Genomic DNA, 72,089 nt, shown 5'->3' on the forward strand with positions numbered 1-72,089 from the left:
AGCTGTATCTGGAAATACTGTGTGTGTGCTTGTCATCCTCCCAATGTATGTCTCCCACTGGTGCTAGTGGTGAGGATTGAGGCTCCTTGATTACTGGACCAGTGGTGGGGTGTCACTGTCAAAATCAGGGAATTTAATTTCAGACTATTGTTCAAAGTTAGTTGGACTGAGATTAGCCTCATCTCTTCCAGTATCGTCTGTTGCAATATATTCATTTTAACGGTTACAATGCAATCTGACATACAGGTGTATTTCTTTTCTCTCCAGCAGGACCCATTTTGATACATTTTTAACACAAGCAGCTGTACAAATCAGTTTGATATACAAATAATATAGAATCCTTTACAAAACTCCAGCTAGCTATGCTGGCATGTGTTACACATCCACTGCCCTACTTCTCCTGGCATAGCTGGCAATAAATCATATCATCACACCGAACATATGAATTTTGAAGTTTTGAAACTTTGATAATCTGATAGGGATATATATATATATATATATATATATATATATATATATATATATATATATATCTCAGGTGATGGTGTTTTTGGAAACTCAAACTTCATATAGTTGAGACCATATGAAAACAAGACAACAAAAATCACCCCCCTGCAAATTATATATATATATACCAACTCTGAGATCACACCACTGTGGGGAAAATGATAAATTCCCTGATCACCACTGGACCACAATCCTCAGACAAATGCTTTTAGTTTTCAGAAAGTTGCACATATGGTCTTGACCATATGAAGTTTGAGTTTCCAAAAACTCAATCATCTGACATAAACCCATATATATATATATATATATATATATATATATATATATATATATATATATGGGTCTATATGACTTGGTCGACAGTTCATATGATCGACTGTTTATTTGGTCGACAGTTCATTTGATCGACAAGCATTTGCCCCCTTCCCCAATGTTGTGTGACCCTGGAGTTGATATATATAGTTGGGGGGTGTGGGGGGGCACAGCCCCCTCATTGGGGGTGTGGGGGGTGAAGCCCCCCACCTAAAATGCTTGTCGATCAAATGAACTGTCGACCAAATAAACAGTCGATCATATGAACTGTCGACCAAGTCATATAGACCCATATATATATATATATATATATATATATATATATATATATGTATATATATATATATATATATATATATACAGATAGATAATGTATATTTATAATATATATTTATGTAATTTAGCTGCTTGAACGTGCACTTCTTCAGACAATGAGAACACCAGCAAAAGTGACTGAATAAGAAGAGTATACATTTCAGGTCTTCTCATGTGCAAGACTGCAGTACAGGGAGATTGTGATTTTGTCCTTTCTCTTCAATGGTGTGATCATGGATTTAGTATATATAAATAGCAGTGGGTGTGGCGGTGCAGAAGAGGCTTGCTCCACTGCAAAAAAAAATGTTTTACTTTTAGGTTGTCCTTTAGAATTGATTTTAGTAGCAGTGGGTGTGGGGGTGAAGAAGAGGCTTGCCCCACTGCAATAAAAAATGTTTTACTTTTAGGTTGTCCTTGAGATTTGATTTTTTATGTCTTTGTTTTCAGACTTTTTATAATTTGAGCACTTGACAAAGACACATGACACAGAACTTATGTAAAGAAAACAATATTTATTTAGTAATCCACAAACCAAAATATTAATAGAGGTGCCACCTATCCAGGGTTTTTTGGATTATCTGGAAATCAAAACAATTGTCTGGTCATCCAGAAAACACTGTTCTAAATCCAGTATTGGCAAATTTACTATGCTTTTCTGTAAAAAAAAAAAAAATCACAAATTAGGAAAAGAGGACATTCCTTTTCCTCATGACATGACTATGACATCACAAAATGGGCAGAAAGTAGGAGGGGAGAGGGGAGGGGATGGGCAGGGTTAGGGGAGTGGTGAGGGGTGTGACCTTGGTCTGGTTTCGGCCACAACCAAAGGTGGCAACCCTAAATATTAACTCACTTCACTTTGCCATTTCAAAATAAAGCTATCATTACCTTTATAACAATGTTCTGTCCACTCAGCCCTAGCAGGACACAGATCTTACAATTAAAAGGAAATACAAGGCTGCAAACATCTTCCACGAAAAACCTTCAGCTTTAGAAAGCAGGCAAATTCATAAGGTATAATCCATAGATTCCACAAGTTATCACCAGCTAGGCTGTCTCTCATACTCCATGGTTTCAAGTTTTCCTTTCAGATGCACAGCTGTAGCCTGGTCATCTTGTCCCCAGTGCTGTCATCACCTTAGGAAAAAGCCAGGTCTAGTTTCCTCAATTTGCACCCATAACTCCATTGAAGAGGAAAAAAAAAATTCTGGGCTCATAACCTAAGGAAAGAAGGTAAAAACATGGTCCATCCTTTCTCCTTCGTCTCAGCACCTCAACTCTAAGTTCTAAAAGAAAAAGTCCTCTTGGACTTGAAGTCTTAAATCAGGAAACTTAAGCCACTTGACATAAATGTAACATGCAGCTTGCTACAGCAAAACTGAAGCTTCAGCCCTGACAGAAAAAGCATTACCAGCATTTACTTCTGAATGCCCCTACTGCACCAGACCACACATGGAGCACTAAAGCACTTTAGCAAATGTAGTATCACTATTCAGAAACTGAGTGCTGGTACTGAGAATCATATCTACTGATATATTGCACCTGGGGTGACTACCCCCTCTGACCCACCCTAGCTATACCTCTGTTCAGATGAACCTGTGTAAGAAATTAACTTCCTGAGTTTTGGTTGTCAGGCTACTCCCTTTCAAACAACAGTAATTGGCAATTAAGGGTCTCTGTTATGTTGTCGAACTCTTAAAAGTTCGAACGTCATATGGTCGACACCATATTATCAAACCTTTAAAAGTTTGCATGTTTCAATGGAGATCTCTGTACAGTGTGGAATGGGAAGATTTCCCTTTTCTGCACTATAGTGCAATCTCAGAGTTGGTACATTTAAAGAGCGGCGGGTGTGGGGGGACAAAGCACCACACATGGGGTGGTGCAGTTTTTTTCCTTTGGTTTATTTTTCTTTTATTACATTTTTGAACTTTTAAAAGTTTGATCATATGGTGTCGACCATATGACGTTCAAACTTTAAAAAATTTGATAATGTAATATAGATGCGGCAATTAAGATCCTGTGATCTGTTTAACTGCTGTGAGAATATTCCTACACTCCATACTGCAGTGTATAGTCTGACTGCACATTTAAAATAATGTATATGTTTTCCACAACCAACTTTTTATAACTACCCTCTCCCAACATAAAACCAGTGGTATTTGACTCATAACAATGGACTGTAGGCCCTGGACATAATTTCTGCTTGCTATGCTATGTCTGTGCTTCACTATATACTGAAAGTTTTGCAGAAATAGTGCCCACTACTACAGTGTGGTATTAGCAGCAGTTTGACTACTTAACCGTTGCAAAGAGGCACAATCTGTAGCCTAACTGAAGTGCCTGCCTAACACATGGTATTTTAAGGCATAAAAAGCCCACTTCATAGCTAAACTCTCTTTCAATAGCTGAATATCACATTTCTACCAATATAGCACACAGGGTGATCCTTACTCTAAAAGTATTGAGATTATACTACCCCAAACCTTTCTCTGATATGCAAGTATATAATGCAAACTCTTTAGTAAAATCAGGCTTTACTAACACAGGTTCAAAATAAAGAATTTTTTTCAGTCTATTAAATGGTTCATCTGCATCCTTGACATGAGCTTTTCCCTTGTGAGATCTGTCAAAAGACAAACAATAGTTGCAAAGATTTGGCACAAATTTGACATAAACTTCCTGCAGTACCCAGGTAAACCAAATAAAACTTTCACCTTTCTCTAAGTAGAGTGTTCAGGTCATTTTTATGTCATCTGTCTTTTCTAGTTATGGGCATACCCTTCCTCTTCCTATAAGATTCCCTAAGTCCATAGCTTCATCCATACCTAACACATAATTTACTTTTCTTAGCATTTACAGCAAGCCTGCCTGTCATATAAGTCCTAGCATGGCCCTTAAATGAATGGCTATGTTAGCCAGGTGTACCCCAACATACTGTAACAGGAGCTTCACTGTTTTATCTCTCTGTCTCTGAAAGGCAGCTGGGGTTCAGTGTAGGCTAATAATGTGTACTAAAATATACCATCAGGGTTACAAATGTTATTTTTTCTTTTAGCAGCAGGACTAAGTGGTCTTTGATGGTATCTCTTCAGAAAGTCCAGTATTGGCAAATATTTGACCTTTCCTAGGTTCTCTTACTTTATCACATCTGAGCATAGGTTAGCCGTCCAATTTTAAAATGCTCTTCAGTTTACTATTTAAAACTTCCATCAGATTTAAGGACCAGCACTACTGGTCTGCTTTACTCACTCAAAAGTTCTTCTATCAGATCTAGTGTGAGCATTTTTAACTCCTTCCCTTATAAACTGTTTCTGTGACTCTGATACTTTACACGTCTTAGCTTAACCTTCACTTCTAGTGTTGTCTCTATATTATGTTCAATTAGTTTAGCTCTACCAGACATTTTAAGAAAACTCCTTCATTTCTTAAAAATTTTATCACTTCTTGCTTTCGTACTTCTAACACAAATTCATCTAACTGTATTCAAATAAAGACTCCGAATCTCTCTGTTAGAAACTTCAGCTTGCAAGCTTTTCACAAAATTCTCTGTTTCCTTCCATGTCATCAATGCATAAATGTGGTGCATTTGCTCTGCCTTCTCTTTCCTGGTGACTAATCTTATAGTTAACTGAATCTACTCTTTCCATCACTTCAAATGGCCATAAACATTTCCATTGTGGGTGCTAACACTAATAGTTCATATGCTGGGTTAAATTCTCTAAGTCATGCATTCTTATTATAAAGTTGTGGCTTTTTTCTGGGCCTCTACATATGCTTTCTTCCTATGGGCATTGCCATTAATATATGTTGCATGTTAACATAGTATGCTGCAACAATTTTAGCTGGTGCTTTTTTTTTTTTTTAGAATGTCAAGCTGCCACAGAATGCAACAGTTTTCTCCACAACTGCATGAATTCCTACATGGTTATGGGGATACTCCTTTTGGTCACCATGAATGCATGTTACCACAAACTTTTGATTGTTATTTTATTTATTTACTTATACTTTGTTGGCTGAGTTAGCTAATGGCCTCTTTTCAGGGGAGAACAAAGTTGGTATTAATACTGTCCAGGCGAGATTTGGCCAGGGTACCGGGCAAGGTCCCCTACCATTTTTGTATGGGGATGCTATTGATAATTATGCTTCAGTTTGATGGCTTGCATGTGAAGGCAGCTCAGAGAAGCAGGAAAAAGAGATGGAGTGTGTCGCAAGTTACCATGACTTAGATTCACAAAGCAATAACTAATCTTTAAGGATGGAAAGCCAGATGGAGGTGCGGAGTGGAGAGGCAATCTCGGAGGAGCAGACGTGCTGTAAAGGAAGGGGCAGTATGCAGTGACGAGTCAAAGGCAGTCGAGCCTTCTCAAAAGCAGAGTCTGTTAAGCAACATGTGAGAGTGGTTGTGCCAGTAATATCCTCTGATATTTTTCAGCAAAACCTTCTTAGGGAAGAATATTTAGCACAAGTTTAGGTTGTTACAACTCACCAGTGAAGAGGGTTGCAGGATGTTTACTTAAAAGATATAATGGATTAGAATGAACCGGAGTGGGAGATGGCAGCATCGTGGGGTGAAATTATGGATAAGATACAGGAAGAGGAGGTGTTAGAGACTGCAAAAAGAAGAGGTTGTTTGGGCAGATTGTGAAGAAGGAGAGCGAGACATGAGTGGAAAGATTGAGAGAAATTGCAAGGAAGAAATTTGTGATAAGACTAAGTAGCAAGGAGGGAAAAAGGGCTCAAAAGTTATGAGGTTTGGGACACTGTGATTGCACCAATAGGTACCTCCCATAAAGAGGTAAGAGCTTTAATACACATTAATAAAGAAACATATTGTGACATTTTGCTTGAGACTGGACAGTATATGGAGAAATTTTTAGAGCAATTTGACTTCAAAGAAAACTGTAATCCTTGGAACTCTTACATGGTACAATAATTTCATACAGACACTAAAAAGAGGATTTTTATACAATTTCAAACAGAACTCAAATAATAACTATTAAAGAGCAATTTAAAGAGTTTATGTAAAGATGTTATGAACACTACAAAAATACACGATGATAAAGCTTTTTGGACTTGGGGTTGGGAATGTAGGGTAATTTTGAAAATGGAAAATGAAAAACTTATGCATATTCCAAGTGTGATAAATGTAGATGGTAACAGAACATTTGTTAAATATAGGGGGCAACTAAAAACATGCATTTTTTGTGGAAAAGGTGACCATTTGATCATCAATTGTGACAAAAGAAAATGTTTTATTTGTGGCAAGCTAGGGCATGAGGCTAAAAAATGTGATTTGATGTGTAAAAAATGTGGGAGAACTGGGCATGTATGGGTGGATTGTGAAGAAAATATAGAAGTTAAAAAACAAAGGCAGATACAGGAATGTGTAAGTAATGCAGAAAGAACTGTAGAACAGGAATGTGAACAACAGATTACTATATAATAAAATAATAATTCCTACACTTCATACTGCAGTGTATAGTCTGACTGCACATTTAAAAGAATGTATATGTTTTCCACAACCAACTTTTTATAACTACCCTCTCCCAACATAAAACCAGTGGTATTTGACTCATAACAATGGATTGTAGGCCCTGGACATAATTTCTGCTTGCTATGCTATGTCTGTGCTTCACTATATACTGAAAGTTTTGCAGAAATAGTGCCCACTACTACAGTGTAGTATTAGCAGCAGTTTGACTACTTAACCGTTGCAAAGAGGCACAGTCTGTAGCCTAACTGAAGTGCCTGCCTAACACATGGTATTTTAAGGCATAAAAAGCCCACTTCATAGCTAAACTCCCTTTCAATAGCTGAATATCACATTTCTACCAATACAGCACACAGGGTGATCCTTACTCTAAAAGTATTGAGATTATACTACCCCAAACCTTTCTCTGATATGCAAGTATATAATGCAAACTCTTTAGTAAAATCAGGCTTTACTAACACAGGTTCAAAATAAATATTTTTTTTCAATCTATTAAATGGTTCATCTGCATCCTTGACATGAGCTTTTCCCTTGTGAGATCTGTCAAAAGACAAACAATAGTTGCAAAGATTTGGCACAAATTTGACATAAACTTCCTGCAGTACCCAGGTAAACCAAATAAAACTTTCACCTTTCTCTAAGTAGAGTGTTCAGGTCATTTTTATGTCATCTGTCTTTTCTAGTTATGGGCATACCCTTCCTCTTCCTATAAGATTCCCTAAGTCCATAGCTTCATCCATACCTAACACATAATTTACTTTTCTTAGCATTTACAGCAAGCCTGCCTGTCATATAAGTCCTAGCATGGCCCTTAAATGAATGACTATGTTAGCCAGGTGTACCCCAACATACTGTAACAGGAGCTTCACTGTTTTATCTCTCTGTCTCTGAAAGGCAGCTGGGGTTCAGTGTAGGCTAATAATGTGTACTAAAATATACCATCAGGGTTACAAAAGTTATTTTTTTCTTTTAGCAGCAGGAATGGCCTTTGATGGTATCTCTTCAGAAAGTCCAGTATTGGCAAATATTTGACCTTTCCTAGGTTCTCTTACTTTATCACATCTGAGCATAGGTTAGCCGTCCGATTTTAAAATGCTCTTCAGTTTACTATTTAAAACTTCCATCAGATTTAAGGACCAGCACTACTGGTCTGCTTTACTCACTCAAAAGTTCTTCTATCAGATCTAGTGTGAGCATTTTTAACTCCTTCCCTTATAAACTGTTTCTGTGACTCTGATACTTTACACGTCTTAGCTTAACCTTCACTTCTAGTGTTGTCTCTATATTATGTTCAATTAGTTTAGCTCTACCAAGACATTTTAAGAAAATTCCTTCATTTCTTAAACATTTTATCACTTCTTGCTTTCGTACTTCTAACACAAATTCATCTAACTGTATTCAAATAAAGACTCCGAATCTCTCTGTTAGAAACTTCAGCTTGCAAGCTTTTCACAAAATTCTCTGTTTCCTTCCATGTCATCAATGCATAAATGTGGTGCATTTGCTCTGCCTTCTCTTTCCTGGTGACTAATCTTATAGTTAACTGAATCTACTCTTTCCATCACTTCAAATGGCCATAAACATTTTCATTGTGGGTGCTAACACTAATAGTTCATATGCTGGGTTAAATTCTCTAAGTCATGCATTCTTATTATAAAGTTGTGGCTTTTTTCTAGGCCTCTACATATGCTTTCTTCCTATGGGCATTGCCATTAATATATGTTGCATGTTAACATAGTATGCTGCAACAATTTTAGCTGGTGCTTTTTTTTTTTTTTGGAATGTCAAGCTGCCACAGAATGCAACAGTTTTCTCCACAACTGCATAAATTCCTACATGGTTATGGGGATACTCCTTTTGGTCACCATGAATGCATGTTACCACAAACTTTTGATTGTTATTTTATTTATTTACTTATACTTTGTTGGCTGAGTTAGCTAATGGCCTCTTTTCAGGGGAGAACAAAGTTGGTATTAATACTGTCCAGGCGAGATTTGGCCAGGGTACCGGGCAAGGTCCCCTACCATTTTTGTATGGGGATGCTATTGATAATTATGCTTCAGTTTGATGGCTTGCATGTGAAGGCAGCTCAGAGAAGCAGGAAAAAGAGATGGAGTGTGTCGCAAGTTACCATGACTTAGATTCACAAAGCAATAACTAATCTTTAAGGATGGAAAGCCAGATGGAGGTGCGGAGTGGAGAGGCAATCTCGGAGGAGTAGACGTGCTGTAAAGGAAGGGGCAGTATGCAGTGACGAGTCAAAGGCAGTCGAGCCTTCTCAAAAGCAGAGTCTGTTAAGCAACATGTGAGAGTGGTTGTGCCAGTAATATCCTCTGATATTTTTCAGCAAAACCTTCTTAGGGAAGAATATTTAGCACAAGTTTAGGTTGTTACAACTCACCAGTGAAGAGGGTTGCAGGATGTTTACTTAAAAGATATAATGGATTAGAATGAACCGGAGTGGGAGATGGCAGCATCGTGGGGTGAAATTATGGATAAGATACAGGAAGAGGAGGTGTTAGAGACTGCAAAAAAGAAGAGGTTGTTTGGGCAGATTGTGAAGAAGGAGAGCGAGACATGAGTGGAAAGATTGAGAGAAATTGCAAGGAAGAAATTTGTGATAAGACTAAGTAGCAAGGAGGGAAAAAGGGCTCAAAAGTTATGAGGTTTGGGACACTGTGATTGCACCAATAGGTACCTCCCATAAAGAGGTAAGAGCTTTTATACACATTAATAAAGAAACATATTGTGACATTTTGCTTGAGACTGGACAGTATATGGAGAAATTTTTAGAGCAATTTGACTTCAAAGAAAACTGTAATCCTTGGAACTCTTACATGGTACAATAATTTCATACAGACACTAAAAAGAGGATTTTTATACAATTTCAAACAGAACTCAAATAATAACTATTAAAGAGCAATTTAAAGAGTTTATGTAAAGATGTTATGAACACTACAAAAATACACGATGATAAAGCTTTTTGGACTTGGGGTTGGGAATGTAGGGTAATTTTGAAAATGGAAAATGAAAAACTTATGCATATTCCAAGTGTGATAAATGTAGATGGTAACAGAACATTTGTTAAATATAGGGGGCAACTAAAAACATGCATTTTTTGTGGAAAAGGTGACCATTTGATCATCAATTGTGACAAAAGAAAATGTTTTATTTGTGGCAAGCTAGGGCATGAGGCTAAAAAATGTGATTTGATGTGTAAAAAATGTGGGAGAACTGGGCATGTATGGGTGGATTGTGAAGAAAATATAGAAGTTAAAAAACAAAAGCAGATACAGGAATGTGTAAGTAATGCAGAAAGAACTGTAGAACAGGAATGTGAACAACAGATTACTATATAATAAAATAATAAAGACATAATGGAGGAGGAAAAATAAAAATAATGAAGGAGAGGAACTGGTGCAAGATACAAGTGAAGATGAATATGTAAATTGGAAAGTACTTAAGGGCAAAATAATTTTATACAGAAAAGGGTAAAAGAGAGAAAAAAGAAGTTTAAAAGTATAATTGTGAAAAAATAAAAAAGGTAAAAGGTAGATATGGAAGGGGGATAAGAAACTTTAAAAAGGAAGCTGAAAATTTTAGCTATAATGTAAATAGTACAAAGAACATTAAAAGAATAGGTGTATCAGAATGGTGTGCTTCACTTGATATGCATATAATTATATTAGAAGGCATGAGAGTATTAAGAGAACAAGAAAGACTACAAATGGAAAACTATAGGGTGGAAACATTATTTGGAATGTGGGAAATGATACATGCTCTGGAATTGGTGTGCTATGTCATGAAACAATCAAAGTTTTAGATTATACTATAGTAGAATTAGAAAGAACAATGGGGATAGACATAAGGTAGTAAAAAGATGTGCATCGAATTATTGCAATACATGCATACATCACAAAGAAAGAAATAGAGATAATTTAGTTTAAAAAATCAAAATTATGTTTGAGTAAATATGGAAATAATATTAGTAGGGGACTTTAAAAAAAGAAGGAAAGAAGGAAGTGATTTTAGGAAAGTGTATGAAATAATGAAATGTGGAACATTTTATGTATATATGTACATGGGTCTACATGAGATTGCCCAAATCTCAGTAGACCAACACACTAAACACCGAGCCAAAAAGCTCAACATGTCAGATGACTGAAACGTAAGAATGACGACTTCCGAATGGTCAACAGTCCAACTTGAGCGGAACAGGAAATCCGCTCTTGTGGATATTGTAGTGTGATCTCTGAGATGGTATATTTACGTTACAGGGGTATGAGGGTGCAGGGAAGTGCAGCCCTCCTGCAAGAACATGAAATGTGAAGGTAAGTGTTTTAGATTTTTTATTTGTAGTGTATGTTTTGGTGCAGCAGTTAGCGTTGTCACCTCACATCAAGAAGATCTCCGGTTTGATCCTCGGCTGGGGTGCCTTCTGTGCGGAGTCTGCTTGTCTTCCCTGTGGTCACGTGGGTTTCCTCCGGGTGCTCCGGTTTCCTCCCACATCCCAAAGTCATGCTGTAGGTGGATTGGACACTCTAAATTGGCCCTAGGCGTGAGTGTGTGTGTGCCTTCTGTGGAAGGTTGGGTGCCAGGCTGGCAACTCGACACTGTAAAACTTTACTGCCAATCATAAGTGGACAGATGATCTGCTGTGGCATCCCCTAACCAGGAAAAGCTGAAAGAAGAAGAAGAAGATTTGTAGTGTATGTTTTGTTTTAGTGGTAAGGGTTTAGTTTAGTGTAGATAGTGGGCAGGGTGTGAGTGAGGGGAATTAAGTAGTTTTATGTTGAGTGTTGTGTTTTTTCTTTTGTATGTTGTTTGTGTGTGTTGTGTCTATGTTTTACGGAGGTGTGTCGAGGTTTTGAAGTGTCTGTATTGTGTGAGTCGGGTATATGCAGTTTCAGTGTTGTGAAATGTCGGTGTTGGCTTGGTATTTTGTGTGTCGCTTATGTGGGATGTCGGGTAAGTGAAGTAGACCCATGGGACAACAAACATTGGACTTAAAAATAAATTATATAAAAATGGAAATTGATTATTTTGTAATATCTGATAATTTGAAAATTATACAAGAAGGAATAATGGTAACAGGTTTCTCAGATCATCTAGCTATAGGGGTAAAAGTGTAGGAAAAGGAAGGATATATAAGAATACGTAAAGGCATCAAGAGGTTTAATGAAAAAGATTTAGATGACAAAGGTAGAAAAGAGGTTAATCAGTTATGGAAAACTCATATAGATGTGAAATTTTTTTTGTGAAATTTGGATGAGTTGGTCAATACGTTTTAAAGAAAAATATAAAAAAGTGTTTTTGGAATGCTAAGCTGTGAGGAGAAGGATAGATACATTAAAATATAGACAGTTTAGTCAGGAAGTATTTGGAGAATTGTTAAGAAATAAGACATTTTTTTTTAAATGAGTAAGGAGGATAATAAGAGTCTGGAAAAAACATAAGTGTAGAATAATTTGAAGAACTTGTAAGAGAATCTAAAAAACATATACGAGTGAAACCACCACGAAAAAACACTGCTGTGTAAAAGTCCAACTGATTTATTATTACAAATACAAATAGAGAGAACAGATGAGCGCTTTCACGTACCAGCTAGTACGCTTCTTCAGATCTTAACATCTAAATTTTTAAAACCACTTTTATACAAAAAGCTCATACTCAAGAATGATCAATTAATCAATCTATCAATTAAGCAATTATACAATTGAATAATCAGTGTAATGGAAATATACTTGCTGCCTAATGTCTCAGTAAACCCTAAGAGCAGAAAGCACAAAGAGAATAAAACATGCCTAAAAATCCTGTCACTCCGGGTAACTGCGTGTTCCACAGAATAGTGGGATCAAATAAATGATACAAATAAACACTGAAGTAAACAATGTTTTAAAGCCACCAAATGCTCATCACTTCTAGCACATATTTTCCAAAAATATATAATGTATAGAAACACATTAAAAATATACATATGAAAGAAACAATAATAGATATATCTATATATATATATGAGATAAGAAAAAATAAAAATACCTTATATACTATATTAATTCGTGTACAAAATTTCATCATTAATTAATAAAATAATATCTATTATACTATAAATACAAGAATAATTATAAACATATGAAATATATAAAACTAGATGTATATAACTAAATAAATATGACCAATAATAATAAATAAATAAATAAATGTGCAACAAAGCCCATATTCAATAAAACCCTATGTTGTACTTATTGGCAAAACAAATTCTAATGCTATTGCAATTACAGACATAGGTAAAAAAGGGTACATTGGCTCTAAGAGTCTTACATCAGCTACTAAGGAGATGAATGATAAGAGATTAACTTTCACTACTAGATTCACTAATGACAATAAAGAAATAACAAGGATCATAAGAAAAAATTGGCATATTTTGACAATAGATTTATCTATTGCGGATATTGTGGGTTTAACACCTTGTTTTACTTATAGAAATAGTAAAAACTTGAAGCGGCTACTTTGTATTGAACATGAACAGAATTCAGAAAAACAATGTTCAGATAAGATGAGAATGGGTACATATCCTTGTAAGAAGTGTAATATGTGTGGTTTGATTACTGATATACAGGCATTTATGCATCCGGATGTTGATTATGTTTTTGAACCCAGATTTTTTGCTTCTTGTAATAGCACCAATCTCATATATTTAGCTACATGCGTACAATGTGAAGCATTCTATGTTGGTTTAACAAAGAGAAGGCTTAAGGATAGGATGTATAATCATTCTTATGAAATTAAAAAATCTAACCAACAGAATGCTCTAGCTAGACATGTTATGTTAAATGAGGGACATGACTTTAGATTTAGAGTGTTACAACTAGTAACCCCTAGAAGAAGAGGGGGTAGCAATATGAATTATTTGGAGACTTTAGAACTACAATGGATTTTTAAACTGAGAGCACACTTATCATCTGGTCTTAATCATTCTATAAGTATAAAGTCCATACTTGAAGCACATAGCAATAAATGAAGGTATTTATACTTCATATAAATATATTTATCTGTGATTGCAACAGCAGTAGTATTTGTTTTGCCAATAAGTACAACATAGGGTTTCATTGAATATAGGCTTTGTTGCACATTTATTTATTTATTTATTTATTTATTATTATTGGTCATATTTATTTAGTTATATACATCTAGTTTTATATATTTCATATGTTTATAATTATTCTTGTATTTATAGTATAATAGATATTATTTTATTAATTAATGATGAAATTTTGTACACAAATTAATATAATATATAAGGTATTTTTATTTTTTTCTTATGTCGTATATATATATAGATATATCTATTATTGTTTCTTTCATATGTATATTTTTAATGTGTTTCTATACATTATATATTTTTGGAAAATATGTGCTAGAAGTGATGAGCATTTGGTGGCTTTAAAACATTGTTTACTTCAGTGTTTATTTGTATCATTTATTTGATCCCACTATTCTGTGGAACACGCAGTTACCTGGAGTGACAGGATTTTTAGGCATGTTTTATTCTCTTTGTGCTTTCTGCTCTTAAGGTTTACTGAGACATTAGGCAGCTAGTATATTTCCATTACACTGATTATTCAATTGTATAATTGCTTATTTGATAGATTGATTAATTGATTATTCTTGAGTATGAGCTTTTTGTATAAAAGTGGTTTTAAAAATTTAGATGTTAAGATCTGAAGAAGTGTACTAGCTGGTACGCGAAAGTGCTCATCTGTTCTCTCTATTTGTATTTGTTCTAATAAATCAGTTGGACTTTTACACAGCAGTGTTTTTTTCATGGTGGTTTCACTCGTGTATGTTTTTCAGATTCATTCAGTTTTTTGATGAGTGAACCTTCGGATTCATAGCAGCATCTACTTTCATCAACTTGTAAGAGAACTAAACATGGAAAAAAGCTATGGGAATGGATGGCACTGAATAACATATGCATAATAATATGGAAGAATGGCAAAAAGTATATTTTCTGGAAGCGTTAAATAAATGGTTAGAAAAAAAGAGTAGTAGAAAAAGAAATATGTATGAAAGGTATATGGAAAAAAGGGAGAAAAAGATGATATAAGAAATTGGAGACCAATAATGTTGAATAATACAGTTTATAAGATATTTATGGGAATAATAGGAAAAAAATAGGAAACAGAGTAGATAAACTGCTTGAGTATACTATTTTTTGGTAAGAAAGAGAAAGGAAGTCAGGACCTATTATGGATAATGAGAGAAGTGATAGATGACATTATAAATAAAAAGGTGGAAACTAAAGTTATGGTAGAATATGTGAGTAAAGCATTTGACAGAATACAATATGAATGTTTACGGGATATATTAAGATACTATAAGTGAAAAGTTAAAAATAATTATGCTGATATATATGAGAAGAATAATGTAAGAGTAATATTAAATATATGGTCACGTGACGAAATAAAAATAGGGTGTGGGATAAGGCAAGGATGCCTTGTGAGTAGCATTTTATTTGTGTTAGTTATAAATGCAGTTGTTAATAAAATGAATAGAGTGTTAAACATTATGATATACAAAGTAACAGAAGAAGTACAAATTCCAATAATTCTTACATATGCAGATGATGTAGTTTTAGTTACTTAGAATAAAGAGTGCATGAGAGGGAATTGGAAAAGTAAATTGTTATTTAAAAGTGCTTGACTTATGTAGAAATAAAGACAAAAGTAAAGCATTTGGGTTAATGGGAAATATAGGAGTTATTCAGTTTAATGATGAGCTTATACATACATTGGGGATAGTATTTGGAACAAATGAGCATAGAAAGAAACACGGGGAGAGTATTATACAGAAATTAAAAATGTGCATGTTTTGGAAGTCATATAAACTATCATATAAAAAGTATATTTAATATATTTAATAAATTTAAATGAATTTCCTTATTTAGTAAGTGTATATATAAGATCATCTATGTATGAAAAAGAGATATTGTCCAGTTAGAAGAGGGATTTTGCATGTTAAGGAAGAGAAAGGGGACATAGGTTTAATTAATCAAATTGTTCAAGCAGCTTCGTTCAATCTATATAGAGGCTAGCTTTGGTAGGATTGAAAAAAGAGAATAGGAATTTAATAGATGTTATATTGAAAGTTAAATATAAGGATGTGACTTGAAATGTTATATATGTAAGAAAATTGGACATTTATAGATGGATTGCAAAAATGAAAATAACAGTAAGGAAAAAGAAAAAGAAAGAGAAAAAAATTAGCAGTAGTAATAACATAAGAAACATTAGATAAGAAAAAAAAACAATAAAGAGGACCTAGAAGAAGGTTCTAAAATAAGTGAAGAAGACATAAACTGGGATGTAGTAAAAGGCAAAAAGTAATTCTATTGGTAAAAGGGTATAAGACAGAAAAGGAAAAATTAAAGGGATAAGTACAAATGAAAAAAATAAAGGAAATTGATGAAAAAGAATACATAGAGCTAAAGATTGGGGTTTGCTATAATGGTCAAGCTGGTTGACTCACAGACACAAGGTACAGAATCTGATTTTCACCTTTGGGAAGGAAATTGATTGGGCTTAGAATGGGGTATTAAGAAAGCTAGTGTACTAATTAGTTATAGATGTATGAAACCATGAATTTAAGGAAAAGGTAAAATGAAAATTTTAGATTGATTTCCATAAATGAGAACAGTATTAAGAATATAGTAAGGAAAATAGGAATTTTTGGGTGGTGTAATACATATGATGTATATGTAAATATATTAGAAGAAACAAATGAAGAAAGATTACAGAGAAACTATGGGGAGGAGAGATAATCTGGAATCTCAGAAATGAGAGATGTTTTGGAATAGTTGTATTCTGTATAAACACAATAAGGGGGTCAATATCAAAACAACAAAAATCCATTACATTGAATACCAAAGCAGCAACATGTATTACTCGAACTGCAAAAATACCAAATGCACTAAACTGCGAAATTTAAAATATCGAATGTTCATAGTCAGCCAAACCCACCACCCGCTATATACTACCTACCCAAACAAAATAAATAAACCACATACATACACTAACCAAACTCTACTCCTAACCATAAAGAAAAGCACCAAAACTCAACTTCTAACCCTACACTAAACCCCACATACACAACTATCTATGCATTACCCTTAACCCCTACCTAACCTAAGGTCTGTAACTACCACACACTTCCCCTACAGAGATATACCCAAACAAAATAAATAATACACATAAATACATTTAGCAAAACCCTACATCTAACACTACACTAAATCTTACACACATTATCTATCTATACACGTACCTTAACCTGCACCCTAACCCTAAGGTCCATAACTATCGCACACCTACCTTATGGAGCTATACCACAAACGGGCCAAGCAAAACACGTTGACATTTTGAATTTTGCAGTTTTGCACATTCGATGATTACGTATGTCATGTAATACTTGTTGATGATTTCGTATTCACATAAATGGAGTTTCAACAATCTAATAGGAACCCCAATAAGAATATTAGATATAACTTCAGCAGAAATGGAAAGATTAACCATTATAGATTTAAAATGGAAAGAAGTGTATAGAATTATAACATTAAATGCTTATACTAACTGTAAAGAAAGTGAAAGTTTATTTCATCAGATTGTACACTATGTAGTGGTAAATAAGAATATTAAAATAACAGGAGACTTTAATTGTGATTTAAGAGGCAAGTATAACAAGAAAGGAAATGATATAAGAAAAATGTTAGAATTTATAAGATATAAAATGTGTTAAGTTAAAATGGGACAAAAAATCATTGGCTTACAAAAGGATTATGTATGGAACTGAAATATATTATTTGATAGTATCATAAGGTCTAGTTATAGGAGAAGGGAGCAGTTGAAACAGGATTTTCTGATCATCGTGCAATATGGCTAGAGATAAAAGAAAACAAGGAATATATAAAAATACGCTATCGTCTCTGTGTGTGACAATGAAAAAACACAGAGGAAATGCAGTGTAGGCTCCAAAAAATATGTTTTATTGCAGCACAATATTTCAAATGTAATGTCATAAAAATAGATAATCAAAGCGCTATGTTCAAGGACTGATAAAACAATTTGTAAATGCTGAACGTCACTGGTTTAGTGCTTTCACCAACATATGTTGGCTTCTTCTGAACCAGTAAATCTTATTGCTCTAAGGTTTAAATAACTTTTTTGGTGCCAGTTTTCTGACCGCCATTCTTAAAGTCAAATCAACCCATTTGATTAATTAAAACAACATTCTAATCTAAAACCATTTTCATCAATTACAATACACATTGTATACCAGAAATAAACTATGTTATACAAAATTTAATAAAATGTTATAAAATGTATAAAATATATAGTGTATATACAGTTACTTCAATAATCCTATTAAATACTATGACATGCCCATGAATATAATTATAATGTAACATATATTAAACAATATTTGTATATTTCTCTACAATATATCTCAATATGTGTTTCATTTGCTTCCATCAAAATATTAAAACACAATAATACTTCACTAATTAAATTTGACAATAGCATCATTACACAATACATAATTATTCTAGTCCCAATGTGTTGGACTCAACTTCTCATCGTTCTTTTTACTAAAATGGGTTTTATTGATATGTTGTCATTTAACCCTGGTGTATTAGAAGCGTCTGTGAATAATTGCCACCAGACTTCTCTGTAACTCAATGTTTCTCTTCTGTTGCCACCCTTGGGATTGTGTTTTATATGTTCTAATATGGCAAATCGAAATCTATGTTCTGCCCCTTTCTTTTTAATGTGTCTATATAACGCATTGTTTTCATCCTTTTTCCTGATACTATACAGGTGATCATATATTCTTTTCTTAAAACTTCTTTCTGTTTTACCTATATAGTATCCAGGGCAGACCTCACATTTAGCCACATATATGACAAAGTTAGTATTACAATTCCCAGATTTAAATCTCACTTTTGTCTTATTAATATTGTCCAACACTATCTCCGCTTCCTCCATAATATAAGGATACTGATTACAATTACCACATCTTCTAGTAAATTTGTACCGTTTTTCCATTTGTTCACTTGCTTTTACTGTACCACTATTCTCTAACATTCTTTTTAAGTTATTTGCCATTTTATAAACAAATAATGGTCTTTCTCCTAAATAATCAATCATATTTCCATCTGTCATAAATAGTTTCCAATGTGTTTCCATTATATGTTTTATTTCATGTACATAAGGACTGTATTCTAGCACACATGCTCTTTGATATCTTCCTACACTCCCTGTTTTAATATTATTGTTCTTCATTTGTTTATTTTTGCTATTTTTGTTACTTCCTAATAATGGGATGTATTTTTTCCCCATTGTTCCACTTTTGTTTGGATAACATAGTTTATTTCTAGTATACGATGGGTATTGTAATTGATGAAAATGTTTTTAGATTAGAATGTTGTTTTAATTAATCAAATGGGTTGATTTGACTTTAAGAACGGCGGTCAGAAAACTGGTGCCAAAAAAGTTATTTAAACCTTAGAGCAATAAGATTTACTGGTTCTGAAGAAGCCAACATATGTTTGTGAAAGCACTAAACCAGTGATGTTCAGCATTTCCAAATTGTTTTATCAGTCCTTGAACATAGCGTTTTGATTATCTATTTTTATGATATTACATCTGAAGTATCTTGCTGCAACATATTTTTTGGAGCCTACACTGTGTTTCCTCTGTGTTTTTTCGTTGTCACACACAGAGACGATAGCATAGTTGTTGGATTCAACGGAAACTTTTTCTGCAGTTGTATTATGAAGGACATGGCAGTACAGTCTCCAGGAAAAATTACCCCTGAAAAAGCTGATTTGGAGATCATTCGAACAGAAGTATCAGGAATCAGGGAAGAAGTAAAAAAACTTATGCAGCTTTTTTCCACTTTGGCATCTACTAAATCAATAGCGGAAAATGGACAATCTATTGGTAATGATGGTTTCACTATCAAATCGAGGATACCATTCTTAAAACCATCTCAAGGTAACCAGAGAGGCAATGTTCAACAGGATAGTACAAATGCTAATATGGAGGGGGAGCAAAGTGACGTGGACAAAAGAGTTATAGCCGTCTCTGCAGATCCACTCCAACATAAGAAGAACATTCATTTTAACAGCAGTTATACTTTGACATGCCAGGAAATTCCAAATGGACAAGCAATACAGGATACAGGAGCCGAGAAGAACATGGATATTGATTTAATGGAGCCACCATTCATGAGTCAGTTTAGAGACAGTTTGAGATTAAATTGAACGGATTTTACTTTTGATTTTTCACTGTATGACTATGATGGGGAAGACGAAGCCCATCGTATTGGAACTAAACCTAAAAGACCTATCCCGGAAAAAACATATTCCAACATTGTGGGGAAGATCACAAGTAAACCTAAAGGTACTGTTTTTACACAACACACTTCTAATATATCTTGTGAAAATCGAACAAGACAAGATAACACTGATGGTAATGCTATTCATCATAATAATGAAAAATTACAAACTTTTTTTGCCCATAATTGTGATTTTGACAATTATGAAGGGAAGAAAAACTTTAGTTACAGCAAAACATATACTAAATGCACTATAAGGGAAAGCATTTATTTGTTGGGGAAAAAACTAAATGTTATGAACAGTATAAAGATGGATAATGCATATTTACACAAGTGTCTGATGTTGAAAATAGTCCCGATGGGGCTACGTTTTTTTAAACTACCTATGTGGATAGATATCACTAGTAGTAATAGAAATGAATTCAATCAATTGTTTAATGATTTTGGTTATAGATACATGAGATTAATAATCAAATTTAATGATGAAAAGCTCTCATTATTAATTAAGGAAGTAGAGGAATTAAATCAAAGAATTGTAAATGATTTAATTTTTAACCAATGGGAGAATTTATATAATAAACAATTCCAAATAGTGGAAAAGAAAACACAAATAGGACATGAAAGAAAGTGTAAAAAAATCAGTAGATATTTGGCACAATATAAGGACAATAGGGCCTATGTATGGAAATATGTAGAATTGGAGAATAACAGAACAAATAGGAGGAAAATGACTGTGGGTACAGATTATAATAAAGGAAAAAATGGAAATAATGGAGAAAAAAGCAACACATTTGAACATAATAGGAACTACAGACAAAATTTTCAGAGGAGATGGAATCCACAATATTGGAAATGGAGATAAATCAGAGCATACAGGTGACAATACCCGAGGATGGAGTATGGGACAGAATAGATAAGGATGAAATAGTTGTGGATATCAAATCGAAACAAAAAAATATAGAAAGTGAAGGGAATTTAGTGAATGACATAGTCGTGGATGGTGTTACACACATTCACAACAACTTCAAAATTTACAATTACACCAATTTTAATATAAACAAAGCACATTTCAACTTATTATCTAAGGGCATGAAATATATACCTACACCACAGTTTAGATTAGTAGATCAATTATGTGAAATTAAATTATTTACGAGGAAATTAAATTTATCAATTTTGTTTCAGGATAAATATAACGAAGATTTACAAGAGAATGTTGACATACGAAATAAATTAAAGAAAAAAAGCACATTCATTCCACCTACAAATCCAAAAGTTGACTTATATGAAAAACAAGTATTCAGGAATGTATATAGACTTAAGAACAGGAATAAAGTGAAAAGGAAATTTGATAACTTAACATTTGAAGAGAGGGAAGTGCTAAAAAATCTAATGGGAGATCAGAATATTCGAATTATGAAACCAGACAAAGGGGGAGGTGCTGTTATATATGATAAAATGGAATATACCAACAAAATATTCAATTTACTAACTCAGTCGGGGAATTACCAAATGGTATCAATGAACAAAATAAATATTGCATACAGACATATAGATTCTTATATAGAAGAATATTGGATAGACAATAGAATAAATTCAGAGATTTATAACTTTTTGAAGGTAGAATATCCAGTGTTAGCGACACTAGTTGGTATGCCCAAGATACATAAAGATATTACAGACCCCCCCCCTTTAGACCCATAGTTTCTGGTAGACAAGCTAAAACATTTCCTTTGGGAGTAGCTATAGATTTGTCGTTAAAAGACATTTACACCAATATCTCACATTTAACAAATGACTCATGGGATTTTTTAGAGAACTTCCCCATAGAAGAAGATTTTAACAACCTTATATATGTGACTGCTGACATCATAGATTTATTCACATGCATTCCCAAAGGCCTTGGATTGGAAGCTTTTTGTAATAGCATAAGAAAATACACAAATTATGACTGGGATAAGATCTGTTTAGTAATGGACTGTATGTCCATGGTTTTTTACCACAACTACATCTATTATGAAGGAGAGTGTTACAAACAAAATATAGGTGTAGCGATGGGTTCTGCATGTGCCCCAGTATTTGCGAATTTAGTCATGCTGGACTGGGAGGATACCAAGATATTTACAAATGAAATGTTCAAATATGTGAAACATTACACGCACTTCCTGGATGATATATATATATATATATATATATATATATATATATATATATATATATATATATATCCTATGGAAGGTCAGTGAAAAAGATCTGGAGGTATTCATATTTTTTATGAACACCAATAGTGAATTTTTGAAATTCACTTATTCCACTAGTAGAACAGGGACACCATACTTGGACACTTTCATTTCGCATGACAGTGAAGGATTCAAATCAGTGATATTTAGAAAAAGTACATTTTCAAATGATTATTTACAATATACTAGTAACCATCCGAGAAGAATGTTATATAATATTTACAAAGGGCAATGCATAAGGGTAGCCCGTATGACATCTAGGTATGAGGATATGAAAAATGAAATTGAATATGTGACTCAGTTATTTGATGAAAGGGGTTACGACAAGAAAATGATGAAAGACATACAGCAGTATGTAGTGGAACAATGGGGGAAAAAATCCATCCCATTATTAGGAAGTAACAAACATAACAAAAATAAACAAATGAAGAACAATAATATTAAAACAGGGAGTGTAGGAAGATATCAAAGAGCATGTGTGCTAGAATACAGTCCTTATGTATATGAGATAAAACATATTATGGAAACAAATTGGAAACTATTTATGACAGATGGAAATATGATTGATTATTTAGGAGAAAGACCATTATTTGTTTATAAAATGGCAAATAACTTAAAAAGAATGTTAGAGAATAGTGGTACAGTAAAAGCGAGTCAACATATGGAAAAACAGTACAAATTTACTAGAAGATGTGGTAATTGTAATCAGTGTCCTTATATTATGGAGGAAGTGGAGATAGTGTTGGACAATATTAATAAGACAAAAGTGAGATTTAAATCTGGGAATTGTAATACTAACTTTGTCATATATGTGGCTAAATGTGAGGTCTGCCCCGGATACTATATAGGTAAAACAGAAAGAAGTTTTAAGAAAAGAATATATGATCACCTGTATAGTATCAGGAAAAAGGATGAAAACAATGCGTTATATAGACACATTAAAAAGAAAGAGGCAGAACATAGATTTCGATTTGCCATATTAGAGCATATAAAACACAATCCCAAGGGTGGCAATAGAAGAGAAACATTGAGTTACAGAGAAGTCTGGTGGCAATTATTCACAGACGCTTCTAATACACTAGAATAATTATGTATTGCGTAATGATGCTATTGTCAATTTTAATTAGTGAAGTATTATTGTGTTTTAATATTTTGATGGAAGCAAATGAAACACATATTGAGATATATTGTAGAAAAATATACAAATATTGTTTAATATATATTACATTATAATTATATTCATAGGCATGTCATAGTATTTAATAGGATTATTGAAGCAACTGTATATACACTATATATTTTACACATTTTATAACATTTTATTAAATTTTGGATAACATAGTTTATTTCTAGTATACGATGGGTATTGTAATTGATGAAAATGGTTTTAGATCAGAATGTTGTTTTAATTAATCAAATGGGTTGATTTGACTTTAAGAACGGCAGTCAGAAAACTGACGCCAAAAAGTTATTTAAACCTTAGAGCAATAAGATTTACTGGTTCTGAAGAAGCCAACATATGTTGGTGAAAGCGCTAAACCAGTGACGTTCAGCATTTACAAATTGTTTTATCAGTCCTTGAACATAGCGTTTTGATTATCTATTTTTATGACATTACATCTGAGGTATCGTGCTGTAATAAAACATATTTTTTGGAGCCTACACTGCGTTTCCTCTGTGTTTTTTCGTTGTCACACACAGAGATGATAGCGTAGTTGTTGGATTCAACGGAAACATTTTCTGCAATATATAAAAATAGGCAAAGGATAAAAATGATAAATAAGAAAGCATGGAATGAAGAAGGAAAGAATAGTAATACAGTTATGGAAAGATCATATTAATATGGGGACATTTTATAAAAATTGGTCTGAATGGCGGATGATATATAAGAAAAATAGAAAAAAAGGTTTTTTTTTTACAGTGGCAATATGATGTGAGAAAAGTAGAGAAAGAAAAATATAAAAGAACATATGCTGATACAATGGAAATTTAGGACATAATGATAGAAAGTACTTCGACAAAGAAAATAATTATATGAAAGAAATCAAGAAAAAATACAAGAGTTGTTATATAAGCAAAAATATTTTTATAAGGAAAAAGATAAGAAGTATCAAGTTACTTAAGCAAATTAGCAAAGGAAGATGGCATTGTAATGAGAGAAATAAAAAATATGGCATTGTAATGAGAGAAATAAAACATATAATAGGAGAAATGAAAGAACTCAGGAAAAGATGATGAGCAGTGTAATACAATGTGCGCAAGAAATGGTCAAAGGAACTTGTCTGCCAGCCGGTTGGTTATATCTATGGCATTTGTGTATGTGGTATTCTTGACTACCAGTTCAGAGCAGATTTGGGAGTTACCTTTGAGATTATGGACTTATGTGAAGAAGGCCTTGTAATCGTCCTTAGTGGATGTGGCCAATTTGGACTCAACATTAGCCTTAGAGGATTTCATCAGTGACCTTATTTTCTTGTTCAGACAAGGGAGAGATTATTTCCAACTTGGCACCTGCTCTTTCTTGGTCCTGGACAGTAATTTTTCCCTGTTATTATAGAATCTGTTTATTGCTGCTGTCTACCAGACAGGTTTACTCTTCCTTGAGGAAGATGATCTGGTCCTGTCAGGTATTGCTGAGCCCATGCAGCTATATAGGTGCTCATATAGTTTTTTTGGTGTAGGATTGGATATTAGTGCTTAATTTAACTGAAGGGATGGTGGCTGTGAAGCTTCTTATTCCTGCTTTCAGGAGGTTGTAGTCAGCTTTAGAAAAGTTTTTTTTTTCTTCGCCCTGGCAAGGGGGGGAGGGGTCAGGGAAGATGGTGATTAAAAAGTGATTGCTTTATGGTCAGATCTTACCAAGGAGGATGACACTGTAGGGGTGCTACAGTGACTACTCATGTTGGTTAGTATCAGGTCCAGCATAGATATTTTCACCTCTTGTGGGGGTGCCAACCAGCTGATCCATTGCATTGGCATTAACGAAGTCAAGGAATCTCTGGGTGCTTGTGTTTGAGCTAGAACAGGTCTTCCACTTTGTGGCTGGGTAGTTAAAGTCACCCAGGAACAGGGTAGAGGGTTGAATATTGATGGATTCAAGTAAGTCCAGATAGGTGGAGTCATGGTTGGGGCTCTGTAGCAAGCTATAATTTGAACAGGTGGTATTGCCTGGTCATTCAACCATTATGAGATTTAGTGATTGATAAGATTAGGTGGGTGACAAGACTTTTCTTAACCCTAGGTTAGATGTGCATTTTTAGCTGCTGGTTTACAGCCAAATGATCATATTGGCATGGATAAAAATATATCACAGATTCACTTTATTTCCATCCTCCTGGCCACATTATTTAGATTTTGGAAAAATTTAGATACTAAGTGGTTTAATTATTTTTTTTTCAAATTATTTCATAATTTAAGTGCTTGGTTAAATGATAAAATTGACTATATGACTTATAGAATGGGTATGGTATTTTTCTATATAAGTTTCAGTGAGATTTATGCTGGAATTTACTAATTTAATTATCTTGGTTACATGGCAATTACTAATGATAGCAAGGCATATGCATTTTTTATTTTATGAACTGCCTGTACAAGGTATGATTATATAATGTGAACTGCTATTTTAAATGTAAAGGTAAAGACTGTTCTTTTGGTAATTTTCTTTCTTTTTTTAAATTATATATAAGGTGTCAGATTTATTTTGTTCTTTCTGCATATTCTCTCTGACTATTTGATAGTTGATTAATAATGAGGGGACAGATTAGGGATGTATTGGATAAAACATGGTTTACCCCTTCAGCCAGGAAAACTATTGCCCAGACCCACCTCATTTCTACCCTTTTCTATGCCTCTGCTATATATATACTAACCTATCAAAAAACAACATCTCCAAACTTTCTGCCTGTTATAATAGCATAGCTAGATTCATCACATGCTCTCCCTTTAAAACTCACCACTGCCTTAACCTCAAACAACTAGGATGGCTAGAACTGCAGAACCATATACTCTGTCAACAGTTACTTATCACTCAAAAGATCCTATACCACCCCAATAATACCCCTATCCTCACTAATCTGATTTCACCATATAAAAATCTAGCTACACTACGTTCTGCTAATAAACTCCTGGTCTCCTCGATTAAATCTAACAACAAAGCTGGTGACTCACTTTTCTCAAACACTACAGGTAAAAACTGGAATCACCTCCCTCCTGAACTATCTACCCTAGCTTCTACTTCTCTATTAAAAAAACATATTAAAGAACATCTTAAAACACAGTGGCTTTGTCCTTGTGCTAACCCAGACTGAAATCTTTTTCCCCTCCTGCTTATACCCCTTTCCCCACTCCCTTAACCTAGGCCTCCAAATCTAGTTACTTCTCTTTTTTTTTCCATAGTAAGAGGATAAAATACATGGACTTTACTCTGTTTTACTCATACCCACTTTTGTGATTAGTATAATTTTTTTTTTTTAGTTTAACTTTTAGTATAATGTCTATAGTCTATAATTATAATACTATATTTTTCTTTTAACCAATGCTACCTCTGTACTGTTATTATACATGTCTTTGTTATATATTGTTAACTTTGTTACTGTTTATGCTTGGAGCTTTTCTCCCCGGGCCTCTACTGAAAATGGACATATATCCAGTTAGACTAGCCCGGTCAACAAACGTAAAATAAAATAAAATAAAATAAATAGTTTCAAAGAACAGTAGACAGAAGTATTTATTTATTTGTGAATGTTTTATGGCTATGATAGATTTGCATTTTATATATTACATTTGGTATTTGCTGTTTGTTTGGCAATTGTTAATAAAGTACAATATGTTTGAAATAAAAAAATAATAATAATTGTTTATTGTTCACAAAAAAAAAAAGTAAAGTAATTTCTCTTCTGGACCAGGAAAATCTCAGTCTACCTATCCAAACCAGCTTGGGCAGCTAAAGGCAAAAGGGTCCTTTTGATGCATTTTGAGTATGGACTACCCATAATAGCCACAGCCTTTGTAAGAAAAACTGCTCCACACTACAGACTATCAAAAACAAAATCAGTCTCTTCATCTCTAAATCACTTACGCATCTCTACGTCACCCTTTGAAAGCCAAATTACTCCCAGTGCACAGAGAAAACCTGCTACTAGGCCAGTAGCATAGCTAAGGTGAGGTGAAGAGAACAACTCTCCTGAGTGTTAAGTGTTAGAGGGCATGATCACCATTCAATCCATCATCCTGATTCTCAATCGCTCTTTAGTGTTATACCAGCTTTTAAAATCTAGTACAGCATGTGCAGTCAAACCTGAGTGGCTTGCAACATTTGTGTCAAGCAGATTGCTGCAGTTTAAAAACGGAAGATTTGTTTGTTTTTTTATTAACTAAATCTTGAATGCCATAGTGCACTGTGCAGAGTATAAACTGTAACAACTATTTGCTATAAATGCAGCAAGCAGTTTGCTACAGTTTAAATTATTTTTTTCCTAAAATGAAAGAAAGGAGGGTCAAGGACAGGGTGCAGAAAAGGGACCTGATTGGCTGGGGCAGGAGTGAGAGGGGCATGTCATGTATCTGGCCTTTTGGTTGGTGTGCCTGTAGAAGGAGTAGACTTTTTGTTTCTTCGCTTGAAGGGCTGGGAGGGGCTGGGTATCATCTGCAGGAAGCCAGCCAATTGGCCCATCTGGCATTCTGCAATTCTGCAGAGGTCCTTTGTTTTCTATAGAAAATGATGAAGTTTATATCACATGGGATCACCCATTACCAACAGTTCAAAATAATAGATGCAACAAAAATCCTTTATAGTAGTCCATGAAAAGAAGACTAAAGCAGCATTGTTCATTAAAATTGCTACACCTAAATGATTACAGTGTCTTACATACCGAGAGACACAAAGTCATTAAATACCAGGATTTACATGCAGAAATGAGGGCAATGTGGAAGGAAGATACCCAGAGGGTTCCAACAGTAGAAGGAGCAATGGGTTTCATAAAAAAATAATTTACAGTGATATTCAGATATGTTACCAATACATGTCCATCTGAATTGCAGGAGTCAATTCTGGGCACATCAGAGGTGCTGCAAAGAGCACTTTTGGCTAACATCAAAGACTGAAACAATACTAATTTCAGGAACTTTAATCAGACTTTGACTTAGGGATGGGGTCCATTCCCACTATGATATTAGAAATTCAAAAGTCTTAGAGAAATTAAACTGTGTTAAACCTGAAATATAACCATGTAAAACTTGTAAAATGCATATTTCTTTCATAATTGTTGCTACATATATTAATTTCTAATGTACTGTTTTTGTTATATATTGATACTGTATGTTCTGTTTTTGATATGTACAGCTTACTGCCTCTCTGTTAGACTTTTTTCTTTTTGCAAATTATTTTATCTAAGTTTCATCTGCAAATTGTAAATTATGAATGTACTACCCTGTTAAATAAATGTAAAATAAAAAAATAAATGAATTTAAAAAAACAGACTTCATAAGAATGTTGTTCAAAATTCTGTACCACACTGCATGTCATGTTCTGTATTGATTACATTATTTTGCAATATTTTGAACTTCTTTGTGTTTTTGGGACTGAGCTATGTCTGGTTCGCGGCTGAAAAGAGCCAAGGACTAGCCTATCTACCCTATTAACAAACAAACAAATGCTGACATGACAAAAGAAAGATAAAGCAGTTCTTTAAGAATTATAAGAAAATGCAGGCAAGCGTGAACACATTTATCAGTTATGAGAAGAGAATGTTTAGATATATAATACTGCACAGCAGTTATGGAGGATAGAGTGAAGAGATTATTGGTTGTGCACTTCAGATGAATAAAGGAATGAAGGAAGTGAGGTGAAAGGTAAAATAGGGCAGTTAAACTAAAATGGATGCTAAAAGATAAGAACAGAACCATGAAAATGAATAAGGTGATTATTATGAAAAAACTCAGCTAATTCTCAATGTTCTGAAAGGACGACACTCTGGTGAGAAAGATAGGTTTGAGTTAGCCCCATCCTACCACCACTGGGAACAATTTATAGCAACTAAAGATGGCTAGAGCTATTTCACTCTCTAAGACACTTTAAAGTATATTAAATTACACCAATGTGACAAGAATGTCTGTAGTAATATGTGTCTTCAAACAGATGTACAGATTACCAAAAAAACACACCACTGAAGAATATTTATTATAGATATACTGCTAAGATGTTTTCACTCCATGCTTCATCAGGCGATTACAACAATATAAAAATATCTCATGTATAAATAGAAGAAAACAGTCATGTGCTTTTTATATCAATTACAATTTTAAAAACACATGCGCCTCATTTTAATAAAGTCTTAAGTAATGTATATTAATGTGTCAGTCCTCTTTGCTTTAAAATAGGTTTTAATGATAAACGATCGGTTAAGCCTGGATGGCAGTGTGCTTCCTATTCCAAAATTTATTCAAGTTCATCTACTTCAGTTTTATTCATTAAATCTCCTCCTCTGATAATTAGTTTAATTAATTCCAAAGCTTGAAACCTGAAACTATGTTTAACACCTTTTTTCAATAATATGCCTAGCTAGTGCATTATTTTCTTTTTCGTCATATATGTCATATGTTCGTAAATAAGTTATTTAAATGGTCAATTGGTTTTTCCAAAATTATAAGCCTTACATTTTCTTCACTCAGCTAAATATACTATATGTTTTATGTTGTAATCAGCATAATAGTGAAAATTATTTATTTATTTATATATATATACATACATATATATATATATATATATATATATATATATATATATATATATATATATATATATATTCCGTCTTATAAACATAACAATAGTTTCATTAACAGGCTCACCAAATGAGACATTTTTACATCTAAATGTTACCATTCTACTAGACTGTATATTACACCTTTCCTTCTAGTAATTCAATCTCTTTTTCAGATTCTTTTCATTCCTGAAGGAGAATTCAGGTGTATTACCAACTATGCCTGCTGTGATAGGATCTGTTGTTAAACTACTCTAATTCTTCTTAATAATATTACATACTACATTAGTATCCCTGGAAAAAAGTAGATATAAAACATAAACTTCCATCTCTATTCTTATTTTCGTTTTCATAAATATTAACACTTCCATCCGTATTACTTATTTATGCTGTATGAAAATATGGTTTAGTTATGCCAGATCGTTAAGACATAACCTCTTCCATGCTTTATAATATTTCATCTTTATTATAGTCTTTATCTATAAAATCTATAAAATCTCTCCAAAATTCATCTGTTGTCCCTCTAAAATCATCTATACTAGCTGTTAAACTAGAGATTCTTATTAATTGACCATTTATAATGTTTTTAAAATATGTTTTGAATGCATGCTATTTCTAAGCAAATAAGAATTCCATTTACAAATTTTCCTTTAGATGTACAGATTACCTCCAGCAACAGACAGAGGAAATCAATCCACATACATAACGTTGCATACTAAAGTCCTACTTGAAAAAAAAACGTATTCCAGTAGTTCCATATTTACAGAGAGTGGTTGGAGGACTGCAGTGCCTTTAAGATAATGCCAAACAGGTAATTCAGATTAATTATTGAGGAAAAAGTCAGTAAAGTATAAATTTAGCAACTGCCTCAGATGCTTAGTTCAACAACATGCAATGAAACACTTTAAAATCAGTTAAGAAGACATGTAGAAGTAATTTTGTCTAAACAATAAACAAATCATTCCCAAATGAGTACTGGATCTTAAAATTTTCTAAAAAGTACGAAAACAAGTCTATCCAAAGATAAGGTCCCTATCAAGTAATATAATAGATCAAACAACAGTCAAATACAGTTTATATTTATGAAACAGATTCTGCTGAAGTCCTGGTAATTTAGTCAGGCAAAAGCATTCAACCATTGTAAACAAGCCATTGTTTTTATGAAATTCTACAGTCATCGAGTGTTCTCAAGCTTACTTAGTAGCTCCGTGCTATGTTGGATGTGGTTATCATAGGCTGAGAACTGCCTATGGTTTTCAAACTTCATTCCTCTCTCATACCTATGTGACTTACACAAACAGACCAATGATAGCAGAAAAAGTTAAAATTTATATATGTGCTCACTTATCTATATTTTATCTTCCATACATAGCAACTCTTCTAGCTGAGACACTTTCCAACACGCATAACAGTGTATGTGTGTTTATAATAGTGCATATATGCCTCTATATATATATATATATATATATATATATATATATACATATATATCTATATACATATATATCTATATATATATATATATATATATATATATATATATATATATATATATGGTTGTGTGTGTGTGTGTGTCTGTGTGTGTATATATATATATATATATATATATATATATATATAGAGAGAGAGAGAGAGTGTGTGTGTGTGTGTGTGTGTGTGTGTGTGTGTGTATGTGTCTGTGTGCGCATATGTATGTGTGGACAGATAGACAGACAGAAATATAGGTAAGCAGACACAGAAGTGGCTAAAACTGCAAACTTTACCATGGAATTATAGATCAAGATGTGTATATCAATAATTTTGATCCTGATTGGAAAGACTGAGAGATTATAAGTTTTACCACACATGTCAAAAAAGTGAAACTGTGTAATAAACATTAATGTGTTAGTCTGCAGTATGTGACATTTTCATTTTTAATTACCTTAATTCCATGCTTTTCTGTTTTATTTGTTTGACGTCTTTGTTTTTACAAACTCATCTTCCATATTCATAGGTAAGCCATTTTAAACCTGGTTAGTTTCCTGTTTGGTGCTCAAATTAACCTATCCCATTTAGTGTTAGACTGACTTTACCCGTCCCATGGTCAATAATTATATATTACCCCTAGTAAGAATAACTGTGATCATACCATAAATAATTTAAAGGGACCCATGCATGGGATAAAGAATTTAGGAGCTGTCCATTTGTAGTACAGGGGAAGGCCTGGGGTAAATTTTCTGTTCTCATCCATAGATCTGAGTTGCTCTTGAATACAGACAAAGATGAGCTATGTTTCATGAGGTCTGTGGAGTCTGTTCCAGAGCAGTGGTATCCACTGTGAGATAAACCTGTTAACTGTTCTGTTGATATTGCAGAATTTATGTATTTATTTTATTTTACATTTGTTAACCGGGGATGTCTGACTGAGCTGAAAAGGCCCTTTTTCAGCAGAGGCCCGGGGAGAAAAGCTCCACACAGAAAAATAATTACAGATACATTTAGATATTTAGACATAATCAGTATACACACAAATTACACTAAACATGTTTTACAGTGGTATGCAGCACATCAGCACTTACAGTGGAGACAAGAAACAAGAAAACATCAATTTAAAAATAAAGGTAATTAATAGATTTGTGGTGTACAGTTGACATTTGGAACATAGGTAGAATACATACATAGTACACAGGTACAGTACATACATTGTACATTAGCCAGTGTTTGTGAGTAAGAGTGAAAACTATTATCAAGTACTCTAGGTTTAGTATGTGTACCTTATCCGCTTTCACTAGCCTGGGGAGCAGTCATGGCACTGCCAACTTTGCTTGAGATGTTGCCTAATAAGGTTTTTAAAGGAGGCTATGGATGATGTGTTTTGTATGTTAGTGGGGAGAGAGTTCCACTTTTTAGCCACTGAACTACTATATAGTGTGTCTCCAAAGCTATTATAGCTGTTGGTGACTTCTAGTAGTAGTTTGCTTGGTGATCTAAGAGGCCTTTTGGCTGAGTGATGTTCTACTAGGTTTATGAGACCAGGACACTTACTGGGGAGGTAACTGATAGAGTGACAGAGGCAGAGCTGATTGTAGGTTAGGTGGTTGGGCAGTTCAAGCCAGTGGAGCTGACTCAAAGCAGTACAGTGATGAGTTCTATATGACCAATTTGCAGCAAAGTGGGCAATTTTGTTATAGCAGGCTTCCATTTTGCTAAGTTCAGTTTTGTTGAGATTAGTCAGAATGGGAGATGCATAGCATAGGGTGGGCCTATATTAGATGAACAAAAGTTCATCTTAGTGAACGCTCACATGAGCGAATATTGCAGAACTCGAAACTGCAATTGTGAGGTCGCGGTATAGTGAGCATGGAATATATATTTGCAGTTTCAAGAACCTGGATATTCGCTCATGTGAGCATTCACTAACATGAACTTTCATTCATCTAATATAGACCCAAGGGTGGATAGAAGCTGGGAGCGAGCAATGGCTGATTTTGTGTTGTTGGTAAGAAATGGTTTGATACAGTAGAATGATCCCAGTTTGGCATATACATTTTTAATAGTTAAGTTGAGATGACTATCAAATTTTAGGTGGGAGTCTATGGTTATTCCCAATAACTTAGCCTGTGCCACTGGAGCGATTGGAGTAGCATTTGTGGAGTAGATAGTGAATTAACTGTTATCAGTGTTTTTCTTAGAACTGGTTCTAATCATAAGCTGAGTTTTCTTTGGATTAAGGATAAGTTGGGCTTTGGTAAGGTAGTTTTCAATGTCAGACAATGTTAGTTGAATTGTTTGCAGAAGGGTGGGAATATTTCGTGCAGCACAGATTAAGGTAGTATCATCTGAATACTGAATGATAGATGCATGCTGTGTATGGAGGTAATTTGTGAAGACTGTGAACAGTAGTGGTCCTAAGATAGAACCCTGTGGGACTCCTATAGTTATGGGTAACTGAGGAGAGAGAGAATTTTCCCATTTCACAGCCTGGTACCTGCCAGTTAAGTAGCTTTGGAACCAGGTAAGAGTGGAATTTGATAGGTGATATTGGTTTAGTTTGTTTAGAAGGATTTTGTGTGACTGTGTCAAATGCTTTGGACATATCCAAAAAAAGAGTTGACACCTGCAAGCCTTCGTTTTTGAGACAGTTTATTGTGTCTGTGAAGCAGAGGAGGGCTGTAGTGGTACTATGCGCAGGTCTGAAACCATGTCAGGTAGGTGACAGGATGTTGTTGTCTAGGAGATATTTTACCACCTGGGTATGGATGCATTTTTCTAGGATTTTGGCCAGGGGGAGAGTATAGTAATGGGTCTATAGTTCAGTGGAGCTCCCACCTTTATGTGTGGGTGTAACATAGGATATTTTCCAGAGTTTGGGCACATAGTTTTCAACAATTGATCTGTTTATGAGAGTGGAGATTGGGCTAGCAATAGCATTTGCTGTGAGTTTCAAGAAACAGCTGGGGAGTAGGTCTGCTGCTGTAGACAAGGTTTTTAGTTTGGAGAGCATGCTTTTGATTGAGGTGGTGGAAACTGTTTTGAGGGTAAAGCTTGTATTAGTATTATTTGTGTTGGGGGAGATAGTGAGGTGGCGACTGTCCTGTAATATTAAGGAAAGAATTGAGTTCAAAAAGTGGGAGCTGAATTGTGTTTCGATGGGAACTTTATAGTGTCAGGGGTGGTCGGTTTGGGGGTAGGCTTTTAGGTGGATTTTAGTAGCTGGTTTACATTTTTCCAAAATTTTGGGGGGTTGTGTTGGTATTTAGTTTGTAATGTCATGTAGTAGGATTTTTTGTCCAGCCTCATGCATTTTTTGCATGGTTGCGCAGTTTTTGGTAACTAGTTAGGCGTTGTGTTTCTTTGTTTTTTTGATAGTAAAGCCAGGCAGTGTCTCTGGACTTGAGGATTTGTTTGGTTTCTTTACTGAGCCAGAGGTTTGTAGAGGTTCTAGCCTTGATTTTGCACAATGGAGCAAAACAGTGTCTAGGTGTTTTAGAAATGTTTTGTTGAAATATGCTACAGCCTGGTCAAGTGGGAGGGTTTTTAGGGGGTCCAGTCAGATTTATAGAGTAGAGTGTTGAGGACCTCAGGAGAGAATTTTTTTTGTGTTTCTAGTGGATTTATAGTTAGTGGTTTTGCATAGGCTTGTTCTACTACGTATAAGGTATATTATGTTGTGGTCACTTAAGGTATCTGGGAGACTGACTGTGTGGGGGTACAATGTGGGGTTGTTAGTTAGGACCCAGTCAAGGATGGATTCCCTTTTAGATTTTTATCACATCTAGTTGGAATTTGGACTATCTACTGGTAGCCATGGAGATTTATTAGATTACTTGGTGGTTCTGATATACAGGTGACCCAATCTAGGTTGAAATCCCCCAGAATAAGGGTTTCTTGTGAGTATGTGGAAGAACACCAGGATAAGAAGTCTTCAAGGCTAGCTGCTATATTACCAGGTGGAATATATATCACAATCATTGTGATGATCTTTGTAGGGTGAAGTTGAAGTTGTGAGATAAGTATGTCCCAGTTATTGGGGGAGGGGTAGGAGTTTGGTATTTAACGTAAAGTTAAGTTGGACTTATACAGTAAGGCAGTGCTACCCCCTTTACGAAGTGGTCTGTCTTGTCTAATGATATTGAAGCCAGTAGGGAGAACTTCTGAGTTAGTTATGTTTTTATTTAGCCAGGTTTCTGTTAAAGCAACTATGTCTGGGGAGTAGTGTGCTATTGTGGCCTGGAGTTCAGGTATTTTATTTTTGATACTTCTAATATTAATATTTAGCATTAAGAGATGGCTATTTTTGCTGCTGCTGCTGTTAATTTGCCCAGGGATGAAGATAGTGGGGGTATTATGTTCTGATAATTGGGTTGGAGAAATTTGTGTTGGACAGGATGGATTTGGGCCTGGATTGGGGTGGATGTCCCCACTTATGGTGAGCCTGGTGTTGAAATGGTGATACAGATGTTTGAGTTTGGTGATGAGTGTGAGAAAGTATTGTGTTTTTTTGGAGAAGGAATGAGAGCATATGTGTTTAGTTTTGAATTGGTCAGTTATGTAGTTCTTAAACAATTGTGGGCAGATATTATTATTATGTGTGGTGTCTGTATATGAGAGTGTAAAATATAGTGTTGTGCTACTAAGTTTAGGGATATTGCTAGAGTGATAACTTGTGGAGTTATAAAGAATTATGAAAAGACAAACTAGACTTAGTTGTGTGATAGTCATGATTATAAAGTTTAAGTTGGTTCTATGTGGAGGTGTGGATAGGAATTATAGGGCTGTAGTATATGTGAATGGGTAAGTAGTGTGGGGTGATGTAATAATGCCTACAGGGAATGTGAGTGGTTGGGAGTATTATGTGATGGAGAAAGTGGGTGTGGTGTAATGTGATCTGACTTGAGGAGCTGTGATTGGTGGAGGTGATGTGAGGTTGAGATGTGGGTGTGGTTGGGATTACTATAAATGTAGAGGTAGTGAGGGTGAGAGGAAATTGGGGGAAGAGCAGGGGAGTGGAAAGAGCCCACGTGCTAGTGAGGTTGAACGGAGCGGGGCTGAGCCCACCAGGGTGAACAGAGTGGGGCGGAGCCCACCGGGAGAAAAGTAATGGGCGGCAAAAACTAAGTGTTACTTTACAAATCTGAGCACCTTAACAAATTCCTGAGGTCTAATAGCTTATCAGCAAGCAGAATTCAATTGCTGAAGAGCACTTGTGTCCTGGTGGGAGACTAGTAATTTAAAGATGGCTCCATGCACAGCAGGAATCTAATATAGACTTAGTTCTGGGGGAGGGGGATAGCACAAGGGGTGTAAAGCAGGTGCAATGCAAAGAAACCAGTCAAACCAGAGAGAAGCAGTGGAAATCTATCAGTGAAGGCTTCAGAGGGTGTGAGTAATAATTCAAACTCTACCTGTAAAGTGAAGGAGAGAAGAGACAGCAAAAGTTATTAAGGTTGGGAGTGTGGCTTCACATTGACTTGCTTATTAGTAGCCAGTTTGTGCACAGATTAGAGCAGGGAGATATATTAGCAAGGAAGGGGAATGTACAGAGATGCAAATAAACAGGTGGGGATCAAGTGATACTAACTAAGGCAGACAGCATTGAGAGGGCTGCTTGAGGGTTAATTTGATCACAGAGAATAGGAAGGGTCTGAATTAATTGTATACTGTGTATTGGACAGTTAGGATTACTGCACTAGCTGGGGGGGAGGACACAAGGCTACAACAGTCAGTTTTATTAGCAAGCTACTAAGTAACACTGATAATGTTAAAGCTTCACTATCATAACACATACAAGTAGAATGCTTGGATGGACTGACTCTGCTCTTCAGGCTCAAAATGTATATCCTTGTTTAGTTTTGCAGTACTGATTCCTTCTCAGACTGTATGGATGGGGTCGTAGCCGCAGACTGCAGAGTTGCTTGAGTGTGCTCTGAAGAGGGAGAAAAAGAGAGGATGAAGCTAGTAAAATGAGACAAAGATAGGTTAAAGGAAGTAATGAGGAAATAGGAGGGTGTTAAATGATGCAAGTCTGAAGATAGTCAGAGAAGAGGTTTAGATCCCTAGACTGAGCATTTCTGATGGCATTTGACTTGCTGATGTGCAGCAAATCCATTAGTATGGATCAGAGCATGCCTTGTATGTCAGACACAGCTAATCTCTTAGCAATCTGTAGGATACTGAGTTTAGTGATGGGGCTTTCAGTCAGTCCATGTAGAAAATATTGTTTAGGCCCTGTATCCTTTTAGTACGGTATCGCTATGGGTGTTCCAGTTGTTGCATGTGTCTGGACAAATACATAAAAGGAAGTGCATTATACTCAATGATTGTCTTAATGATGGTTGAGTAAAGGGGGACAATGACATCCCTAGATCTAGACATAACCCCTTTGTTTATAAACTGTGCAATACAGAATAACTTTCTTACAACAATGGACATGTGTTGGTCAACATTTAGGTCATTGTCTATATAAGATCCCAAATCCTGATCAACTCTTACGGGAGTTTTGTCAATGTGGTAGTTCCCTGGAGTACATAACTTCCCAATGGATACAGTAATGCATTCTTGGCATTTTGTTTCAGTACATGATTTTTAACACCAGTTATTTAATTGGGGAAAAACCTTCCTGCAGGATGGCTAAGTCATTTGAGGATTCACTGACTGCTTCTAGAGTGAACTCATCACATACTTAGTCAGACAGAGCTCTCTGCTACTGGCATTTACGTCATAAAAGTAAATGCCAAACAGGAGAAGTCCCACCACAGAACCCTGGGGCTTCACTGGTGACTGGTCTCCTTATGGAGGTAACTTCTCCTATTTTGATTTTGTGCATCCTATTTGTGAGCCATTTAGTAATCCAGCTGCTGACACGGATTTATTCACAGCTTATTTAGCTTTTCTACTTTGATAGAGTGGGGGATTGTGTCAAAAGCTCTGTCCAGTTTGTGGTATGTGGTATATACTGTTATACCTTCATCTATTGCTTTGCTAACCTTCTCAAAAAATGTCCATCAGGTTGAGTAAGCATGATCTGCCTTTGATGAATGCCAATTGAGACTGGTCCAGTGTTTGGAGGTTACCTATGTCCTTATTGATTAGTTCCATGATTAGTCTCTCAATGGCTTTTCATACAAGGTTGTCCTTAGTTTGTAATGGCCTGAGTCTGTAGAAGTTCCTCCCTTATACAGAGGAATGGCTCTAGCATCTTACAGGTTACAATGATCTCTCAGTGAAGCTGTTTTGCTGACCTGAAAGTATTTGTTTGAAGGTAAGTAATTTTCATCTTTTATGTATTTATTTGTTTGTTTATCTATGTATTTATTTATTTATTTATGTATTCATTCAATAAGACATAAGGTAAAATGAACTATGATAAGAGCACACCCCTGGCATGGCATAAGGAATAAGGCAGGGGTGTGCTGTTATCAGGCAATTAATCACACCTCAATATTTATTCTTCTGCTTATAAAATGCTCCTCAAACAAAACAAATAAACAAACAAATAAATAAATAAATAATAAGTATGATGTGTAACCAACAGAAAAAGTAAGCAAGGTTTTGGAAACAAAGAAATTGTTCTGATTAGACTGCTTCTTTTAGTCTGTTACATGTTTACATGTGATTGCTCACACACACACACACACACACACACACACACACACACACACACACACACACACACACACACACACACACATTTTTTGTTTAAATGGTTTAGTGACTACATTTTATATCTGCATAATTGTACAAGGTACATTTATTTCCCACTAGATGATGTAGTCAGTTGAATTGTTGTACACTCATTAACACAGGAACTGTCCAAGCTACATTCAGGTCCATTTTGTATTACCTCATTTACAGCTCCTTTCTTTGTCTCCCAGTAGAAATGCATGAGAATATACCAGAGAGTATCATGTAGTTATTATCTTTTCACTTTATTGATCATCCCATTTAGCCCGTGGGACTTACAGCTCACATATGCACATGATGATTTGAAGGTTGGGTAGTAAGATTTTATTACTGAAGAACTGCACAGAACATTTTCAACTCACACATCATCTATTCACATGCTCTTCTAAAACGTTTTCAGCAAAAATGTGTCCCAGCTCCAGTCATGTCCATTTTAATGCATTGTGTGTGTCATGTTACCTCACAGCAGCACTACTTCTAAATATGAAAGTATTTATCAGATTATTTATTCATTTATATTTAACTGGTTAGCTCCCACTGACTGTTTATATAGCCTTTATTCTGGGGAGCCATGTATATTTGTGATTGAAATTTTGGCCAGGACACCTGAGGAAACACTTGAAACTTTGGCCAGGACACCTGAGGAAATACTCATATTCTTCTTCCAGTTTTACTATGCTTGAAGTAGTTGTGCCACACTTATAGTTTGAAGTTCACATTTTCAAAGTGTCTAGTGTAGTCTCTGTACCTGTAGGGGATCTTTGCATGGTGGGACATCCGAAGTTCAGAATACTCTTTTGAGAACTGAGAATGATGACGTGCAGATACTGATGATTATAGCACTCACTGCAGTTAACATCTACTAGGCTTGCATGTCTTGGTTCAATATTATGGCTAGAATTGAAGCAAGAAGCACTATAATGGATGATTCACTACTGTTGCCAATGAAGTATCTGCAGTTCCCAGTACAGGTCCTGCTCCTAACATGAAGAAGAACACAGAAGACAAGAAGCAGTGGGACATGTTTCTTCTGTTGTTAAATCTTCATATACTAATATAGTTTGTGGTGTAGCTGCTGCATGAGATATTCTTCAATACCCCAATCTCTTAAAAGCGCACCACCACTTCCAACAAGATGATGTAGTGTGATAGTTCTGCAGTTGCTTTTCTGTTGTTTTAAACAGGCATTTTCTTTGGTTACAAATATTAAGCGCTTTGAACATTGAATTAGACTCTCTCCACACTATCATGCACAGACATTGATAAAGAGTGTTTTGTGGACATGCTGTTTGAAACTGGTAGGATAATTATGTTTCCTGGAACATTATTTACAGAAAAGGTTTGTCTTTGGTTACTGTGCTTTGAATATGACTTTTCTTTCAGGAAGAAACTTCATTTGTATTTTCATTCTGTTGTTATAGATACTATTTACGAGGAGCTTACAATGGCAGCATGTTGGGAAAGTGATTTTTTTTCCTGTTTCCAAATTAAGAGGTGAGTATAGAGCATGGAATGGAGGTAGGCAATGAATATCAAACATCATCTTGCTAATGGAGTGTGCCTCCGTTTAGACAACTATGCTGGGATTAAGATGTGTAAAGTTATTTTGTATTCTAGTAGGCAACCCTTAAAATGCTACAGTTGCAATAAATTGGGACATCTATATTAAAACTGCCAGAATAAACACTGCATCTTGATCAGCAGTTCATGTCATTTCATATGTTCATTGGTTAATACTAGGCTAGCTACACTTTTGGGCTATTAAAAGCCTAACCAAATTTCCCAACTCAAATGTAAGAATAAAACTCTGTATCACGTGTCTACAAGGGAAACATCTTAACTGTTATGATGATCTCCAACACTTGTATCAGCAGTGTAGACATTATTGTATCAAATGTCATAGTGAAGGTCATTTTTGGCCTAATTGTTCTGTTATTGATTCATCCTGTGTATCTACAGTTAACATTCCTCCTACCCCATATAACACACGTCATTGCATATTCTCCCCATCTCCTGGTATGACTGGTTATGTTCATTTAATAGTGCATACAAACAGCTCTGCTTATCAGTCTATGTTTTTGTAGCTGAGAGGATGTGTATACATTGTCTGAAGGGAGTAGCTTTCAGTGCCCTTTACTCTTCTATGAAAAATAAGATAATTCATTTATTATTGCTTCTTCAAGACCTCCTGTATCAAAGGTCCCTTTTGGGCTGAGCTTGATCTTGTTTTTACTATAATGAGTTTATTAGTTATTTGCAGTAAAGGAATTCTGATGGCCTTTTCAGACCATTTGGACTTATAATTACAATGCAGAAATGTGTTATTAGAATGGGTCCACTAAAGCTGACACTTGCCTTTTGTTTACTGCTATATATACATCTTACTTTAATAGATTGTGGTCAGTCTCTTTGTTTATGAGAATCAGTTTATCCAATATAGCTTGGTTGATGACATACTTTTAAAGGGAATTTGTTGTCCAATAATATTAAGAGGATGGTGTCTTACACTGACTATACAAAGAAGATTTATTTATTATTTCCTTTCATCAGTCATTAGGAGATGATACTTATGTTTGATGAATATTGAATTATGACAATTTTGGCAAACATCTAAGAGGCAACAATACTGTACTTTGGGTAAAAAAGACTTTTTTTGTCATTTATTTCTTACTTTTTGCAATCAATTTACATTGATTTGAATGTTTTTAATGGTGTTATACATCATGATATTTCTTCCCACCATAAGATCATCAGGTCTTGTTTATTAGATATGTTTTATTCTGTTCCTGACCCTTTTTCTATTAAGGTATAATGTGCTTCTCCCCTCTACTCCTATTTTGCTTTCAGGATAGAAAGATGTTCTTTTGCTGGTTAGTTGTAGTACATCTACTGTGCCTAATAAGATTAATTATGGTTTTACCTTACAAAAATCATGTGCAATTATCTATTCTTTTCATGTGTTTTGATTTGCTTAATTCATCCAATTTTTCACAACATTTTATGGTGGGCTGATAAACATTAGGGAAAAAAAGAAATCATAGTAATTTGACTAATTAGTGGTCTCTTACTATGATGGACCCAGATCATAAATTATTAGCAAGGACTGTTTTTTTCATTTATTTGTTGCACTTCCTGATGTCCTGTGTTCTAAATGAGGTAATTTTGATATGCTATGCAGACAGTGGGTCAGATTCCATAAAGTTCGCAGAAGCTATTTGCTGACAGTGCAGCATGCTGAAGGATGACTTCAGCATACCTGCTATGGATGCAATTTCAGAAATCATGCTGAATGTAGACTGAGTACTTAAATATTCAGCGTAGGATAATTAAGAATTTCTTCCATGCCGGTCATATTCTAAAAATCTTCATGTGCACACAACACAACTCAAATGCGATAAACAGCCATGCCGACTCCACTTCTAAAATCCTTTGCGTAAACTTTCCAGATGCCAAGGAGTTCAAGCAAATACTACGGAGTACTGTGAAATCTACAGCAAAACTGAAAAAAAGTATATAAAAATGTAACCTGCTATAAACATACTGCAACAGACTGTACTGCAAGCCATTAATGAGGCTGTGGCTGTGCGCCATAGAAGGCAGGCAGCTAGAGTCAGAGGAAAAACATCAACTAAATCAATTCTCAGACCAGCAAATAAGGAAACCCCATTCCCCTTGAAACCAAAGTGTGTCCCAGCCTGGGTGCACTTGTATCTGGGACATTCCAGAGACACATGGGGGATGCAGTGGGAGTATCACAGACAGCTGTCAGTCATATCCTGGCAAAATTCCTGGAAGCAATGTGCAGCAAGGTGGATGACTACATATACTTTCCATTTACCCCAAGGAGCGGAGAACTTTAATGCACAGTTCTATAACATTGCAAACTTCCTACATGTACTTTTTGCAATAGATCGCACACACATACTTATCAAGACATGAGTACATCCAGAAGCAGACTGATATATAAACACAAAGGGTAGACCATCCATCAGCTGCTAAGTTGTGTGTGCAGTAGATGGCAGCATAAGAAACATCATGGTAACACACCCTAGAAGTGTCCATGATATTGCCATTTGTTGGCAAAGTGGACTGAGGGATACATTCCAGTAAGGTGAAATACCTGAGGGACTAGTACTAGGTAAGTACAGGAACACAGCTAGGATGCAAGTTAAGGATAACCCCCTCAATAATATCTATTCTTACCAAATCTCCATGGCACGTCCTATAACAGCGTAATACTGTAGTGTGATATAGTACTTTGGTACGGGTTCTATTCCCTCACATGGCAAGTGTGGATGTTTGTGTGTTTCTTTGACATACTTACAATTAACTGCATTACTAGCTGAGTTAAGTACAAACTTGCAGTGTTAAAGATTGTACTGCATTTTATTTTTCTGTGTATTTAATTGTTTAATTGAATATTGTGGTCTGTGTCTCTCTCTCTGCAGTTATTTATTTTTCTATTTAATTGATTGTTTCATAGAAAACTGTGGTATCTCTCTGTCTCTGCAGTTAGTGGGTGCTATTGTGTTTCACTTCATTGATATTCAGTGTTGCACTCTTAACCTAGAGGGTTTCTCTGTATTTATAAGTGTTAGTCACATATCTTTGAAATTATTACTGCTCAATATCTGAGTTGTTTGGCTTCTGCTACATTCCTACAATCAACTGCAATACTAGCTGAGTTAAATAAAAACTTGCAGTGTTAAAGATTGTACTGCATTTTAATTTTCTGTGTATTTAATTGTTTCATTGAATATTGTGGTCTGTGACTCTCTGTAGTTATTTATTTTTCTATTTAATTGTTTCACAGAATACTGTGGTCTCTCTCTCTGCCTTTACAGTTAGTGGGGGCTATTGTGTTTCACTTCATTGATATTCAGTATTAAACTCTTAACCTAGAGAGTTTCTCTGTATTTATAAGTGTTAGTCACATATCTTTGAATTTATTACTGCTCAATATCTGAGTTGTTTGGCTTCTGCTATATACCTACAATCAACTGCATTACTAGCTGAGTTAAGTGCAAACTTACAGTGTTAAAGATTGTGCTGCATTTTATTTTTCTGTGTATTTAATTGTTTCATTGAATATTGTGGTCTGTGTCTCCCTGTAGTTATTTATTTTTTTATTTAATTTTTTCATAGAATACTGTGGTCTCTGCCTCTGCAGTTAGTGGAGGCTATTGTGTTTCACTTCATTGATATTCAGTGTTAAACTCTTAGCCTAGAGAGTTTCTCTGTATTTATAAGTGTTAGTCACATATCTTTGAATTTATTATTGCTCGATATCTGAGTTGTTTGGCATTTGCTACATATGTATAATCACCTGCATTACTGGCTGAGTTAAGTACAAACTTGCAGTGTTAAAGATTGCACTGCATTTTATTTTTCTGTGTATTTAATTGTTTCATTGAATATTGTGGTCTGTGTCTCTCTGTAATTATTTATTTTTCTGTTTAATTGTTTCATAGAATACTGTGGTCTCTGCCTCTGCAGTTAGTGGGGACTATTGTATTTCACTTCATTGATATTCAGTGTTAAACTCTTAGCCTAGAGAGTTTCTCTGTATTTATAAGTGTTAGTCACATACCTTAGAATTTATTACTGCTCAATATCTGTGTTTTTGGCTTCTGCTACATACCTACAGTCAACTGCATTACTAGCTGAGTTAAGTGCAAACTTGCACTGTTAAAGATTGTACTGCATTTTATTTTTCTGTGTATTTGTTTCATTGAATATTGTGGTCAGTGTCTCTCTGTAGCTATTTATTTTTCTGTTTAATTGTTTCATAGAATACTGTGGTTTCTCTCTGTCTCTGCAGTTAGTGGGGGCTATTGTGTTTCACTTCATTGATATTCAGCATTAAAATTTTAGCCTAGAGGGTTTCTCTGTATTTATAAGTGTTAGTCACATATCTTTGAATTTATTGCTGCTCAATATCTGAGTTGTTTGGCTTTTGCTACATATGTACAATCAACTGCATTACTAGTTGAGTTAAGTACAAACTTGCAGTGTTAAAGATTGTACTGCATTTTATTTTTCTGTGTATTTAACTTTCATTGAATATTGCGGTCTGTGTCTCTCTGTAGTTATTTATTTTTCTGTTTAATTGTTTCATAGAATACTGTGGTCTCTGTCTGTCTCTGCAGTTAGTGGGGGCTATTGTGTTTCACTTCATTGATAGTCAGTGTTAAACTCTTACCCTAGAGGGTTTCTCTGTATTTATAAGTGTTAGTCACATATCTTTAAATTTGTTACTGCTCAGTATCTAAGTTGTTTGGCTTTTGCTACATACGTACAATCAACTGCATTACTAGCTGAGTTAAGCACAAACTTGCAGTGTTAAAGATTGCACTGCATTTTATTTTTCTGTGTATTTAATTGTTTCATTGAATATTGTGGTCTGTGTTGCTCTGTAGTTATTTATTTTTATGTTTAATTGTGTCATAGAATACTGTGGTCTCTCTCTGTCTATGCAGGTAGTGGGGGCTATTGTGTTTGACTTCATTGATATTCAGTGTTAAACTCTTAGCCTAGAGGGTTTCTCTGTATTTATAGGTGTTAGTCATATAGCTTTGAATTTATTACTGCTCAATATCTGAGTTGTTTGGCTTTTGCTACATACATACAGTCAACTACATTGCTAGCTGAGTTAAGTAAAAACTTGCAGTGTTAAAGATTGTGCTGCATTTTATTTTTCTGTGTATTTAATTGCTTCATTGAATATTGTGGTCTGTATCTTTCTATAGTTATTTATTTTTCTATTTAATTGTTTCATAGAATACTGTGGTTTCTCTTTGTCTCTGCAGTCAGTTTCCCACCCACCCTCCCTGTTTTTGTAGTGGTATTAATATTGGTGGCTTTGGAATTGCTCGCCACTCCTGTAAATTTGTGTTTGAACACTCATCCTGGGTCTATCTCATTTTCTCACTCAACCAAGTACAATGAGATGATATTTTGACTTCAGACACTCCTACCAGTCCCATCTGTTCAGCTCTATCCCAGCTCTATTCCAGTCTAGTGTCATTAGCTCATACTACCCAATACAGAGAGAACATTTGTGAAGGGCAAGCCACTTAGGTCCTTAATTTTGAATTATCTTCTGTTTCTCCTTTCTCCCTTTCCACTTTCAAAAAACAATTCTAAGCTTGTTTCCCACCTTTCCTGTAACTAATCTAGCCCAGATACAGATTTGCTATAACCAGGACTGTTTGTAAGCTTCTGAGCCCCCAAAGCCTTTCTGTGTGGGAGTGCTAAGCACTAGGTAGCCTATCTATCACAAGAGTGGTTTCTGACCCAGAAATTGTAGTTTATTGGCCGTTTGGACAGTTTTTCCATCTCTTTCAACTTTTTGGTTTAAAAGCACATGTTTGCACTTGTTTCCCACCTTTCCTGTAACTCGTCTAGTACAGATACAGATGTGCTGTATCCAGAACTGTTTGTAAGCTTCTGAGCCCCCTAAGCCTTTCTGTGTTGGAGGGAAGCATTCTAGCTTATCAGTGGGAGTGGTAAGCATTAGGTAGCCTATGTACCACAAGACCCAGGTACAGATTCTTAGTTTTAGCACTTGAATTTGCTTATTCGTGCTCAGCACTTGTTCAGAACTTGTTAGCACTAAATAAGGTACAAATTACTACAGCACTCAACCTTCTTTTTACCTAGGGGAAACCAGCTTTTGTACTTACTTTCTTCACTTGCTTATAGAAAAACAGCTCTTATGCTCACTTTCCTGACTTGTCTAGAGAAAAGTAATCTTTTATTCAGGCATGTCCAAGGGTCAGCTCCCAGTGTTCTCTCCTGTCTATCTGATGAATCTGGGCATCTTGAGGCAATGTAGCAATTGCCTCATGGACACAGACAACCCTCTCCTCCTACCACCCAACACCACAACCTGTGAGAGATGCACTTATCTAGCCAAACTGGAGGTAAAGCTCTCTCCAACCAAGACTGAACTTAACAGTCAAGAGGAGAAGGTAAACACTTGCACCACACCACACTCATCACATAGTCCCACTAAACCTACACCACCAAAATCCACACATAAAAACACAAAAGCATTCACAGAGGCTCTCAATAATAATCTGCTCTGCTCAAGCAACAGAGACCTCCAAAGAAGAAACCCAAGCAACCTCCACCCCCCAACACAACCCAAATGATAGATAGCCCACAGACTCAGTGTGCCAATAAACCACAGCCCATAAGGCAAACAAACATACCCAACACACTAGTCATAGGTGACTCTATAGTCAGGCACACTGATGTCCCACTCACCAGGCTAAACAAGGAGAAGGTTACTGTCAGCTGTCTGTTGGGTGCCAGGATCTGCCACATAATGCATGCACTCAGGTCATTCCACAACAAATACAAATATGACTCTGTCATTGTCCATGTTGGTGTGAACGACCTGAGATGTACCTCCCTGGACTACATGAAAAGAGACATGGAAGAGCTCTGCGATCTTGTAGCCCAGGCAGGTATGACCCTAGTCCTGTAACTAATCTAGCCCAGATACAGATTTGCTATAACCAGGACTGTTTGTAAGCTTCTGAGCCCCCAAAGCCTTTCTGTGTGGGAGTGCTAAGCACTAGGTAGCCTATCTATCACAAGAGTGGTTTCTGACCCAGAAATTGTAGTTTATTGGCCGTTTGGACAGTTTTTCCATCTCTTTCAACTTTTTGGTTTAAAAGCACATGTTTGCACTTGTTTCCCACCTTTCCTGTAACTCGTCTAGTACAGATACAGATGTGCTGTATCCAGAACTGTTTGTAAGCTTCTGAGCCCCCTAAGCCTTTCTGTGTTGGAGGGAAGCATTCTAGCTTATCAGTGGGAGTGGTAAGCATTAGGTAGCCTATGTACCACAAGACTCAGGTACAGATTCTTAGTTTTAGCACTTGAATTTGCTTATTCGTGCTCAGCACTTGTTCAGAACTTGTTAGCACTAAATAAGGTACAAATTACTACAGCACTCAACCTTCTTTTTTACCTAGGGGAAACCAGCTTTTGTACTTACTTTCTTCACTTGCTTATAGAAAAACAGCTCTTATGCTCACTTTCCTGACTTGTCTAGAGAAAAGTAATCTTTTATTCAGGCATGTCCAAGGGTCAGCTCCCAGTGTTCTCTCCTGTCTATCTGATGAATCTGGGCATCTTGAGGCAATGTAGCAATTGCCTCATGGACACAGACAACCCTCTCCTCCTACCACCCAACACCACAACCTGTGAGAGATGCACTTATCTAGCCAAACTGGAGGTAAAGCTCTCTCCAACCAAGACTGAACTTAACAGTCAAGAGGAGAAGGTAAACACTTGCACCACACCACACTCATCACATAGTCACACTAAACCTACACCACCAAAATCCACACATAAAAACACAAAAGCATTCACAGAGGCTCTCAATAATAATCTGCTCTGCTCAAGCAACAGAGACCTCCAAAGAAGAAACCCAAGCAACCTCCACCCCCCAACACAACCCAAATGATAGATAGCCCACAGACTCAGTGTGCCAATAAACCACAGCCCATAAGGCAAACAAACATACCCAACACACTAGTCATAGGTGACTCTATAGTCAGGCACACTGATGTCCCACTCACCAGGCTAAACAAGGAGAAGGTTACTGTCAGCTGTCTGTTGGGTGCCAGGATCCGCCACATAATGCATGCACTCAGGTCATTCCACAACAAATACAAATATGACTCTGTCATTGTCCATGTTGGTGTGAACGACCTGAGATGTACCTCCCTGGACTACATGAAAAGAGACATGGAAGAGCTCTGCGATCTTGTAGCCCAGGCAGGTATGACCCTAGTCCTGAGTAGCATCCTGCCATCGCCCAGAATGATACCACAGTACAAGGATAAAATTATTGACTTCAACAATTGGCTAAGCTTCTGGTGTCATTCTAAGGGGATCCAGTATCTGTCTGCCTGAGATGACATGGTTGACAGACCATGATGCTTTGCTAGAGATGGCCTGCACCTGTTGCCCCTGGGATTCCGGATACTGGCTAAGGCTCTTGCTGCCCCTATAGTGCCTTTTTTAGGCAAGGTTCAAATGACAAATTTACCACCATAACAGGAACAGGCAAGCAAAAACTGAGGGTAATGCTACTCAATGCTAGAAGTCTAAATCTCAAAATGCACTCACTCGAGGCACTCCTTAAAATGGAGATCATGGATATCTGTGCAGTGACTGAGACCTGGTTCAAGGTTCTAGAGAGCACCCCTGCATTACCAGGCTATAACACATACCACACATTTTGGCCATCTAACCTGGATCAGAGCACCAAAGGCGGAGGTGTGTCCATATTCATTAAGGATATCCACACCTCCAGGCTAGTTGCACAGCATAATGCATCTGTGGTTATCCAAGTGCAACTAACTCTGGGCAAAACTGCAATCCAAATTGTAGCTTGCTACAGATCCCCCACTGTGCCCCAGGATTCCCACTCCTCTTTTCTTGATATACTGGAAAATATTAGGGTTCAACCAAACACCCTAATAATGGCTGATTTCAACTACCCCACCATTAACTGGGAAAACTACTCATGTCCCAACTCCTTCGCTCAACGCTTTCTTTAATTCATAAATTCCAATGCCCAAATAATCCTCACCCCCACCAGGGGCAACAATATCCTAGACCTAGTCATTACCAATATGAGTGACCGGTGTTCCACACCTGAAGTCAACTCCTTGTTGGTCAGATCCAATCATAAACTAATCACCCTAGATATCCAAATCCCGTCCCCACCCACCATTAAGGAACCACGGTAAAAAATTTCTCCAAAGCCAACTTCATGCTTCTTAAGACAGAAGTGGTGAACTTCATGACACCCATGCAGATGGACAATACTGTTACGACTGCTGAATCCTACACAAATGCACTCTATAAGCACTTACATGAGTGCATGTATCATGCTATCCCAAACAGAATCAAGACACTATCCTCCAAAGAAAGGAAGCCAATCTGGTGGTCCCCTGCCATAAACAAACTCTACAACAGAAGGAAGAAACTGTTGCAAAAGAGAGTAAACTCCCATGAGTGGAGGAGCTCCCTGGTCAGCCTCAGTAAGAAGCTGAGATTCCTTATAAGACCCTCCAAAGCTAGCTATGAAAATAAAATCGCCGTTGATTCTAAGGGCAACCATAAAGCATTATATAGCTATGTCATTTATCTCAATGGCAACACCCAGATCTGCTCTGAGTTACAGCACAACGGCACAAAAATTACAGAACCAACTGATACTGCCAACATCCTGGCAGATAGGTTCAGTGCTAACTTTACCCCCCTCTCACACCCTAAAGAGTCCATATCCATACAGGAAGAATACAGACTCCCTGTAATCACATCTATGCAGGTAAAAGCTGCACTTTCTAAAACCAAAAACACAGCATCCATGGGACTGGACAATATTCCAAGCTGCGTTTTACATGAACTTCAAAATGAACTGGCTCCCCACCTAAGCACCATGTTCAATCATAGTCTCACATCAAGCTTTGTGCCCACTGAATGGTGCACAGCAACAGTTATCCCACTACACAAAGGGGGAGCCACCACTGATCCTGGGAACTATCGCCCTATTAGCCTGACGAGCCTGGTCTGCAAGACCATGGAACATATCATCATGGAACTCATAAACAAAGACACTGGTAACCTCCAAACTCTGGAACCCACACAGTTCTGGTTTGTGAATGGCAAATCATGCCTTCTGAACATGATCGACTTCTTTGAGGCAGTCACCAAAGCCATAGACGAGGGTAAGGTGGTTCATACAACCTATTTTGACCTCGCCAAGGCTTTCAACACCATTCCCCATTCTGGAATTATAGCTAAACTCACTAAACTAGGTATAAATCCCTACATCACAAGATGGGTTGCCAACTGGCTCACTGACAGAACCCACACTGTAAAAGTTGCAGACTCCAAATCTGACTTCAAACCAGTGACAAGTGGAGTACCACAGGGTTCAGTCCCAGGACCTTTCCTGTTTGGTATCTACTTCTCTGAAGTACAGGCTAACACAGAAGGCCTCAGGCTAACAAAGTGCCCAGATGACTGCAAACTAGGAGCCATAGTCGAGTCCCCAAATGATGTGGACATCCTACAGAAAGGCCTCACTGAGATAGATGCCTGGTGTCAGAGGCATGGCCTCAAGCTCAATGCCAAAAAGTGCATTGTCATCCCCTTTGGCAAAAACTCTGTACCCATGAACTACCACATAAACGGCAGTCTACTTAATGCCGAATATGTGATGAGACCTTGGGACCCAGGTGGACAGTAGTCTCTCCTTTGATAATCACATTGCCACAGTAGACTGGAAATCCTTCTATGTGACACACCTCATCACAAAAGGGTTCTCATCCAGGAAAAAAGACGTCATTGTTCCCCTCTACTCGGCACTCATTAGACCCATTATAGAGTACAACGCCTCTTTTGGAATGTACCTCAAGACATCTGCAGCAGCTGGAAAGGCCACAGAATTACCTCACAAAGAGGATTACTGGCCTCAAACAGATGCCCTACACTGACCATCTCAAAAACTCCAGCTTTACTCTGTAGCAGATCACCAGCTCTGAGGAGATATCTGCCTAACATATAAAGCTATGTTAAACGCAGAGCTGTTGGACATGCTACACCTAAAGAAATCCCAATCCCTCTTATCTACACGCTGTAGGGACCTAAGCCTTGTCACCACAATAAACAGGACATGCTGGAGGGATAGATTTCTGTCCCAGAGACTTCCTATACTCTGGAACAAGCTACCCATTTATGTCAAGCAAAGTTCCTCATTAGCACTCTTCAAAAAAAATTTTGATGAGTGGATGGGAAATAGGAACTACACCCTGGGGATCACTTCTGTGGCTCTGCTCGACAGGGGCACAGGAAATTAACTTTATTAGGTGGCGTAAGCCAGGGAACCTTGTTGGCTAGGCTTACTTAGGCCCTTGGGCCAATAGCCTAGTACCTACCTATGAACCTATGAACCTAAAAGTACATTTATTCCCCACAACAGTTGACTGTGGTTATCTACTTGAGCCATGGCTAATGACCCTGTACCATGAACTATCAAAACCTGCACAGGAGGCCTACAATAGAACATGTACCACATCCAGAAACACCACAGAGCATGTCTTTGGTGTATTGAAAGATGGGTTCATGTTTGGACACATCTGGGGGTGCACAGCAATACACACCTGAGAAGGCAACACAGATGTTAATGGTGTGTGCCATGCTGCACACCATGCTAACCAGAGCACATGGTGGTCTTAAAACTGCAGGTATGGGTGAACTACCCCAAGTACCCCAAATGTCTGAGGAGGATATCCCACAGGTGCTGTAGCAAGAGCAGGAGGACACATAAGACAGGTGCCATAGGCATAGCAATGTAGGTGTGACCATAAGTGTAGGCCCAGACAGCAACATGTCAGCATCTGACCCAAATATCTGAGTCATGACAACTCACATGTATATGAGTAAACAAATATAACATCAACGTTCAGGAGTTACCCCACCACAGCAACACACATTGCATCTAATGGCAACCCACCAGATGTACACACTGAGTATCACACATAACACAAGCATAGCATATTCCAACATGAACATATGCAAATCTATCAAAACACAGATCAGCAACCCAGGGCACAAGTGACACAGGTATGCACACACACACAGTTTGTTGTATCACTGTATAACAAACAATAAGGGACACACATCAGTGCTACACGTACATATCTGTACTGTCTGATAACATGAAAAAAGAGAAATCACGCAGGACATAATGCAGAAATTTAGGTTCAGAAAACACATATCACAGTACAGTGGTATTGCAATGATATTAGACAGTTTTGTGTACTACACTGCTGAACACACTCTAACGCAGTCTTGGGTGACATTGCTGACTTCTCACAACACGGTCCACTCTGCCCCAACCACATACAGAAACATCTTGCCCTGGTTGCTCCATAACAGATATGGATGGGGGCACAATACTATGCTGCGATAAAGGGGTATGACTGCAAATTTAAGTCATTGTGACTGGTGGGACCTCAGCAGATGGGCCAGCAGTTGAACTCTGTGCAAGTTGGACAGTGATTGTTGATGACAAATGCTGGTTCTGCAGAGAGGTGGTCTGTATCTCATAAGTTGCAATCTGTTGAGCACACTTATGGAATGCAGAATCCTGCTGGTAGTACAAGGTTTACTATTGAAATGTTGAATAGTGTTAGGACGACTGATGCTATACTCGAAAAATAATGTTGTTTTTCACAATCATGAAAGAGCAGAATGTCAAAAATGGTTTGCACTATTAAGTGCATTCGATATTTTCAACATTCCCCTCTTCCAGCCATGGCAGTTAGCTCACCTCTACTATTTTGCATGGGGGCTGCACCCCCTACATCCCCTGCACATTAAATATACCAACTCCAAGATCGCACTACAGTGAGGAAATTGGCTACTTTCCTGTTCCTCACTGAAGCGCAACCTCCCTCCACAGTCTCATCACATCACTTGTCAAAAGGTTGAGCGCACCATGCAACTCAATTAACCTTGGTTGACCACTTTTGGTTCAGTTTCCTGCCCCTTGGAAATTGTGATTTTGCACATCGACTGTTCGGCTTCCTGCAGTTCGGTTAAGTCATAGTAAACCTAGTACAACACTACTGCAGTACTGTAGACGCTAGAATTTCCACTAATCATGCCACAGCTAGCAGCTCTCATTTTGAGCCACCAATGCAGCCATAAACTCACCGTGTGTGTGCTCTTGTCCTTCATGCATGACATGTTGCTGGTGTGCCATATGATCTGTGGCACGGACAAGTGCACAGACATCTGAATGATGCCATTGATGTGACTGTGAATTTGCCTGCAGCAGGAGGCAGACACCATCTGACACCTGCCCATGTGCAACATCTGCTCACCTACATCTTCCATGATGCCCTGTTTCTGGTTGTTGTATGGAACTCCCAACAGCATCCTCTGAATAGCTAGACAAGTGGATCTCCAAATCTGAGGCTACATCTGCTGCAACCTCGCTGTCGACCTCATGGATGGATTCCCCACACAACTCAAGGTCCTCTGCCATGGGCCCTACTACCATGCTGAGACACATCTTGAACACCATCATGATCACTGGATGGGCTGCTGGATGATACAGATAGTTGATGCACTACAAGATACAAAGACACAGATCAGGAAAATGTGCTTACATCACATTATGGATATCAAAGACATGGCATATATATCTCACTGTAATGCTACAAATACTAATGACTTCACTTGCAATCTAATGTATGCATGTTTCACAGCATGTACATAAAATAAGTATATAATCTGTTTACATGGCCAACATACATGACGTGTGATGCAGTAACAAAAAACACACCTGGTAAACACTCATGGGAAGATGGTGGTGTTGCACTAGAACAAACTTCAACTGGTGTAGGAAAAAAAAGCATTACTGATCAACATCATTTGCACCGTTAACCAGGTGAACACAGTTAAAACATACAGGATGCGTGTGACATACACACATCACTCATTTGTGCACTTAAGGACGTTGATGCAGACTGACCTAGGAATGGTTGGAAGGACATAGTATTAATGGAGGTCAGCTACAGGATTAACAACAAGGACAGGTATGAAATATACCAATGACAAACTCCTGCCATGGAGAGGTTGTTTGTTGTACTGTGAAAAGTAAATAGAAAGACAGCACAGTCATGTATTTAGTAAAAAGAATACTGACAGCATCATGTATACAACACAGTAATATTTGCTGCAAATACTCACACGTTGGTCATTGCAACTATACACCAGATGGGTCCGTATTGACAAATATGTCAGGTATCACATGTGCTGCACATTGCTGAAAGCTATGACAAAATCACTGTAATATACCTGGTCTGTCTGCACTTGAAAATGCATGGCTTGTACTTGTATTGTCAAATGGCAGGGAAACAACAATATAACAGTAAATATCAGTGCCATGAAATGAGGTGGAGGCACTGTCAAGGTAGTGTTAACAGCAACATAGCTGGCATTAGACACCCACATAACCCGCAGTCACGGGGGCCCCAAATATGTTGCTAATGGGGAGGGCCCCCATTGAGATATAGTCATGATGCAGGTGGGTTTTTCCTGTAGAGGCTGTGGTAATCAGACCTGTTTTTACTGTGAGCCAAGGTCATTGCCGTGCATTTTTTTTTCTGGATATTGTGCATGTTTCCCGCTTTCCTCTCCCACACATGCAACTACAAGACGCCAGATTCAGGGGCAGATTTTAAGCATCATTCTTAATAGATTCTAAAAGTTACTAGATTGCCAGGTATTGCAGTATTTATTTAGCATGCCTTTTCCGAAAGGTATAAACTGAAAGGCAATCCTAAATGACTATGCATATTTTTCAGCCTATCAAAATTCTGGACAAAGCCAATAATAATGGAGGAGGGGCAGATTTTAAACACTGGTGATATAATCTTAGGAATTTGTTAGAATAACAGGTTTTATATTATGTTGTATACAAAATCTAACACTCATATGTCCAACATTATTGTGTTACTTCAATCCTTAGGGATATACAGTGCTAGCTTATTCACCTAGCACTTCATCTGGTTTCTTGTAGCAATTATTGTAGCACACATAAGTGCTAACAACACTAAAGGTTCTACAAGGAAACAGCTCCAGTACTTAATAATAATGGCCATCCCTCCTGGCATGTCTAAAGGTCAGTTCCCTGTGCATTCTTCTATTAACCTGGTGAACTTGGGCATTCTGAAGCAGTGTAGCAACTGCCTCATGTACACAGGCAACCCTCTCCTCTTACCTCCCAACACTCAGACTTGTGAGAGATGCACTTATATATCCAAACTGGAAGACATGCACTCTGGAACCAAGACCAGAATAGCTGGTCAAGAGGAGAAGGTCAAGACCTGCACTACACCACATGGAACACATAGCCCTCCAGAACACCCACCATCACAGATCTCACATAAAAACACAAACCACACACCCACCTTCATGGAGGCTCTCAAAAGAAATCTAACCAAACAACAGAGACCTCCAAATCAGAAACACACTTACCACCACAACACAGCACAAATTACAAGACACATATCTCACCTACACAGTGTGCCCCTCAACCTAAGCCCCTAAGGCAAAACAGCTTGCCCAATACACTAATCATAGGTGACTTGATAGTGAGGCACACTGATGTCCCACTCACTAGGTTGAATAAGGAGCAGGTAACAGTCAGCTGTCTGTCAGGTGCCAGGATCTGACACATAACACATGCACTCAGGTCACTCCACAACAAGTACAAGTATGATTCTGTCAATGTCCATGTGGGTGTGAATGACCTGAGATGCACCTCCCTGGACTACATTAAAAGAGACATGGAGGAGCTCTTGGATTATGTAGCCCAGGCAGGTATGACTCTAGCCCTGAGCAGCATCCTACCATTGCCCAGAATGATACCGCAGTACAAGCAGAAAATGATTGACTTCAACAACTGGATAAATTTCTGGTGTCATTCTAAGGGGATCCAGTATCTGTCTGCTTGGGATGACATGATTGACAGACCTCGATGCTTTACCAGAGATGGCCTGCATCTGTCACCCCTAGGTTTCCGGATGCTGGCTAAGGCTCTTGCCACCCCTATAGTGCCTTTTTTAGGTGGTGTTCCAAAGACCAAATTACCACCGTAACAGCTATAAATAAATGCAATCTGAGGGTCATGCTGCTCAATGCTAGAAGTCTAAATCTCAAGATGCACTCACTTGAAGGACTCCTGAAAATGGAGAACATCGACATTTGTGCTGTAACAGAGACCTGGTTTAAACCAGCAGAAAGCACCCCTGCACTACCAGGCTATAACTCATTCCACACCTTTCGACCCCAGAAAATGGACCGAAGCTCCAAATGTGTTGGCGTCTCCATATTCATAAAGGATATGCACACTTCCAGACTAGTAGCCCAGCATAACACATCGGAGATACTTCAGGTACAACTAACAGTGGGTAAGATGGCAATTCAGGTCGTAGCCTGCTATAGGTCCCAGACCATGTCCCAAGACTCTCATTTTAATATTCCTAAGCACCCTGGGAACTATTAGGGTCCAACCCAACATTCTCATACTGGGTGACTTTAACTACCCCTTCATCAACTGGGAAAACTACTCATGCACCAATACACTTGCCCAAAGCTCCCTGGAATTCATTAATTCCAATGTGCTGGACCAGCTCATTCTTATCCCCACTAGAGGAAGCAATATCCTTGATTTGGTTATTACTAACATGGGCAACCGTTGCTCAACACCAAAAGTCAATTCCACACTGGTTAGATCCAACCACAAACTAATTACCATTCAAATCCACATCTCACCCACACCACCAGCAAACATAACCACCATGAAAAACTTCTCCAAAGCTGATTTTGGGCTCCTAAAAACAAAGGTGGCTAACTTCACGGCACCCATGCAAATGGAAAATAGGTGCATGACTGCCAAATTATACACAAATGCACTGTACGAATGCGTCTATATTATATTATTGTATGATGAAAATAGCGAACACTATTTCATCATACCGATAATATCTAAACAACAAAATACCGAACAAACGGAACAGCGAATTTTTTCCCTGGGAAAAAATTCGCTGCTCTGTAAAAAAAAAAAAAAACTTATACACAAATTTAAGTGGGGGCTTTGCCCCCCCACACCCCCGATGTGGTGGGCTGTGCCCCCCACACCTCCCCTACTTAAATATACCAACTCCGAGATTACACCATAGTGGAGGAAATGGCAAAGTCCCCAAGATGGCCCACCAAATTTTTTCCCTGGTAAAAAATTCGATGTTCCATGACTTCGCTATTTTGCCATTTCGACAGTATCAGATCGACTAAATAGCATTCGCTATTTAGTCCATTCGATACTGTCATATAGACCCATACGAACGCATACATAAATGCATGAAAGTAGCCATACCGAACAGAACCAAGACATTCTCCCCCAAAATAAGGAAGCCAATCTGGTGGTCCCCTGCCATTAACAATCTCTACAACAGGAGGAAGAAACTGTTGCAGAAAAAGGTGAAGTCCCAAGACTGGAAAAGCTCCCTTATTAGCCTCAAGAAAAAGTTGAGATCCCTCATAAAACCCTCTAAAGCTAGCTATGAAGGCAGAATTGCGGCAGACACTAAAAAGAACCACAAAGCCTTCTACAGTTATATCAAGAAGCTCCACGGCAATACCCAGATTTGCTCTGAATTACTGCACAATGGTACCTCCTATACTGAGCCAACAGATATCGCCAACATACTGGCTGACAGATTCAGTGCCAACTTTACCCCTTTCTCCCACCAAAGGACCAATCACAATACCAGAAGAATGCCAGGCACCCAGCATTACTGCAGCACAGATAAAAGCTGCATTGTCCAAGACCAAGAATACAGCTTTCTTGGGACCAGACAATATCCCTGGCTGTGTCCTACATGAACTACAAAGTGAACTTACACCACACCTGTGTGTCCTGTTCAATCACAGCCTCACCTGAGGCTTTGTCCCTACAGAATAGCACACTGCTACAGTCATCCCTCTCCATAAAGGGGGAGTGATTACAGACCCTGGGAATTATCGCCCCATTAGCCTGATGAGTCTGATATTTAAGGCTATGGAGTGCATCATCATGGACCTAATTAACAAGGATATAGGGACTCTCCAAACTCTGAATCCCATGCAGTCTGGTTTTGTGAAGGGTAGATCATGCCAGCTCAACCTGAATTTACTTAATTGAGTCAGTCACCAGAGCTGTGGATAAGGGCAAGGCAGTTCATACAGCCTACCTTGATCTGGGCAAGACCTTTGATACCATTCCCCATTCAGGAATTATTGATAGACTCACCAAACTAGGCATCAACCCTTATATCACTAGGTGGGTTGCAAATTGGTTCATAGATAGAACCCACAGTGTGAAGGTAGCAGACTCCAAGTCAGACTGCCGACCAGTCACAAGTGGAGTCCCACAGGGATCAGTCCTGGGTCCACTCCTGTTTGGCATTTACTTCTCAGAAGTCCAGGCCAACATGGAGGGACTCTGGCTGACCAAGTTCACCAATGATTGCAGGCTGGGTGCCATTATTAACTCCCCAAGTGATGTAGACATCCTACAGAAAGGCCTCACTGAGACCAATGGCTTGTGTTGAAACCATGGCCTTAAGCTTAATGCCAAAAAATGCGTCATCATTCCCTTTGGGAAAAACTCAGTTCTCACTAATTACCACATTGATGGTAGCCCATTGAACACTGAAGAGATCTGGGGGCACAGGTTGACAGCAATATCTCCTTCTACCACCACATTGCCACTGTGGTCAGAAAGTCCTTCTATGTGGCACATCTCATTACCAAGGATTTTGCATCCAGGAAGAAAGAGGTCATCTCTCTCTACTCTTCCCTCATTAGACCAATCATTGAGTATAATTCCCCATTTGGCATGTACCTCACTAAACACCTGCAATGGCTGGAAAGGCCACAAAAGTACCTCACAAAGAGGATCCTAGGCCTTAAACACATGCCCTACATGGATAGACTCAAAAAACTCCAGCTTTTCTCTGTCTGATGTCATCTATTAAGAAGCAATCTCTGCTTGACTTACAAAGTCATGTCTTACCCAGCCCTGTTATAAATATTACACCTAAAGAAATTCAAATCTCTCTGCACCACATGCTCCAGGGACCTCAACCTCATTATCACAATCAGCAGAATATGCTGGAGGGACAGGTTCATAACCCAGAGACTGCCCATGCTGTGGAATAGACTTCTCATACATGTCAAGCAGAGCACCTCACTGGCCCTTTTCAAGAGAAATATTGATGAGTGGATGGGAAATAGAAACTTCACCCCAGGGATCACTCCAGTGGCTCTAATTGATAGAGGCCCTCAGGAACTAATGGCGGCATGATGCCAGGGCACTTCTATGAGCTAGACTTGTAAAGGCTCCAGGGCCATTGGCATAGTACACACCTATGGACCTATGAACATATGAACAAACTACAGATTTATGAGGAACAGACTAAAAATATGAGACAAAAATCTGGACATTCTGTGAAATTACAGACAGTTGAGAGGTATGATTTTATAGCAGTAGCCCAAACTATAAGGTGGAAGATCCAAATGCAAGCTGTGCTCACCTCACAAAATAAATACACATAAAAAATCCTATCATTTGAAGCAAAAAACATTTGAAAATTGCTAAATCTCCTTTCTAGATAAACTGTTCCTGCTCGCTGTCCAAGAACAGCACAATAGCTGACAGGCCTTTCAAATTTCTCTGAAAAGGGCAGTTTTTCAGACTTTTTTCATCTGAGACTGTAGAGGATGGAATTTCAAACTTTATATCATTTAAAAAATACATGTTAGTGTAATATATGTTATTCTAGCAGATTTTAAAGTTTGTAAAAGCAATATTTAAAATCTGTCTCCAAATGTGGGTCTTCTGTAGTGTGTGTGTGTGAACGCACATGTATATGGAAAGGGGGAGAATCCTGCAGAACGTCTTAACTTTTATTTTTCTGGGTGTAGCTATTTTTGTTGTGTCTGAGTGCGTCTATGTTTGTGTGCGGTGTATGAAGTTTATTATCTTATGTGCAAGAGGCTGAGTTTATAATGTCTATGTGCTCAGCCCTTTGCACACAATGATAATAAATGCTTTTTTAATATTCATAGACAGCTGATAAAATAAAAATGTTTGCACCCTGTACCTGATATTTGTGTGTGCGCTGGTGCATGTGCATGTGTGTGCATGTGTGCATGTGCGTGTGTGCGTGTGTGTGTGTGTGTGTGTGTGTGGGTGTGTGTGTATGTGTACATGTGCATGTGTGAGTCTGTGTGTGTATGCATGTGAAAAGGTAGAGAATCCTGTAGAATGTTAGATTTTTGCCTTGTGTTTTTTGGTGTTTTGCTTAATATTTTGGCCAGGACCTAATAAAATGTACAGTTTTCCAGCAAATCATAGTAGATTGTGTTTCATACTTCATCTTAATCTAGTAGCTTTTGGTGTATAAAAGAAATATTTAGTATTTGCCCCAGAATTTAGGTCTTTTTGTAGTGTGTGTTTTTCTGTGTCTATGTATGAGGAAAGGAGAGGAATGTGACAAACTGTCTAGAGTCTTGCCCCATGTTTTCTGTCTTTTGCATTATATTTTTGGTCTCTTCCCACTGAAGCATGTTCCTTTTTCTGGGGAAGCCTGGGAGCCATATCTAAACTGTTAGAAATTTGCAGTGTCCAGATTTTTTTCTCATAAAATGCAGTCTTCTATCAAACCATTGAGGACTGATGTCACTAAGTAATCCAAGACATTTCAGTTTCAGATTTCATATCCTTAAGAATACATGCTAATACAAAGCTGTTATTGTAGTAGCTTTCTAAGTTTATAAGACCAATATTTCAAATTTGTACCTTATCTGCACCTTTGTCAAGAACTGTTGTACCAAGAGGCGACTACATGCCAGGAGCACTGTCTAGTTAAGTGATTTGCTTTGAGTCACACAGCAGGCAAATGAAAGTGGAAGGGATCAAATGCTTTACCCTGAGTTTTTCATTATAGTCCCACTGTATCACCTTTTGGGCTGTTAACATATACAATTTCTTTACATCATTCTTCCTAAACAATTACACAGATATGTTTATTTAATTTAAAAAGTAATGCCCATCTCATTGCTTACACATATGTTTTTAGTTATGTGTTGATTGATAGCTGTTATTTCTTTACTATGAAAGGAGCAAAACTTGTATGCATTTTTCATATTCATTTGTTTACTGCAGGATTTCTAAGAGACACCTGTATTACCTATTTTCTACAAGGAAACCCTTGCTGAAAGTTAGCTTGACTTGTAAAGCAACTGGCCAGCATGTTGCAGGTTCCATACCACATAGGGGAAACATATATGTGTACCTGTTACCTTGGCTAATTTCAGCCACGGCATTTTTTGAAAAAACATATTGCAATAATTTATTTTAAGGTTTATGCTGTGCACGGTAATGACTCTATGATACAGTCTTCGAATTTCGATGAATATTAATCCATATAATTTTCTAATAAAAGGGTTTGCAAAGGAGTACCTGTAAGTTTAAGAATAGTGCAGCCTGTAAAGCAACTGTCGAGCACATCTAAATTTTGGCATATTGTGGACTCCAAACCACATAGGGGAAAGATATATGTGTACCTGTTACCTTGATTAACTTCACCCATAGCATTTTTTGTAAGAACCATATTGCAGTGCTTTATATTAATATATATTAATATTTATGTTGTGCCTGGTAATGACTCACCAATATAGTCTTCAAACTTCTATGAATATGGCCATAATCTGTAACACTCTGATGACATCAGCTGTTGAACAACAGTGTTTGGAGAGTAGTACCTGTTTGTTTAATTGCTGCTTGTGCTGAATGTGAGCTCAGATTGTAAGGAAACAGGCCAGCATGTCCACAGTTTGGTATGCTGTGTGCTCAAATCTGGAAAGGGGACACAGATATCTGAAACTATTATCTTGCTTTAATATACTGTGATATCATGTGATTTATAGGATTTATAGGTTAGAACTAGGCTAACTGCCCTTGTGAGCCATTTTAAGCCTAGACAATTATCCCTTGTGAGACTCAAACCCTGCACCTTGTGTTTATAAGCCAAACACCTTAACCATTAGGCCACCCTCACAACCCTACCTATAGCATTTATTTATAGAAGCATGTTACACTTGTTAATACTAATGTATATTTTGAGCATTGTTGTGACTAACTCCGTTATTAGTCGAATTCCTATGAATATATCTGTAATCCATAACATTCCGTTAACATCAGCTATTTAACTGCTGGGACATTACATCTTTCTTAATCCTGTTATATGTCTGAGCATTTTTTGTTAATATTGTATACTTTATTAAAATGCTATGAAGGTCTGTTTTGTCATACAATATTGAAGTCAATAGTAGAACAACATGATCTTCAAATTTTGAGGAACTGGGATGGGCAAACTAAAGGATGATATGAAGAATAGGGAATATGTATGCATTTTCCTACCAATGTGAAATTTAACAAGGAACAATGGTTCTCAGACATACCTTTGTCCATAATGTACAGCAACATGAATGGTTCCGTTCACAGAAGTTGTATGCTATATGACAGTGCCACACTGCCTAAGGAATGTATGCTCTACATTATAGTTAATGTATCTGAACACAATGATAACGTGAATGTATTTTTCCAGTTGTTTAGCTATATAAGCAGCATATGTCCATACTTTGCAATCCTAAGCCAAGAGCATTATTAGTAGACCATCCCCCTTCAAGATGATGTCATAACAGAAACACTTTTCACTGCCGTGCTTTTTTTGGTTAAGATGTGTTAGATAAGCAGGTAGTTCTTGGGCTTGAAGTTTTGATGCAGATCGTGGTTGCAGGCTTGAGTCTCATGTTCTCCAGTCTGTCTTCAGAGATGTTAACACCTGAGTGTACAAATGTTAACTGTGCATTGTGCTTATCTAATGTTCTTCTGAAAGAAATATCTACAAACTGTGGTGAGAAATGTATATCAGTGTTATTTGAGGGATACATTTTTCATTCATTCTATTTTTTATCTCAGATGATGAGGAGCACAGTTGGAAGAGAACCATGTGCATCAAGTCAGGACCGGCCTTAGTTCAACTGGTGCCCTAGGCAAAAGGGCTCCATGGAACCCCCCCACACACACACACCACCTGGTTCCCCCATCCTGGAATAACTGTATCAAATAAATACTAGAAAAGTGCCCCTGACACAGCGGCACCCTAGGCGGCTGCCTAGTTGCCCTATGCCTAAGGCCAGCTATACATCAAGTAAATGCATAGGCTTGAGGATCAGCAGAGGGAGAGAGGTATTTTTTTTATATATTGTATGAACTGAAATGCATCTTATAGGTTCATAGGAGGTTACTAGACTAGTGGCCCTAGACCTCTTACAAGCCTAGCCATGTTAATCCCAAGTTGCCCCATCTGTCCTTATTAAATGAATGTATTTTGCAGAGCTAGTCTATAGTCAACACTGACTCCCCTGTCCATAAGGGACATGGGTGCCACCCCTAGGGTGAATTTGCGGTCTCCCATCCATTTGTCCAGGTTACACTTGAATAGGATCACTGAGGAGCTCTGCTTCACATGAACTGGAAATTTGTTCCAGATGAGTGTCAGTCTCTGGGAGACATATTTGTCTTTCCAGCATGTTCTGTTAATGTCATAGGCTAGGTTAAGATTCTTAGAGCAAGTGACTCTTGTGCCATTAGATTTGTGTATATGAAGCATATCCATCAGGGCAGGGTCAGGGACTGCTCTGTAGGCCAGTCACAAGTCTCCCCTCAACAGCCTATATGATGACGAGTTGTTAACTATTCTGGTGTCTGTTCGAGGTGCTCATATAATTAGTTCTTACACATGGCAAAATCTTCGTAAAGATGATAATATTTTTGGCAGAAGTTAGGTACTGCATCTGGGCCTGGGGTTTTCCAATTAAGAGCTTTTCTTAATGTTTCAATCTCTCTCACCATTACTTCATCCTATTTTATATCCGGTACATTTGAACTTCTTATTCTTTCTTTTATTTCTTCTATCCATTTAACATATTTATGTTCCACAGGATCTTCATAGATATTTCTCCAAAATGTATCTATTTCTTCTTTTTCTGGTGGTGTTTCAATTCTTTTTGCCTTGTTTCCTGATTCGCTATAAAAGTTTTTGGGGTAATCAATACATTGTTTATTTTGTACTTTTCCTTTATATTTATCTGCATATCTTCTAAGTTTTTCTGCCTGTGCTGATATTTTTAGTTTATTATTTGCGATAGTACACAATAGATCCTGATCTGTTCTGATACTGTGCATTGCTTTTATCACGTCTGTCTTTCTGAGTATTTTTGTTGATCTGTACTTTTCTCACATTGACACTTCGTGTCTTAATTGCTTTATAGTTTTTCTCCATTCGATACTTCCATTATGGCATTCAATTTCTTCCCTTCCAATCCCTTACTACCCTGTGTTTTTGTGGTAAGACTTTATCTGTTATTAATTTAGCTGCACGGCAATATATCCTATTTACTTCTGTTATATCGCATGAATCTCTATGAACAATCCTAATTACTGTGTTCATTGTTTTATCAGACTTCTAACTTTTAGGCCTTTATTGACTTTCTGTACTCTGTTTCTTTCATTAATCTTAATATGTCTCTCCGTCTCTATTAAAACAAGCAACTCTTCTCTTAAATCATTTTCTTCTAAACTAAGGGCACATTCTTTGTTCTCCATTTTCTGCGGGCATTCTATAGAAAGTTCCAGAGCATCTTCTTGTGCCACATTCTCTTCATTTTCATCCTTTGTCATCAATCGCTCTTTCATATGGGAACAAACTGGCTTATTACTCCACAACATTGATTCTGTCAGAGTTGCCACAGTTTTCTTTCCCTTCCCTTGCTGTGCAACTCCAACTGAACATTTGTACTGGTTTCCTATGGAAGGCTCCAAGGTATCTTCATATTGCAACTGATCAGATGTTCCTCACTCCGCTGGTTTCTCCTTAATTTGGGGATCCATTGCTCTATCCTGCTATGATGTTATCAGAGTTACATTTTCTACAATAAATCCTTCACTTCACAGGTAATCCATGACCTAAGTTTCTATTTCATTAACTTCTCTATTACTAATTCATTTTCTACTTTTCCTATTTGTTTTCCTATTTTTTGTATTGTAAAATTTTTCATGACTGGATGCCTTTGCCTTTATTTCTCTTCAAATATCCTTGGTGCTGCTGTTTTTGCAGTGATTAGTTTTGTTTTCTCCTTTGCATAAATATTGCACCATATCAGACTATCTTTCTTTCCCACATCCATATTCTTTTTTATACCTTTCAAAAGTCTCCAGATTTTATTCTTTATATTTTTGCACTTCCTCAGTTGCTTCTTTTTCCAAATGGCCCAAAGTTTCTTGGTCTATATAATGTTTTTCATAAATATTTTGTGTTAATGAACACAAATTTTTACTTGAAGCTTCTGGCAGTTTTTCTTGTGGAAGAATTTTCTTTCCTCTGATTCTCTCATAATCTTTTGGTATATCTTCTGTCCGGAAATACTGGGCTTCTTGCATAATAGTAACAATACATAATTTCTTTCTTATCCTCAGTGGTCCACTCTATCATCTTTAGTGCTCTTTTTTGGCCAATCATTTTTTTGTGATTTTTGTGGACTACTGCTACCTTCTACAACAGAGGGGCTATCCTCCCCCTGGGCCTATCCTAGCCTCATTTGTAGAAATGTTTCCATGTCTTGAGGATTCTACACAGTCATTTTTTTCATTTTTGGCTCCAGTGCGCCTACCAGGATTGGGCATTTTTTTTATCTTTGGTCTTGTGCACTGAGCTATCTTTTTAAATTTTTAACCTACTTCTGTCCATGATATATGCTATATAAAATACAGTCTATGTATCAGTGTCATCTTTGTGAGATTTTGTGAAAAAACAGGGTCCCCCTCATGAATGTACCCACCAAGACTTGAAGATGAATTCAGTTCCAGCAATACCACTCTCCTTTGCTTTCTGACTTATCATTCCCTTCATTTGGACCCATCATCTCTCCATTTAGGCCCTCACTGAGAGATTTTTTCAATTATACCTGAGTGGGGGATTGTATCAAAAGCCTTGGTCAGGTCAGGATAGGTGGCATATACTGTCTAACCTTGACCTAGGGTTTTGGTGACTTTCTTGAAGAAGTCCACCAGGTGTAGTAAATATGATCTACCCTTAAAGCAGCCAAACTGGGTGGGGTCTAGAGTTTGAAGGTCACCTATGCCCTTGTTGATAAGGCCCTTGATGATTCTTTCCATGGCCTTGCAGATGAGATTGTTTAGACTTATGGGTCTATAGTTCTCAGGGTCTGTAGATGGCCCCCCTTTGTGCAAGTGGATTACTGTTACTGTTCTCCACTATGCTGGAACAAAGCCAGTTCTCAGACTATGGTTAAACAGAGTGCTAAGTGGGTCTGCTAGGTCCTGTTTTAGATTGCTTAATAAGCATCCCGGGAAGTTATCTGTTCCCATTGAGGCTGTGATTTTTGGTCTTGGAAACCGCAGATAAGATCTGATCTCTAGAGACACTAGGCAGAGGACTGGTGTCTGGTGTGCTTTGGGGTGTGGCCGGTGGGGCTGTGTAGGGTGAAGTTTGCACCAAATCTGTCAGCTTGCAGGTTGGCAATTTCCTCCGGTGCAGTATGAGTGGTACCATCTATTACTAGTTCGGCACCAAGCTGGGCATTCCCTTTTAGGTTTCAGACATAATCAAATAATGCCTTATGATTATCCTTAGCTAGGGACACTATTTTACCTTCATACTTAATTTTAGAGGATTTCACGAGATTTCTGATTTGCTTGTTAAAGCTGAGGATGGAATTCTTCCTCTGCTGAGTCAGTTCCCTATTATTCTTAGACATCAGTTTCTTCGTCTTGTTATATAACCTATTTATATTTGAGGTCCACCACGGTGGGTTACTGCTTAAGTGTTTGCATAGGATGTCTGAGTACACCTCTGCATAGGATTCATTGTTGTCTGAGAGTGCGGGGGTATACAACGTTTATACCATTGCTTAGTAGTCTGAAGTTAGTTTTGGAAAAGTTCTTCAGTTTTTTTTATCCTGTCGGGCTGTCAGGTCCAATAGTTGCTTCGAACGAGACAGTTTTATCATTCAACTTTACCAGGGAAGACATCACACAGTGGGGAGTGCAGTGACTCCCCATGTTGGTGACTACTATGTGTAAGATATTTGAGCCCCTTGTGGGGGTGCAGACTATCTGTTCCCGAGCATCTGAATTAAAAAAGTCCAGGTACCTTTGGGTGTGTGTGTTTGCACTTGTATAGGTCCAGTTGATGGAAGGATAGTTGAAATCACCCATGACTAAGGTGTTGGGCTGTATGGAGAGTGAGTCCAGTAAGTCCAGGTAGGCGGTGTGCTTTTCTTATTTAATGGTGGGGGACCTATAGCTAGCAATGATGTGGTAGGGTATTTTGTCTAGAGTTAATTGGACATGGAAAGTTCAAGAGAGTCATACTGTTTGAGCAGTTTTAAGGTGTCCTTGGCTTTAATGAAGATGGATATCCCTCCACCTTTGTTTTTTTCACACTCGTTTTGAGGTCTGAATGTGAGGAAGGCATTGTAGCTTTGCATGGATGGGTTGCTCTCTGAAGCCTTGAACCATGTCGCAGTGACTGCACAGACATCAGCATCTTCCAAGGTGAGGAGTGCTTCCAGGCAATGCAGTTTTATGTTTAGACTTCTACCATTAAGCAGTAGAACCTTGAGTTTGCCTTGGATGGATTTTGTTACATAGAAAATGTTGTTTTGACATTGCCTAAAAAAGGCACTATGGGGAAGGCAAGCACCTTTTCCAGTATCCAAAACCTAGTGGAGACAAGTGCAACCCATCTCTGGTAAAACAGTATGGACTGTCGAACGTGTCATCCCAGGCTAACAGATACTAGATCCCCCTGGACTGACACCAGAAGCTAAGCCAATTGTTGAAGTCAATCATTGTTTGTTTATACTGTGGCATCATCCTGGGAAAAGGCAGAATGCTGCTTAGGGCTTGGGTCATACCTGCCTGGAACACATACTCTGATAGTTCAGGCATGTCTGTCTTTATATAGTCCAGACAGGTACATCTCAAGTCATTCACCCCAACATAAACTCTGACCGAGTCATAACAGTACTTGCTGTTGAGTGACTTGAGTGCATACATGATCAGATAGATCCTGGCACTTGACAGGAAGCTGACCATGACCTTCTCCATGTGCAGCCTGGTGAGGGTAACAACATCTGTGTGCCTCACTATGGAGTTACGTATGACCAGGACATTGGGTTTAGAGGTGTTTATCTTAGGGCCTTATTTGTTGAGGCACGTTTTTATGTGCTATTATGTGTAGTGGTTTCTATTTGCATAACAGTGTATGTACTTTGTTTATGTTTGGGAGGTCTCTGAACTTTTGGTAGTCTTCTAGTGAGTACCTCTGCATATGTGGGTCTATGTGTCATGTCTTTAGTTTGTGTGAGATGTGAAGAGTGTGTACTGACAACCTGTTTGGTATCTAGTTTGTTGTTACATAAGAGAAGTGATTCCAATTTCATAGTATAGTTATAACTCTCACACAGGGTATTTGTTTGTTGTAGGAGTAAATGGTTGTCAGTATACATGACAGAATTAATACATTGCCTCAGTATTCACATGTCAATTAGGCTGGCAGAGAATTTATAGCAGGTTTCTACCATATGAGCTATTAGGAGAAGGAGTGAGCTAAATTGACCAGTATTTGTGCAAGGACTATCAAGCTATTAGGTAAAGGAACACTAGATTGACCAGTTTGTGTACTAAGACTATCAAGGGTTGTTAAATGGTGGGTTGTGGATGATAGGTGTGGCAACGCTGATCAGTGTGTGACTAAGTTGCCTTTAGTGCAACAGATAAGCTTGTGAGGGTTCCACTGATAGTTGTCTAGGGAACAATTGTGTCTCAAGGTGTTTGTGTCTATACAGGGCACCACTACCCACTGCATGATATACAGTGATGAGCAAATGTGATGCTTAAGTACAGGTGAAATTAAATAGTTTTAAGCTAATCTACCAATAGGAATGTGCACAATGAACCTTCCACTGGTTTTCCCCAGCTCAGACAAGGCTGGATCCATATTTTGCCAGAAGGGTGCAGGGAAGCTTTTCTTAATGTACGATGGCTGATTTAGTGCTCTAGTGTAATAAAAACAGGCTAGTTTCACCAGGTCGGAATATAAAATATGCAATCTAGGCTAAAATACAGAGTGCAGAAAATATGTAGTCACAACAGTAAAAAGGCAGAAAAAAATGCAGGGATCATATAATTTAAAAAGTGCAATACAGATATAAAATATACTTATTTTTTGATGCAGAAATCTCAAGTGTTTCCCCAATCAAAACAGACCAGGCTACCTCCCAGTACAGTAGACAGAAAATCCACTGACCTCTTGATGTAAAAACAAGTGTTTGCTAGAGAATACGAATACACTATTTTATGCAACAGCTAGCTAGAAACTGAATTCAGGTCAAGGAAATCAGGAGAAGAGACAATGAGAGGCAAAATGTACTTTTCAGTATAAGCACAATAAAATGGAAATAAATAATTAAATATTATCAACAGCAATGTAGAAAGTGAGGAGTTTATTAAGCTCAATTTAAAGTAGGGGTGAGCAGCTTAAAATCAGCAGGTGTAAAAGCACATCAGCAGGGAATCACCAGCAGTGCTTTAGTTTATGCAGTCTTGAAGTCCTTTCAGCAAAATACAAAGGGCCAGAAAGTCACTGTATATTTAAGTATCACTTAAGAAACAATTAACAAATGGGAAAAAAACATGTGAAATGTGCAGCCTAGATAATTTAAGTGTCTACCTCTCACATAGAACAAAAACACCAGGCCAAGCAGATTTCTTAAAACAGAAAACAAAATGGCTTAGGTAAAAGAGAAAACAACTCTATTGGTCACAAACAAAAAATATAGGTTTACTTTCCTTACCCAGCACAGAATCTTCAGCAGTGCTTTAGTTTATGCAGCCTTGAAGTCTTTTCAGCAAAAGACAAAGGCAGAAATTCACTGTGTATTTAAATATCACTCGAGACAATTTAGCAATGAAAAAAACATGTGAAATGTGCAGCCTAGATAATTTAAATGTCTATCTCTCATACAGAACAGAAACATCAGGCCAAGCAGATTTCTTCCAGTGTTTTCAGGCCTGTATTTTTCACAATAACGTATTTATTAATTTGTATTGATTTAAATGTCGGAATACCCATCACATATCAGTAAGGTATGTGAAATCATCACACAGTAGCTGTGTTTATAATTATGGATAAGTTCTGACAATGTTGATGTTTTATATATCTTTGAACAATTTGTTCAGCACACATTTTTAAAAATGTACTCCACAATATAAATGACAGTTTGACAGTTACTTTTGTGCATCTGCCACACATCTTTTAAGGTGGATGCTTTACACAGAAGTGTAAATGTTTTAACTAGTGTTTATGCTGCATGGCATGGTACATTTGTATGTCTGTCTGTGTTTTCTAGTAATTGGTCTGTTGGTGCCTGCTGTGTCAATGATTGCACTGCTGTTTGCAGACTTTGTGGTGTACCCTTCAGTTCAATGTTGGTCTTGCATCTGCCTTAGACACCTTGGGTATTTTTTGTAGAAACACAGTTATAGCTTAGGTTGATTGACACTTGAGCAGGCACCCATTTAATTCCTGCAGTTCATATTCAGGACACCTTGCAGGTCAACATTGGTATTACATCTGTCTCTAACCCCTTGGGTGTTTTTTTAAGCAGAATGTTACAGCCTAGGTTGACTGACACTTGAGCAGATCCAGATATGGTTGTGGCATTTCATTAACACCAAGCATAGTCCATACTTTTTTTCAATGCACTGATTGCTGCTTGTTTTTTGTAGATAATGAATACAGCTGTACACATTCAAAACTGTTAGTAACAGATGTATTAGATGCTCATATGTCAGCAGTTCTGTTGCTTGAACATATCAAATTGATTTTAGTGTAGTACTCATTATATTGATGTGTGTGATCAGCCAAATATCATGCTTCCTGTCCCAGACATTTGTAATATAGCTTTCCTGTTGTCCACAATATTGTCAGATCAGTTTCTCCTCACTTTAACAATGACACGTTATGGCTGTTCATATAAATAATTGAATGCAGGCAGTACAATATGTTGAATTTTTACAAAGCTAATGACCAGTGTATGTGTTTGTCTAAGCATATAGAATTGTTCAGATAAGAATACTGTTGTCCTTTTTAGGAGTACAAC

This window comes from Protopterus annectens, chromosome 11.part0 (genome assembly GCF_019279795.1).
Source record: "Protopterus annectens isolate FY-2018-M chromosome 11.part0, PAN1.0, whole genome shotgun sequence".
Taxonomy (NCBI): Eukaryota; Metazoa; Chordata; order Ceratodontiformes; family Protopteridae; genus Protopterus; species Protopterus annectens.